The sequence below is a fragment of the Sarcophilus harrisii genome, chromosome 2 (assembly GCF_902635505.1).
Source record: "Sarcophilus harrisii chromosome 2, mSarHar1.11, whole genome shotgun sequence".
NCBI classification, from domain to species: Eukaryota; Metazoa; Chordata; class Mammalia; order Dasyuromorphia; family Dasyuridae; genus Sarcophilus; species Sarcophilus harrisii.
In genome coordinates this window covers 317,624,379-317,690,112 of record NC_045427.1, presented here as the reverse complement: position 1 = coordinate 317,690,112, position 65,734 = coordinate 317,624,379, and the positions used below count along the sequence as shown (strand labels likewise).

Below are 65,734 nucleotides of genomic sequence, written 5' to 3'. Positions count from 1 at the left end.
TATAGTATATAAATGTTAAGGAATATTATTGTTCTATAAGAAATGATTAGCAATATGATTTCAAAAAGGTCTGGAGAGATTTATATGAATTGATGCTAAGTGAAGTGAGTAGAATTAAGATAACATTGTACACAGCAACAATAAAATTATGTGACAATCAATTCTGATGAATGTGGCTCTTTTCAACAATGAGCTGAATCGGGCCAATTCCAATAGACTTGTGATGGAGAAAACCATTTGTATCCAGAAAGAGGATTGTAGGGACTCAGTGGGGTCCATAGCATAGTATTTTTACCTATTTTTGTTGCTTGCTTTTTGTTTTGTTTTTTTCTTTTTTTGATCTGATTTTTCTTGTGTAGCATAATCATAGTGGAAATATTTGTAGAAGAATTGCACATGCTTAACATATATTGGATTAAGCAGGATGATTTCAGAAAAGCCTGGAGAGAATTACATAAACTGATGCTGAGTGAAATGAGCAGGACCAGAAGATCATTATATACTTCAACAATACTATATGATGATCAATTCTGATGGACGTGGCTCTCTTCAACAATGAGATGAACCAAATCAGTTCCAATAGAGCAGTAATCAACTGAACCAGCTACACCCAGGGAAAGAACTCTGGGAGATGACTATGAACCACTACATAGAATTCCCAATCCCTCTATTTTTGTCCACCTGCATTTTTTATTTCCTTCACAGGCTAATTGTACACTATTTCAAAGTCTGACTCTTTTAATACAACAAAATAATTGTTTGTATACATGTATACATATATTGTATTTAACTTATACTTTAACATATTTAACATGTATTGGTCAACCTGCCATCTGGGGGAAGGAAGGAAAAAGTTGGAACAAAAGGATTTGCAACTGTCAATGCTGAAAAATTACCTATGCATATATCTTGTAAATAAAAAGCTATAATAATAAAAAAGAAATAAAAATAATTTATGAAACTACTAAAAAAACATGATTTGGATTACTTGCTGTCTAAGGGAAGAGGGGGGAGAAGAGAGAGGAAAAAATTGGAACACAAGGTTTTGCAAGGATGAGTGTTGAAAACTATGCATATATTTTGAAAATAAAAGGCTATTATTTAAAGAAAAAAAATAACATTCTTACCATAATTCACAGAGTTTATATAGCATTTTAAGAGTTAAAAAGCACTTTATATACATGATTACATTTGATGTTCATAATAATTCTATGAATTAGATTATAAAGAGATTATTTTCTGATTTTACAAATCAACTTTACAAACCATTTAACATCATCAGTAGACTGGGACAATCCTCATAATTATCCAACCAGTTATCCTGTTCAGAAGCATTCTTGATTCTCCATGACAATTTATCTGGCCATGTTGTGGCAATTAAATTTTAATTTAATCTATTCCCCAATAATATCGGAATGCAAAGCCCTCTGTAACAGGTTTAGTTGTATTCAATCTCGTTTATGTATCCATGCTAGAGGAGACTAGCTTTTGGCTTGATGTTTAGTCTTGTATGAACCTTCTCTAGAGTTTCTTCTTTACTGTAGTCTAGAATCTTCTATGACTATACTGATTTTAGTACATTAAAATAAAATACATACAAGACAAGAGCTAATTTGTGGACTGTTCTTCCAGATTAATGTTTTAAACTGACAGTAAATATAAAGACAATTCAGATCATGTGCTAACCTGTGCCAAGGCAACTTGTACTCCATTTACAATATCAAATTTTCAACAACAATATAAAGCTAAGATTCATAAAGTTCTGTAACATTGTGGGGAGGTATGGAGTGGGAGGGTGGTGGTAGTAGTAGTAGTAGAAGTAATGATGGATGACCATCACTATTAACTTTGGTTAAGATTGGTGTTTAAAAATCCCTCCTAATACAGGGATTCAGGTTCAATTTGAATCATCACAGTCTCTCAAGCTTATGACTCCACCCAGAGAAACCCTGGGAATATAATGTCTGGCTCGTTTTTTTAAATCTCAGAAAGAGCCCTTTAGGTTCCTGCAGGCACTCAGCTTAACAACATCATTAAAGGTGGAAAAGATTTTATTTACACAACAAAAGGAGAGCATCATTCCTACCCAAGCCTATAAATAGTCAAAAAGAAACAATCTCCTCTTCTTCCCAAGAGACCAAAGCAGACCTTCTATGTGGCTTATGGCCATTAGAAAGGCAATCTGCCCTTCCCCCTTTCCCCTTCCCTCCACACTATATAGCCCACATGACCCAAAGTAATAATGAAAAAATGTTCAGATTTGCTCTTCAACATTATGTCTCTGTGATTCATTGTTCTTTAGTGTCTATCTCTTCTCTAGTCCTCAGCAATGTGGCTCTCTGACATGCTAATCATTTTTTCTCCTTTGATGCTCCATCATTCCTTCGCTGCTTCAGCATCTCCACCTGGCTTCCTTCCACAGCTATGTGGATACAGTGGCCTTCAACTTAGGCTTTCTACCAGTTCCAGATGTGCCTCAGCATCTCTGGCTTGTGTCAATTCCCACGTGCCCTACTATTGCTCTCAAGTCCATGAAGCATCACTCCCCATGGAGTCTTCATTTCATTATTTGTATAGCCAGTTTTATATGTGCAATAATAACAACTGATACTGAGGTCCACAACTGTTCCTTCTTTCTCTATCCACCAAGGTATCCCTCTCAATTTTGGGATACATAGCTGCCTAAGCTATGTCCAATTATAGGAGAGCCTGATCAGCTTAAAAAAAAAAAAAAAACCTAGTTATTTTTCTTACATACTCATTCATGTTGTCATTGTTTGTTCTTTCTTGAAGCAGACCAATGATATCATGAAGGTGATGTCTTGACTTGCTTGTGTTATTGAATTTAAGTGCCACAGAGTTGAACAAAGTCATCAGCCCAACTCCTCCAGTGATATCAAAGTCTGGTGGTAAGACATAAGTCAAGGCAACTGACAATGGTCTGGAGTTTTGTCTCAATTTGTAAAACATTCATTTATAGCACTACCCCAGAACCTCAAGCAAAATTAAATAAAGCTTAGGTTTTGGCTCATGTTTAAGGTTTCCCTAGAAATAAGGTATAGGATAGCAATTTACTTCCTACACATACACAATAAATACATAAGATCCAAGTATGTATTAACAAGACTTAAAACAAGCATAAATAGCAATAATATAACTAACTACAGTGATATTCTCCTAAGAGGCTGAGCAATTTTGGGGTTACAAAAGAGGCATTTTACAAAATCACAGTCACAGAGTTTGAGAGTTGATATCAGTGGTCATTTAGTCTAATTCATATATCAAAATATCCCCCACTATAATATAGATGACAAGTGGTTCTCTAGCCACTACTTAAAGACCTCAATAGAAGAAGCACCTCCCATCTTTCCAAATAGTTCATTTTATTTCTGGACAGTTCTAATTGTGAGTTTTTCCTGATTCTAAATTGATCTATTTGCAACTTCCCTCCACTTCTGATTCTTCCCTGAGGGGCCAAACAGAACAAACCTAACCCCTTTTTCACAAGATAGTTCCTTCAAATAATTTAATATAGCTACCATATATCTAATCTTCTATTTTCCAGTGTCAACATGTCCAATTCCTTCTACAAATCCTTACGTGTTAAGGACTCATGTCCCTTCATTATTCTGGTTATACTTCTCTGACCACTCTCCAGTTTATCAGTATCTTATTTAAACTGTGGAGCTCAGCATTTTATATTTTCCCCTCTGCTTTATACAGTCCGTACAATTCTTTGAAGGGCCATATTTTCTGGCAAGTCAGATCTAGGGTTCCATTAATCCTCTAGATTGGAGTCATCTTCTTCAGCAGATATAATAGATATAGGATACTGTCTATACTGAAAAAGAATTTAAGATCTTCTGACTTCCTGAAAACCTGGATGTGTCTATCTTGGCATCTTTGTTCACCTTTCTTCAAGGAAGAAACAAAAACAAGACCCAGGGTCTTCAGGGCCTCGGGCACACCCAGGCAGAATATATGCTTTAGTTTCCACATACTCACAGTCAGCATGGGGAAAAGATACCTGCTTCCTACCTCATCCCTCCAGAAAAAGCTTAACTAATCTTCATAGGACAGGATATAGTAAGAAAAGAAATAGAGAGCCCATAAAGATCTACCGGTTCATAGCAATCGCTGCTCAGTGATCAATAAGGGAATTGCTTTGTCACTTCAGGGGTAAGACCTTTAAATGTTGAGTCACTTTCATCCCTACAGCGCCTGAAAGTTTTTAGGGAAGATCTAGTATAATACTCCCTTAAATGACACCTAAAAACCTAATCCCATGCTTGCTCCATTGGGTTTAAAATACATCCCCTATAGAAATAGTTTCCCTTTCAGAATCTTCAAAGAATAAAGATTGAGGGGCCTTACCTGACTCCTCTTGGTTCTTGGTTTATGCCTATTTCATTTCACTAGTAAATATTTGTGCTTTACTTGATCTGTGTGATCTCACTGACCTGGAAAACTTCTTTCACCAGATCAGTACAGATGGCAACTTATCTATTCACTCTGATCTTAGAGTGATTGTTGTCCAGTTCCATCCATAAATTCCCTATTGAGGATATAATTAGCTTCCTGGTGACCTTCCTTTGGGTCTTTAAGTATTTTGTGGATAACCAGAACAACACTCCAGTTATTTATCTCCTATCCTTCACTCTTTCTAATTAAGAGCCATCCTCAGAAATCCTTGAAAGCAGCCTTGCCTTTTTATTTGCATCCCCAACACTTAGCATATAATAAGTGTTTAATAAAGGCTTATTTGTTCACTCTACAGTAAGGTCTTTTATGTCATTCCTCGCATGTAAGTTACTCATAAAATTATTTAGCCTATTCACATATATCGTGTGTTTTCTTTGTCCATAATTCCAATTCTTTTGATATTGAGATGCAGCATAGTTCAATGGAACAAGAACTGGATTTTGGCATCAAAAAACCTGATTCGGATACTAGCTCTGCAACTTACTGTCTTGAATAAGTATTTAATCTCTCTGGGCAACAAACCAGTTACCTTAAAAATTAAAATTAAGAAGTTGGATTAGATAACTTTTAAAGTCTTTTAAAACTCTACATATATAGTCCTGTGATCTTATTCAATTCTAGGACAAGTTAACTGTCCATCTTTAGTGCCTAACAGAATATTTTACCAAATTAGTGAGCTCCCATCCAACATCATATTTTGATCTGGAAAATATATGCATCATTCATTTTTTGAATAGGTGTGGATCTCATTGAATGCAATGTTATCCTCAAAGAGCAACTTCAGGAAAAAACCTATCATCCTCAGTTCAGGGATTAGTAAAGTGTTCAGTTTTGAAAGGCCAAGTGGTCAAAACAACATCAAACATACTCCAAACTGAAGTTTGAGAAAATAAAGGCAATTTATGGTCTAATAAATGGCGAAGAGTCCTGGATTTATCAGTCACATATATCATAAGTAGCTTGTTCTATAATTTCATGAGCAATATTATAATTTACATGTAACATTGCTACATGTAAGAATTGGTTAAATTAACCTTGAAAACAATTTGGAATTGTGCAAAGAAAGTAAAAATATTATTTATAGCTCTTAACTTAATGGTATTACTATGGGACATATGTTCCATAGACCTGTGAATTGACAGAAAAGAAAGTCACAAAAATGTTCAAATAGAAGCTCCAAATAACTAAAAATAAAATAATTGGGAAACAGCTGAAAAAACCATTGAATACAAAAGTAATAAAATCTTGTTCTTTGTAAAAGAAAATGATGAATATAATGAATACAGAGAAACATAAGAAGACTTGAACAAACAGTACCCTGAGTAATGACCAATTTTGCTTCCACAGAAGAGATGATGAAACATATTCCCTCATATTGGTAGAGATGATGATAGATGCAGAATATTGTATATTTTGTTAGGTTTTTTGCATAGTTGTGTTTTCATTTTTATAAGAGGTGGTTTAATGCTGAAGTAGGTATCTTGAAATAATTGTGGCATCTATAAAACACTTAAAAATTTAATTATATTTCAGTGAATCCTTGACAGGATTCATGTCCAGCCTCTGATTCACACTAGAGATTTGATTCTCTAGGATGATTTATATAAGAATATAAATTACAGAAAACTTGCCCTGTATTGTAGAGTTTTCTCAATATGGAGCTCCCGCCACCAATCCAATCATGTCCAGACCAAAAGAAGAATGAAAAAAAAGTACTTTGTAAGAAGCTCCTAGTACTAGAAGGCAATGACTATAATTTCTTTTCATCCTCAACAGTGCCCAGCACATAAAAGGTCTTAATGAATGCATGTTAAGTGGCTGTTAAAATGGAATTGAATATATTATATTAAAAGATAAGATCCTGGGGCAGCTACTTGGTGCAGTCGATAGGGAACCAGCCCTTAAGTCAGGAGGACCTGAGTTCAAATATGGCCTCAGACACTTAACACTTCCTAGCTGTGTGACCTTGGGCAAGTCACTTAACTGCAACTGCCTTAGCGAAAAAGAAAAGAAAAAAAAAAATAAGATAAGATTTGGACTTGGGATAGATGAGTGCACGAGTCCTGATCAGGTGTCATGATAATCTGAAGCAATCACTGAAGGTAATTTGGACAGAAGCAGTATTATGAGGACACAGCTAAAGTTAAAATAATATAACATAGGAAATGAATCCTGGAATATAATAGCAGCAGGTAGATCCATTTAATGAATAGCATTCAGAGACTAGATGACTCTAAGAAAGTGCTTTATGTAGCCAATGAAGAAAAAAGGCAAGCAGATTTCCAGACATCAAAGCTTCACTCAAAGCAAAGGTTTGTAGTCCTATATTATATTTATAGGTGAAAATAACTACTGATTCTTTCAGTACCTGGAGCCTAATATGGAAATGTAACATCTTTGAGTTAGCACAATTATTCATAGAGATAAAGGGATACATTATAAAGAATATAACAGCTTCTTTGCTGTTATATTCTGATAAAATGATGATCTTCCACAATTCATCAATAGTAACAGAGGTGTTCTACTGGTATATCACTCTTTGTTTTACTATCCTATTGACCTAACTATTGCAATTATTTCATTTTTGCTTCTAACCCTTTACATATCTTGATGTTAAACATAAGTGTGAATGCCTGATGCTTTCAGTATTCTCAATGTGCTGTCTATACTAAATACTATAAAGTTGTGTTGTTTTTTTTTTTAAGTAAAAGTATTTAAGATCCGTTTTTACTTGATGCAGATTTTCAATTCTCAATGGGTTCCTTCCCTGTCAGTATTTCCCCATGCCCTTTTATCCTGTTTAAGAAAAACCCACAGTAGGTGTGTGAAAAGAACCAAAATTGGAAATGTGAAGATATCAATTCTTCTTTTGCTTCTTTATGGTATTGTCATCTTTTTGCTAGTGGTAACTTTTTGGTTACATTTTAGGCAACTTGATGTGAAGGCTACATATTTTCCTTAATACTACTTATCTATTCTTTTCGTAGAACTCTCACTGAAAAAAAATTTTTTTTACAAGACTTCTACTGTCTAGCTTTCAGGTGATATGTTTTTGTTAACTCAGTGTAGCGTATTAAGAAGAATGTCCGAACTTCTCCAGGTATAGGTGTTTAGGGTCAGGGGAAGGGGGGGAGGGACGGAGAGGAAGGAGGGGTGATTGTGGGGGAGAGAAATTGTGTCTCCTCCTCTTTCTGAATGCAAATAGCCAATGAGGTGGCTCGCCTGGGCCAGTCAGGCAGCTTGTGCCATATAGTATGCAGCAACCCGAGGAGTCACGTTGGGGGAAAGGCAGAAAGGAGCTATCCGTTTACACTACTTTGCTATAGCAGCTATCTTAATGGTGACTGCGTGGCCGGGAAGAAACCTGATCAGCTAGATCCTGCCGAAACTAAGAGGGAGGGAGTGGGCTTTCCGGAGAGGGGAAGGGGGGAGGGGGGGGCGAGAGAAGGAGAGTAGAAGAAAGAGAGGAGTGGGGGGGGGGACGACAAAAAATGTCCTCTTCCTCCCCCACGGACCAGATCGCAAGTGCGGTGGAGATAAAGCAAGAAAATGGGATGGAAGCCGCCCCCGAAGGAAAGGAGGCGCCACCAGAAGGGGTGGGGGGAGCTGTGGCAACCCTCAATGCTCCGGCTGCCGCCTCTTTCCCCATGGAGCCCGTGGGTTCCACGGCTACTGCTAGCGAGGAGGAGGGGGCGGCAGTGGCAGTAGCCGCCGCGGCGGCCGCAGCGGCGGTGGCCGTCGCGGGAGCTGCGGCGGACCAGGTACAACTCCACTCCGAACTTCTAGCCCGAAACCATCAAGCAGCCGCTGCGGCCGCCGCCGCCGCCGCCGCCGCCGCCGCCGCCGCCGCAGCGCAGACCCCTCTGGCCTTCTCCCCGGACCACGTCGCCTGCGTTTGTGAAGCATTGCAGCAAGGGGGAAACTTGGACCGCCTGGCCCGGTTCCTATGGTCTCTGCCTCAGAGCGACCTGCTACGTGGCAACGAAAGCCTCCTGAAAGCCCGAGCCTTGGTCGCCTTCCACCAGGGCATCTACCCGGAGCTCTACAGCATCCTCGAGAGCCACAGCTTCGAGTCGGCCAACCACCCACTTCTGCAGCAGCTCTGGTACAAGGCGCGCTACAGTGAAGCCGAGAGAGCGCGGGGCCGGCCCTTGGGCGCTGTGGACAAGTACAGGCTGAGGAGAAAATTCCCCTTGCCCCGGACCATCTGGGACGGCGAGGAGACGGTGTATTGTTTCAAGGAGAAGTCGCGCAACGCGCTCAAGGAGCTGTACAAGCAGAATCGTTACCCGTCCCCAGCAGAGAAGCGGCACCTGGCCAAGATCACCGGCCTCTCCCTCACTCAGGTCAGCAACTGGTTCAAAAACCGGAGGCAGCGCGACCGGAATCCCTCCGAGACCCAGTCCAAAAGGTGAGCCGCCAAACTTTCCTCCTCCTTCTCTCTCTCCGTCTCTCCTCCCTCTCGTTCGCCCTCCTCTAACCCCCAGCCTGCTTTTCCTCCAAACGCTTGCAAATATGGCGCTTACCTTCCCCACTAGCCTTGTCCTGCTGCTGCCCACCTCTCCCTTCCCTCCTCCCCCCTCCTTCTCTTCCCGGACGCCGCACTGGAGGACTAAGGAGTGGAGGTAGGCTGGGGGTGGGGGGGTGGGAAGGGAGGAGGAGGGAACAGACCTCTTTACCCTCCCCCTCCTTCCCCTAGAAGTTTCTTCTAGCCCGGGTATCAGTCCCCACCCCCCATCTTTGACCGGGCAGTTCTGCCCACCCCGATCCCCTCAGCCTTTTGAAGTTGCCACTGTCCCCAGGTCTGGAGGGGCGAAGTGAAGGAGTTTGCTGGCAAGCGAGGAGTGCGCTCGGCTTCCAGCTTCCTCCTTCCTCCTTGCTCTGGGGCTCGCTGACTTTGGGCTTTTCTCCTTCTGGGTAGACATAGGCGTGATGGGCTGCTACCACCCAAACATGCCCACCGCACCCCGACCTAGCCTTTTAGTCCTGCTTTCTCCAGCTTAAGCACACATACACCACACCACACCACACCACACACCCCTACCTGGGGTTCTGCAGCTTCTCAGTCCTAGGCTTGGAAAATGCTGCAGAAAAAGTGGGGGCAGAGGGGCCTGTAAACTTTGGGTCCTGATAGGTGATGGGAGGGAGGTTGTTGAGTGGGAGTATGGGGGGAGGTTGGAGGAGGGGGGGGGGAGTGTTAAGACTGAGTTTTATTTGACAGAGTTAATCATTCACTATGCCCGCTGTTCTTTTCAGCAGTAGCAGCAGCAGCAACGTGGGGGTGTTGGTGCGGCTCGCGTCTACCGTGTTTTGAAACCTGATTCTGAGCTCCTTCGGATCGGGTTTCAACGCAGTCCCGGGAAGCCGGGAATGAAAAAAAAAAGTGCTCTCTTAAGGCGATTCTCCTGTGGCTCCACGGCCAGGGAGCTTATGGCGGGCAGCGGGGAAGGAAGTGGGTGCACAGCGATCTCGTGCCGATTTGGAGCTTTTGTTTCTTTCAGCCTTTCCTCTGTCAGAAAGGATCAGGTTTCCCAGAGCTTTTGTTTTTGCGTCTGAATATACTTCCTGTGGTTATGTGTATCACAGGGATGGTGCTTACCTGAGTACGTGCCACAGAAAGGGTTGGAAGAGATAGTGTCCCCAACCTCCAGAAGAAGCACTCAAAATATCTATAAAATATCGATCAAAGAAAGAATGAATCAATGAGCTAAGGTGAGCCGAAGCTAAACGCTTCTTAGTTCTCTAAGAACTGGAGCCGGCCAGGTGGAGGTGACCACTCGTCGCACAAGGCACATTCCAGAGCCTGCTCTCCTCCTGCTGCCCCTCCCCCTTTCCCCTCTTCCCTCCTTCCTTGGGCAAATCGGGCCTCCAGGCATTCCTCTCCCAGGGAGGGAGGGAGGGAGGAGGAAAGAAGGAGGGCGGCGAGGCGGTTGTGCAGACAGAGCCAGCCCAGGGCCCCTAGAGCAGCGAGGAGAATCCAATACTGAAGACGGAGTGTAACCAAAACAAAACACACCAAAAGAGAGAGAAAGTGAGTCTGAAAATAAAGTAAGAAAAAAAAAGTTGCTGATAAGAGAATTAATTACTTACTCCCCAATCAAAAACTCTGCCTTTATTAGCCTAGGGTTAGGGATCCCCGCCCTAGTCCTCTAACAAAGAAGAAATAAGTGGGGCCCCAGGGTAGAAAGTGAGGGGTGTCCTGGCACACCCAATACGGGATCCTGCCTCTCCCCTCCCCCTCCCGGGCTATTTTCACACCTCCATCACCGCACACAAGCTCCAATCCTCTTCTTTCCCTACCATCTGTGCTTTCTCCCTCACTGTCCCCTCCTCCAGGTTACCCCTCTCCGGATCTGCCCCCTCCCTTACCCTCCCCCAGTGAGTCACTCTCTCAGACAGCGATTGAGGCTCAATCTCAGCTCATAAATCAAAATGCTCACAGCTCTCCCCGCCGCACAGCCCAAAGCCAAAGTAATCCCCTCCTTCAGCACTAAAGTGAAACAGACCCTGCTAGGAACCATCCCTGGGCCAACCAGGCCAAAAACAAACCACCTTCTAAAGCTCTCCAACCAGCCTCTCTCCTGCTTTCATTCCAGTGTTAGGCCAAGTAGGGAAACACCACCACACTTCCATCCTGGATCCTTTCTCTAAACCTGGTAGATGAAAAAAGAAAAGGAGGTATTCTCAGGAACAGATGCAATCTGGAAGGACTGGGGAAGAGGCCTGAGGTTGCCTGGCCTGGAAACCACAATGAGGGAGGGGGAAGTATTTGGTTTCTTCTTGTTATGTTGTTTTTAGCTTATCCCCTTTCCCACTCATTTCACCTGACCCATTTCTAATTTTTTTTTTCCTAAGTTCAAAGACAAGTGCTTGCCAGGTAGTTATTTTGGTGATGAAGTCACCTTCCCCAGAAGTCCAGCAACTTCTTTAGAATTGGATAGGAGAGAGTTGAGTCCATAAAAGCTGGTGATCAGGGAGGGTCAATTGATGTAAACATTTACAGAAAGTGGTTGTTGAGTTATCACTTCCCATTATCTGTCCAGGCCTCTAATAGGTTTAAGAAAATTTAAACCACTTCAAGGTGCTACATTTTCTTTTCCCTGGGCTACAGGAAGCTTATATCGTAGTGCTTTGACTCTTACATTATCTCTAAAATAGTACTTTAAAGGAGTTTCTCGACCCAAAATTCTAATAAATAAGTTTCTATTTATACTTTTCTAAGTATAAATAGAAACTTATTTATTAGTAGGAGTCAGAATTGTAATGGTAGAAAAATTATATACTCTCCTACTAGATATATGACTATGGACCTTTAATTTCTCTGTTTGGGACTTCAATTTTCACCTTTGTATCCTGAGAGATAAGCTCTGTGGTTTCTGAGGTCCTTTCAGCTTTAACTTCCTATGATTCCCAATATGCATTTTATTCATATTGGCTGACATTGCATTCCCTAGACTATTTTTCTGAATTTATCAAAAGATGATTTAGGATTTGAGATTCCCTACTCCCCCCACCCCTTTACTCATACTTAAGATCTCTTCTCAGAGACTTCCCAATCTAAATCAGACCAACAGACACCATGTTTTCTTCCCATTCTTTGTTTTTTAGGACCTGATTTTCCAAACAAATTGCAAGTATTTAAAATGTCATCTCCTTGACCTCTAATGTGCCTTGATTTCTTTTCTCTTATCCAGTGAATCAGATGGTAATCCCAGCACTGAAGATGAGTCCAGCAAGGGACATGAAGATTTATCTCCTCATTCACTCTCTAGTTCTGATGGAGTCACCAACTTGAGCCTTTCTAGCCACATAGAACCAGTGTATATGCAACAAATTGGAAACACTAAAATATCATTAAGTTCCCCTGGAGTTTTACTGAATGGAGGTTTAGTACCTGCAAGTACTTCACCTGTCTTCCTTAATGGCAATTCCTTTATTCAGGGACCTAACAGTGTAATTCTTAACGGACTAAATGTAGGAAATGCACAATCTGTGACTTTAAACCCATCAAAAACATCATCAAGCATTGTGAACAATGGTGCGTCTATGACTGACATCTTGGGATCTCCTTCAGAGGATGTAAAAGACTTCAAAGTTCTTCAGAGTTCCACAACCAATTCTGCAGCAACGACATCTTACAGCCCCAGCGTCCCTGCTTCATTTCCTGGTTTAATACCTAGCACTGAAGTTAAAAGGGAAGGCATACAAACAGTGGCTTCTCAAGATGGAGGTTCTGTGGTGACTTTTACAACACCAGTACAAATAAACCAGTATGGCATTGTACAGATCCCCAATTCAGGAACAAATGGCCAGTTACTTAATGGAAGCATTGGATTCTCTCCTCTGCAGCTGCCTTCTGTCTCAGTGGCAGCTTCACAAGGTAAAGGTTCATTTGCTATAGTAATGCCTTGGGCAAAAGTGAGTATGTGTATCAGCTGCTGTCTTTTGTGAAACCTATGAAGGGGTGTTGTAGTCCATGTGGCCTGGTGTCTGCTACAGCTGCAGAATATCCTTGTTCTTGTTGCTCACCCTCATTACAACACCTGTTAGCAACACTCAACATGCTTAACTCCCTAAGATCATGGGGATGAGCTGTATTTTTTTTTAGGACCTGAATGGAAAAATATAGTTCACAACAAGGCTTGCCTGCTCTGCAATTATAGAAATATAAAATATTGATGCTTGAAAAATAACCCATTGCTTAACTTTTTAAAATTAAAAATTAACATTAGAGCTTAGAATAAAGAATAAGCCAAAGATTTAGTGTGAACATGCATTTTACCTAAGCAACAAGTATTTGATCAAAAACATTTTGTAAGAGCAAGCTAAAATCAGGCACAGTGATGAGAGTGTTTTGATTCTCTATGAACCATGTTCTTCCTATAATTAAGTATAATAAAACTAAAGGAAAAGCAAAGGAATGTGTGATTGAACTCCTGTTTATATGTCCTTAGACTTAGGGGCATTATCAGATAGGGGGAAGTCTCTCAGATGATTCCTTATTTCTGTTATTTCTATAGGTAAAAGAGATTTGACCAAAAGCAGAGCAATAGAGTACACTAGAGAGGGCCCTGAACTGGACCTTATGAGAGCTAAGGGCTAGTTCTCTCAATGACTTTGAGCAAGTTTCTTAGTCCTTCTGTTTGAGTTTATGCATTTATACAATGGAGATGGTGAAAATTTTAATTTCAAAAGTTGAACACTATTAATCCTAGGATAGAAGTTTTATGTCATTTCAGGCAAACCCAATGTATGAAAATAGAAGTCAGAGTGACTTGCCCAGGATTACATAGCCAGTAAACATTGCCAAAATCCAGACTCAAATTGAAGTCTTCTGATTCATCTGAAAGTACTGCTCTTTGGACTACAGCGCAAAAAAAAAAGATCAATTAGGGAGTGGTTCTTCATTTAAAAGTATTTACAGTAGAGTTTCATTTGAAATCTCATTTTCCTGAGGCATTTAAATAATGTTAGAGAAATAGTTAAATAATAAGGGGTAAGGCTAATGTGGAGCTCTGCAAAGACCTTGGGTTTAATTCCTAGTTTTGCCACACACTCTATGTGTGACCTTGGATAAACTACTTTATTTCTTTAGAGCTCAGTCACCTCATCTGAAAAATGGAAAATTTAGCTTAGATGACTTCTAAGAATCCTTCTAAATCTAAATCTATAATTCTGTGATTTGACTTACAAATCTAGAATGTATACATTGTCTTTCAGGAATATATAAAATGAAGTACTGTGTTACATAGCATTAAACTTTCCTAGCTCGTGATAGAAAAATAATTCAGAAATAAATTTTGTTTTGTATATGTATTTCCATTTTATTTCACAACATATTCATCATTATTTTGGTATTCCAAGTTATTGAAAGAGCTAAAACAATAGAAAAACTATGAAAAATGAGGTGAAAATTAGTGTTAGTTTTTTACATGATTAAATATGCATTTTTTTCTCATTACTATGTCTTCCTCCCACACCTACCTTCCACAAATCAGTTTTCTCTCTTCAGGAAAATTCACTAAGGGCCAATAGGTAAAATCTCAAGATACCATGTTTGAAGCAAAAAGTGAGTAGGTATAGGGGGTGGGGTGATTTGGGAAGAAAATTTGAAATGGTGAAATACTTTTGATGTGTAACCTGGGAAATTTGATGCCACAAAAAATTATTAGGGGCTAATAGCTTAATTTCTTTTAAAATGAGACATTTAATGGGAATAAGAATAGCATTTTCATTATAATAGCTAAGATCAAATGACAAGGTTGTCAGTATTGGGACTATTGGGGTAGGTTGAAGGCATAAGTTTAACCAGATGGGTTCAGGAATTAAGTGTTCCTCTTGATACAGTATAGCAGTTCACAATTATGCATGTTTTTAGTCCTTAACTGCTACCTATGATAAAACTTCTAGCTATGATAGCTAAGATAAAAGTTTCTGACTGAGTAAAATTATCTTTCTATACCTAGTCCTTCTTTGTGGTGAAAAAAAAGTAATTCGCAGATCTTCTTATTTCTTATATATGAGAAAAAAAAGATGTATTTAACTATATCATTTCTTGTCATCAAGTTGTTAATATGTTTTCTACCTAGTCTTTTGTTTTATTTTAAAATATTTATTTACTTCTTATCAAAAAACCTTGAAACATAATCCTTATAAAGTTCTATTTATCCATTTAGTTGTGACAACAATTCTCTTTAGATTTGTAATGCAATTTCTTTATTCAGTAGTTATTGGATCTGAAAAGAGATCACCAGATCATCTTTATATTTTTCTATTAATTAATGTTAGAATTTCTAGAACATACTCAAAAATTTGACTGTTTACTCTTAAATAGCTATTAAAAAGCTAAAAAAAGTATTTAAAAGCACTATCTTAAATTGCTAGAAATTTTGATAAATCACTAATTAAGTGTTCTGAGGTTACAAATAAAAGCAAATATGTCAGTCCTTGACATAAAAGAGCTTACATTCTAATGGGGAAAAGAGGGAAGATACAGCAAATAAAAAGATCAAAAAAAGAAAGGAAGTTATATGTACTAGTAAGCAAATTTCAAATAAAACATATGCTTCAATAAGTGTATGTATGTATGTATGTATGTATGTATATAAAATTTAACCACATCCTAGAAGCTCAGGTTGAGAATTTTAAAGTATATTTAATCTTCAGGCAAATCTTTTTAGTTGTTTGACTGACATAGCCATTTGGTAGGGAAATTGGAGCGGAGAGCATATAAAAAGATAACAAATAAGAATAATCTGAGTATGTCTTCAATATATTTTGTTTCAGAAATATAATTATGACTATTGTTTAGAAATTATAAATGTTTTCTATTTAGACATAGTAGAAGAAAAGATATTTTCTTGTATATTTTAATCTAAGATGAAAACATACCTTACTACTTGTATACATTTTCCCAAAATTTCAAATATCAGAATACATAATTTTCTTTATAGAATGCTTTCCAAAATGTTTACTTTCAAGAAATTCCAATGTAGTTAGGAGACTGACAAGTTTTTCTGAAGATATCTGAAGTTTCCTATCATAATTCAATTATTAGCCCAGGAAGGTAACTTCGTAATAATAATTCTTATTATTCAAGCAAAAAAAAATTCTTTTGTGAATTCTACTTAAAAATGGAACTTTCTCCACGAACTAAATTGAATACTAGCAACTCAGATAACCTAACATTTCCAAAGTAACTTTCCAAAAACCTTCCTTTGAAGTAGGTAGTGTAAGTATAACTGTTTTCCAGTTGAGGAAACTGAGACTCAAAAATGTTAAGTGCTTACAACTATGGGTCTAGGAAACATTGGAACTATGATATACTGACCAGGGTTTTTTTTATTTATATAAACCAAGGGTTTCTTAACCTTTTTAAAAATATGGTAGTATGATAAAGTCCATGTATCACTTTTCAGAATAATTTTTTAATGCATAAAATATATAATATTAGAAAGAAAACCAATTACGTTGCAATACAGGTTTTGTTTTTTGTTTTGTTTCTGAGGCAATTGGTTTTAAGTGACTTGCCCAGGGTCACACAGCTAGGGTAAATACAGTTTTTTTAAAAACTTTTTTTTAAAGTTTGTGGACCCCAGATTAAGAACCTTTGGTTTGGACAGTCACTTTGAAAGATTTCAGAGCAGAATGGAAAGGCAATTTGGTATAATGGATACAGCAGAATCTGGAAGATCTGGATTTGAATTCTGCCTTTAGCTATGTATATCTGAACAAAACAGTTATCTTCTTGGATACTATAAAATGAAGGGGTGGAATCAAACAATTTTTAAGGAGCCTTCTAGCTCTAAATCTATAGTCAATTTGTCAAGATTCTTTCCTTTCTCATTAATAGAATATTTTAGTGTAACCCTTAAATTCATAGTCTTTGCTTTATTTTTCCTATATAAACAGTCTAAAAAAGAAAACAGGTTTTTATGGAGCACTTGAAAGATTTGTACTGGCTAACTAGCTAAACTGCCTCTATTATCTAGTAGAAATATCTCTTCAACTTTCTATTTGCATTGACTGTGTAGAGTTGGTCTTAAAATATCAAAAGGAAGTTTTCCTGAAGTAAAATAGAATATTACATGCATATTTTCAGAAAAAAAAAAAACATTTGAAAGCTATGAATTAATTGGATAATTCATTTAATTACTTATCCTTTTCTCCTATGGAATTAGTCTCTATAAAATGTTAATGATAGCCTTAAAAGGTCAGTTTTAAAGAATCAACTCTGATTTCTATTGAAATGTGTTTGAAGAGGCATATTTCAATATTCTCATTAATTCTGTCTATCACTAACATCAGACTTAGAAGCATGTTTAAAGTTCAGTTCTGTTAGAACAAAAGAAAAAACCTTTGAATGTCTAATTGCCTTGACATTATTTATTTTATGGTTAGTTAGGTGAAAGTTTGAAACTTGTCTCCACATGTTCATATGGTTAACTTAAAGCCCCAGGGCAAGTTCCTTCATGCAGTATTTTCTGCATGTCCATTTATGCTTTTAGTCAGTTATTGACTTGTTCCCAACAAAGGTATTTTGTATTTGTGTTTTTTAGTTCTTGTTGGCATAGCCAATAATGCACATCAATTAATTAAGAACTAGGTAGGTAGCATTTGTAGTGGACAGAATATTGGGCTTGGAATGAGGAAGACGAGTTTGAATCCAACTTCAGACAATTATTATCTTTTAACTTCTCTCAACTTCAGTTTCCTCATCTGTAAAATAGGCATAATAATAATGCCTATCTCATGGGGTTCTTATGAGAATCAAATATGAGACAACATGTACAGCACTTTGCAAATCTTTAAGCACTCTATGTGTAAATCTTAGCTATTATCAGGCTTTTAGTAGTAAACCAGAAAGACCTAAAATTCAGAATTAAATTAAGGGAATTCTTTTGCTTTACACTGGCTAAGCTCTTATAGATAATATTAATCATTGACTTAACTCTGAGAAAAATAACATGTAAATAAATAAATAAATACTGAAGTAACTTTCATCAGCCCATATAATTTCCAATCTACTCTACTTTATTCTTTTTTAGGTAACATTTCAGTAAATTCAAGCACTTCTGATGGGGGGACATTTACAAGTGACTCCACCACGGCACAGCAAGGAAAGGTTTTCTTCAGCTCTCTTTCGCCTAGTACAGTTGTCTACACAGTTCCAAATTCAGGTCAAACAGTAGGATCTGTTAAACAAGAGGGCTTGGAAAGGAGCCTTGTATTTTCTCAATTAATGCCTGTCAATCAAAACCCACAAGTCAGTGTAAACATGTCTTCTGAAAATATCTCAAGCAGTGGCCTTCATCCTATGGCCTCATCATTAGTTAATGTGACTCCAACTCACAATTTTTCCCTCGCTCCCCCTGCTCTATTAAATGCAACAGAGCTAAATGCTGATATTACTGAGAGCCAGCCCTTGTCTACACCTGTAACAAGCACATCTACTGTGATATCTGTCAGCAACACTAACTATGCAACTCTTCAGAACTGTTCCCTTATTACTGGTCCAGACCTAATGTCAATTCCAATGACCCAGCCTGCCCTTGGGGAAATAGTTCCAGCAGCTGGAGACCGTGTGGGTCATTCTTCCCCAGCAGTACATGAGGATTTTGTCAGAGAGCACCGGTTGGTTCTGCAATCCGTATCTAACATAAAGGAAGATTTCATACCAAGTTCTGAGGACAAAGCAACAAGCAACTTAATGATGCTGGATTCCAAATCCAAATATGTTCTGGATGGCATTGTTGAAACAGTCTGTGAAGAACTGGAAACAGACAAAAAAGAGCTTGCCAAGCTCCAAACTGTTCAGTTGGATCAAGATATGCAAGATTTATAATTTTTTTCCCCTTTGTTTTTGGCATCCATGTTCAAATCTTGTCCAGAGGCCCTGAAGACATTAAGCATTTTCCCTACTTAAGGAAAATACTGCACAGTTTGGCAGGGAGATATGTTTCAAAGACTTTGAATTGAGTTTGCATGAAGACCACAATTAAATCCATGGAAGTGAAACTATATCCTTTTTTTGTTCACATGTTAATGTTCTCTTTTAACGAAAGAAGAGAACATAAGGAAAATTATCAAAGTGAAGGTGTGATGGTTTGGTTTACTTAATGTAACCCTAAAGGCTGAAATGAAACTTCCACATAAAAACTTATGTTTCAAAAGTAAAAATATGTACATATTTCTAGAAAATGAAATGTAGCTATAAAAAGATAGAAACAATGCAATTCTTTTTGTTTACTCTTACTCCATGGGCATTGATACATTTAAAAAAAGCATAGATGATACCTCTCCAAACTATTCGTAAGATAGTTTTGATTTTAAGAACCTGAATAAACCCTGAATGATTCTATTTGTCAGCATTTTCCCAGCTAGAAAGTACTAGATTGTCTTTGCCGACTGACAGATGAAGATAGCTGGTAGTTTAATGACGCTCAGATAATTTGACATTCTAATAAAAATAACTCTGAAATAGACTCCAGCATGAATGTAAATATACCAATTACTGTTAGGATATTTTGAATTAGTACAATGAACTTATTTATAGGGTATGTGTTTTCCTTTTACTTGAGGCACAATGAAATGAAAAGAAAACAAGTTTTCTGGCTGTTTAATTTATTTTTATTGTTTGAACAGGAAGTAGACATAGTTGTTTCCAACAAAATTTTACTTTTTGTAGGATTTTAAAAGTAATGATTTTTATCAGTAGCCCAGTAAGGTCAATGTTAATAATACTGAAGCAAGAAAACTCTCTCCAATATTCAAACTTGGGTACATTTGTTCATATCCCTATGCTGTTCTTTATTTAGTATTTTTCCAATTGCTTTCAATATCTACATATTTTCTACAGAATTCCAGGTGCCTTTTTTTACCTAGTGGCCTTTTATTATTCTTACTAAGGTACAGACATGTGAGGAAAAATATTGACTGTTCTTTGATGATCCACCCAGGATTAATTTTACTGTAGAATTGGTTTAATCTGAAAACATACACTAAATTTTTAATAGTACTATTTCTATTAGTAATGATGATTCAAACAGGTGATTTACTGTTAATACTTTTCATTATAGTGTAATAGTCCTATAAAAACTTCCATGTCATTTCAGTCCACATAAACTATCCATATCTATTATCCTTTGATAATACTAATTATCTACTAATTATAGAGAAAATGGAACAAGTAAATCTGGTAGAACAAGACCTTTCCCTCTTGAAACTTCTAATCAGTTCTAAGTGTTTTGGAAAATAATTTTTCCATGAGCTTTCGAACATCCTGATATCATGACTATTGTTTGCACTATCTTTTCATTTCTTTAGAGGTAATTTTTTTTTTAAAGTTCAAGGAATCTGTAAATAATGCTGTGAGTTCTGGCTATAGTTGTCAATGATTCTGAACACAAGACAGTAGATGAAAGGTACACATATATGGTGACCAGCATTATGAAATTTTTCTGCAGTATCTAAAAATCACAAGAAATAAGCATACTTTACTGAAACTGTCATAGGTAAAGATACCACATTTATTTATAAGATCAAAATGAAAGGCCCATTTTAGGTCCTTAATCCTTATGCACAGATGCTACTATCATGACTGATTACCAAGTGTGCTAGGCAAAGGTTTGTATAGGGCCTAAATTTTGTGGTTTGGCTAGATGTGAATGATATACAAAGATCAAGAGCTGTACAAGAAATTCTTTGATTCATCATTTTGATCAAAAGATCTCCTGTCCTTTTGGAATGAAAAAATAGTGAATATTCCTAGAGTTCTAAAAGGGCAGTGTTTTTGTTAAGCTTTGGGGTTTAATTTTTTTTAAGTCAGGTGTTTTAGAGTTCTGTTCTCTTCTGCCACTACTTATAATGTTTGTTTGTTTTTTCCTTTGGGTGTGTATTGATCATGTTACTGAGCTTAATTTTATGGTTCTATAGAATAGTTTACAAGAAAATGGTATTTTCCATATAGTTGCTGCAGATCTCAAGAATTTGTTATGTATTTTAAAGGGCTAACCATTCTATAAAGGAAATGGGGATGTGTTTAAAGCACCAACTAGGAAATAGTATGTAAGTGTGTGCATACATACACATGTGTCTTCCAAAGTATATATACACACACACACACACACACACACACATATAAAAACACATCTTTGGAAAGTTCATTCTCCTTTCTCCCCTAAGAAAAGATAGCACAAAATTTAAATCTTATCTAGGAAACCCATTTATATTCCAAACATGATCTAACCATATAACCTTTTGATTGCTCCAGGTATATACACACTATATTAAGTAAGTGTCATTGCACATTATAAAGAACATAGTGTTCTTTTCTAGTCTTTCAGTAAGATAAGGGTCAGTTTATGTGGTGTAGTGCATATATATGTGAATAAAATAATATAATACTAATCCCATGCACTCCTCACACAAAATTGTAAAGTTATTATTTGCAATACTAAGATTCTGGCCTTTGGAGTTCATATAGCAGAACTTCCCCTCTCACAAAGAAGTGCTTGAAGATGCTGCAAATATCCCTGTGATGATCCCTGAGGGGAATCAAAACAGGGATATATAAATTCCTCTTCATAATCCCCCTGCTGGCTATGGGGTTTCTGGTATGAGCCTATCTATGCACTATGTCAGTCAAAAGTTGACATTTGATTTTTAGTTCTGTATGGTACAGGGCAGTCTGTTGTTTAAAGAGAAGATGTGTTTCTTCCTCATTCAAGCAAAGACGCCCATGTTTTTCCTTTTCACTTCTCCTGTGCATTTATAGGGATGAAAAGGCTCTTTGAAATTGCGCACGTGTCAGAGCCTTTCCTTGAATTGTGAAAGACAGGTAAATGTTATAGCCATAGATAATATCAGTAGGAAATTGCACACTGGCCTTAAATTTTCTTGTATATGCCCTTGTATCTTGCATGTTAATGGTTGGATTACTGGGCACATGTTGCAGCCTGCCCTGCTACATGCTAGACAAGTGTATATTAGTACAATAGCCATAAGTTCTTCATTCTTAATAATATTTTTGATAAAATTCATCTCATGAAAATATCACTAATTCAGGAAAATTGCAGGGAAAATATTACATTTTTCCAGTGAAGATATCCCAGAGTCTTCCCAAGGCTATTAGATGATAGAGCCTAAGAATTGTTTTTTGTCTAACTGGTACATTTCATATAATTTAATGTTACCACCATATGATTCTTCACTCAAAATTATATAGCATGTGGTTCTTTTTGGCTTTCAGGGTTCTGACTCAAAGGAAATGAATTCTTTTGTTGCATGTACTGTATGTTTAGAAGTAACCAGTTAGTTCTGTACTCACTATGATTTTATTGTGCCTTACAACAAAGAACGAATCTATACAGAATGTATATTATGGTATGGGATAACAATAAGTCTTTACTGCACTGTTAGGTGATGGCACACAGAGCATGTCACAGAATATTTCTGTGCTCAATTACCCAACCAAAGAGATCTAAAGTATGTATGTTGTACTGTAATAAGGGTTTATGCCTGGACAATTAAGTGTTTTATTTGTATTCTGAAATGATGTGAACTTATTTTTCTAAATACTATGCTGAATAAACTTTATATTTATATGTCTTGTGTTGGAAAGTTGTTTGTACTAGCTATATATTATGATTATACATAGGGTATTTTACATTTGTGGTGTAGTTTTACTTTCAAAATATAATCACATTACCTTCTTCTAAGGAAAAAATAAGATTAAAAATTCAAACTAATTTATGGTCTCAACAAAAGTAGGAGGCTGTAGCAAGGGAGATGATTGTCATAGTATTGCATTGTGAATGGAGAGCTGGCTTTGGAATCAAAGTAACCTAGGTTTATGTTACCTGTGAGCCCTAGGAAGGCATTTAGCCTCTCAATGGCCTAGGCAGTTCTCTAAGATAAGTTTCAGAAAAGTTGTTGATCTGCCCTAATAGAGGGAGTTTTCTCCCTTGAGAATGCTCTCACTCCATTGAAAATACAAGTATAATCATTGTGGCATCTAATTCTTTTAATTATAAGGATCACTCTTTAACAAAATTTCATAGATTTTCACATGACAGTAGTTGAACTACATTTTAATTGGGAAAACATATAATCACAGAATTTGGTACTGCTTTTAAGTAAATTTATATTTTGTTATTGACAATAGCATCTACTTAGATTTAGGTAGCAGTTACATAGTATAGCTGATAGACTTATAAAGAGAAACAACTCAATTCAAATCCTGCTTTAGACACTAACTATATGATCTTGAGCAAGTTATTTAACTTTTATCCTTAGATTCATGTGCAACTCTGCTGAAAAGTTCTATTTCCATGTGGAAGTGAGGGGAACCATGTCTTGTCCAAGATAAGTACTAATATACTTGATCACTTTCTTTTCTGTGCTATGGCTAATTAAACTTTCCTTTGTTTGGCTGGATGACCTATGGATGCCTTGCTTCATTCCAATATCAAACCTGACCCACCAAGGAACACATATAAGTCAGATTCAACCTTCCACTCCATTGTTACATAGCTAGTGTTTGAAAAATTCACTCAGGTTTTCCTGACTCCCACTCTATTGCTCTATTCACTACATCATTCATTATGGCCAACCCCAAATGTAGTGTTTATGCACCCTGCTCTCAAATATGGGGCTCCAAGAATAGCTAGAGATTCAAGAGATTCGGTGGATCTACAGCCATTCAAAATGATAGCTCACAAACCCCCAATTATGTGTTTACTTTTTTCTCTAGTCAGGCAGAGTATGCAATTAGTTCAAAGCAAAGTCATTTAATGAAATAGTGTGGCAAAAACATTGCAATAAAGCATGCTCTCCCTGTAAATCTAGGAGTATATCCCCACAAATATACAAATCATCAGAGGGGAAAGTACGAGGAACTAGGGTGAAGGAAAGAAATATATGCAGTGGCAATTCATATATTTGATGCACCAAAGCTATCTATCTATGTCTTCTGGTGATATCATCACACTGCTCTCCTTGGGCCTCCTCTCTGGTTTTGAAATTTGCTTGGCACCCTGTTCCATTAGTTTGTGGTGTTTGCTTTTCAAGTACTCTTAGCTGGTACCTTACTCTGATGCTTTCCTAATCTCTATTAAATGCTGTTCTGGTAGCTGCTTATAGACACATATAAGTTATAGACACATAAGTTCTGCAGAAAATTGGTCCTTTTTAATAAACTCTGAGCTCATTTCTTCAGATATTGCATCCAAATATCTCAGCTTTAGTGAATTAGGCTATAACAACTAGGCTCTTTCCCCGATAAGGACAACCTACCAGCTTTTTTGTCGTAACTACCATGGAAAACTAACCAAAGCTAGGAAGAGTGACCTCACCCAAGATTAGATCTTTTCTATCCCCTTTTTTGAGAGAGAGACTAAAGTCTTCTGTTAAAGATTTTTATCTAACTTGGAGTTAAATACTTCTTAGCTCCTATCACGATCCTTTCAGGCTTAACATGAAAATAAATTTGAGATAGTTCATCTATCTAGACTGTTACTATTATGCATACATATATCAGCAGAAAAGCCTTAAGGAATTGGTGCTATATTTTGACCAATTAAATATAGTACCTCCTTTCCCCTCATTCACAACAAATATACACAAAAAAGGGCTGATTGATATAATTTAGCCTAAAAAAGTGATTTTAGTCTCTTTCCCCCATTATAAAGGTACTTCATTAAACTTGATAATGAGAGGAAATTAATTATTAACCTTTGAAAAATATTGTACTCAGTTTGACTAGTCCTTGGCTGTATCTGCATGTACATCAAGCAAAATAGTTCTGATGATATTTTATACTATAACTTTTAGTAAAAACAACCTGAACAACCAATCTGAATTGTAGTTTCATATGCAAAATTCTATGAAGATGGAGCACTATGAAAATGAGCTTCCTTTTCGGTAGGTTTAACTAGAAATTATGATTAGAAATGTTGCTTTATTAAAGATATAGGCTCAACCTTAACTGACTAATTTTAATTTTGAAATCCAAATATAAAGTTATTATCACAATTTATATAGTAAGATTATCTCTGAACCTGTTTTGGGCTGTTAAGCAAACTCAAAGAGAAAAACTCTCTATAATATCTACCTTGTTCCTTAGTTTGCTCTTATAACTCTGGGCTAAGAGCAAGAAAGATTGGAGATTCTTTTCTTACATGTCTCTTGTCTTTTGTCTTGTCTTGTTTAAAAAAAAAAGATGCAGAGATATAAGGAGAGAATCAAATTGTTTAAGATTAACTCTGGATAACTCTACCAGAAAATTTCATGACAAAACTCTAATTAGAGTTAGAAAGTTAGCTCCTAATAATAACATTTTTGAGACTTTTATGCCCTTGCCTTTCAATTTAGTAATTTTCAAATTGATTTAACAATATACTTGTTGAGATGATCAAGAATTTTATCTAAATAAATAGTTACAAGAACTGAACCATAAGGTCACATTTTTATATATATATATATATATATATATATATATATATATACATTTTACTAGCAAAGGTATTATCTAAAGAATGTAAGTTGTTAATCTTCAATTCAGTTTTTTTTTGGAGAATAAGCAGATAGAATTATGCACTTATCATTTGATCCCTTCCTTCTTTGCCAAGTGTGATGACAGTATATACAAATCCATTCTCTAGGAACAGAGAGACTAATAAGAAATTATGTGTACTGAGATTTAGGTTATAGCACTCTCTTTACAAAATTCAGTTTAATGATGTTTAAGGTTTATATGTGGTATTTTCTGTCCTTAAAGTCCTATTCTACTTCCTTATCATGGAGTAGCTAGGGATTGAAAAGTTGGGCCAGTAGAGTTCAAGCTCTATTAATATTCAAGTATAAACCTGATGGCAGACTCTGTTTGCTGTTCAAGAATTAGCCTAGATAAGAAAGTAGAAGCTTATCTCCAAAAAGATGACCATTTGTGATAGACTATATTTTGTCCATAGCAAAATGACCCACAGTCCTCTTTGGCACTCTAATCTTTCCACAAAGACCATAGTTATAGGAAAGGGAGCAATGGGGTATAAAGAACCACAGTTCTGAGACTATTTGCAAACATTAATATGGTACTTACAATTTTCAGTCCTTTCTAAAGAATAATGAATTTACCTACTACAGGAGAAGTTGAACTCAAATCATACAGACATTTTCACAATAAATGAGAAATCAAGAAGTTTGATCAGAGTCTCTCAAACAAAATATTTTGGAAACTGCATTTCAATATAATTGGCTTTCCTTATAATCCTATGTATTGTATTTATGCATTTAAATACTTGATTTTGAGAAGGAAAGATTTTCCAGACTGTCAAAGGTACCCATTACCCACAAAAGTACAGAGGACTGGAAAAATATGTTGGAAAATGTGTATCATAAGAAATGTATATATCATTATGAATCATTAGAAATGAGAGAGGCCAAAAGCTTATGACTGCATTGCTTTGTGCCCATCCATTATGAATAGTTTGTGAAGAGAGATTGGTGGTGCTAGATATAGTGAGCAATGGAGGATATCATAAAAATGAAATTGATTTTACATTAATGGACAGGAAGAAAAAGGTTATACATAGAGTAATTATTTTACAGTCCATTCTCTGGGTGCAGTCAAATCATCTACTGGTTAGAAGAATAAATATTGAATTAAAAGAAAGATGAAAAGAAAATACAGTGTATGATTATAGTCTTTAACCTGATCTATTTAAGAAATTTTTAAAAATTAGAAAAGGAATAAAATCATTGCTTAGACCACTATTCTTGGAAAAATTTAACTTTTTCCTCAATGAGAAAGAGGGAATGGCCATAAATTGCCTCAATAAGCAAATTCAATTGCTCTCTAAGACAAAGAGACACGGTATCCAAGGACAATAACTGGCTTTGAGTATAAGCTTCTTTTTCAAATATACATAGTAAATGCTTGATAAGTGTTGATTAAATTGCATTCCTAAACATAGTCTTCATCCTTCCATTCTTTTTTATTGTCATCTATGTTTTGTTCTCACTTTCTTCCATTTATAGCTTTGATTCTACAGTCAGGAACTCTGGAGAAGTATACTTAAAACAAAGTGTTAACTCAATGGAATTGATGAGATAGATGATGCTTCTCTAGTTCACATATATGCTTAGTAGTTAGTATGGTGATGTAATGGTTCTCTAGTTCACACATATTCAGTATGCTATAACGATATAATTGTACTAAGGTATATAAGGGCTAAGAAGGACTGGAAACAGAACATTCCATCTTTGACCAGCCTCGTGGTGGCTGTCCTGCCTTCATCACTTCTCCACTAAGACCAAGAACTCAGGTTGATCCCGAGATCCTCCAGAAAGCTAGCCCAAACATTGCCAGGTTATAGTTAGGGTAATCATGATTCATGGCTCTCCTAACAATCAGCCCTGGATTATCTGTACTGAGTACCTTAATTGCTCCTATTCTCAAGTTCCAAAAATGCTGGAAGAAGCCATGGAACTGAGCCAAATAGTAGATCTCAGAACCTATAACACCAATTAAAAGGGAGAGGTTTTGGAGAACTGAAAGGTGAGAGTTTGAAGTAAAGTTTGAGAGAGAAGAACAACAGTGATGAAGTGATGGAAAAAGAGTCATAAACTTCAATGGCTGACTGGAGCTTCCAGATCTGTGAACATATTAGGAAGCAATGTGTCCATTGACATTCAGTTCCTGGACTTTCAGAGATTGTTATGTGAGGTTGTTTTTACCTTGATTAACTTGAGATTTAATCTTAATTTTTTCAAATGTTAAACTAGAACTGAATGTGTATTGAAAAAGGGAGACATCTTGATGGCTTCAAGTATACTAGGAAGACTACTTTAAGCTGTCAAGTAGGGATGAGGCATCCCAAAGATATTGAAGAGAGAATTACAGACTATAAACGCTAAAAAAACATTGACTGACCTTCAGAGCCCATAAGAATTATACCAAAAAGAACTTAATGAAGATTCTATAGAGGCAGAAGAACTTTAGAATTAGCAGTTTGGAGATATCCTTTTGCTACACGTTTTCTTATTTTTTTTTCTTTTTTTTTAATAGCTTTTTATTTACAAGTTATATGTATGGATAATTCTACAGCACCGACAATTGCCAAGCCTTTTGTTCCAACTTTTCCCCTCCTTCCCCCGACCCCTTCCCCTAGATAGCAGGATGACCAGTAGATGTTAAATATATTAAAGCATAAATTAGATACACAATAAGTATACATGACACAATAATTTCACAAACTGTTATTTTGCTGTGCAAAAAGAATCAGATTCTGAAATATTGTACAATTAGCCTGTGAAGGAAATCCAAAATGCAGGCGGGCAAAAATATAGGGATTGGGAATTCAATGTAATGGTTCTTAGTCATCTCCCAGAGTTCTTTTGCTGGACATAGCTGGTTCAGTTCATTACTGCTCCATTGGAACTGATTTGGTTCATCTCATTGCTGAGGATGGTCAGGTCCATCAGGATTGATCATCATATAGTATTGTTGTTATTGAAGTATATAAGGATCTCCTGGCCCTGCTCATTTCACTCAGCATCAGTTCGTGTAAGTCTCTCCAGGCCTTACTGAAATCATCCTGTTGGTCATTTCTTACCGAACAATAATATTCCATAATATTTATATACCACAATTTATTCAGCCATTCTCCAATTGATGGGCATCTACTCAGTTTCCAGTTTCTGTCCACTACAACGAGGGTTGCCACAAACATTCGTGCACATACAGATCCCTTCCCCTTCTATATGATCTCTTTGGGATATAAGCCCAGTAGTAACACTGCTGGATCAAAAGATATACACAGTTTGATAACTTTTTGAGCATAGGCTACATGTTTTCTAAATGTGTGTTTCAATAATGTATGTGGCCCAGGGAAATTACATGATTAACCAAAATCTTCCAAGTGACTTGAAGCTAGGTTCTTTGACTTGAAATTCAGTGCTCATGCTACTGATGGTGTTTTGGCATGAAGTTTTATTCATGTATGAGTTGAACTAGATGTCCTCTAAAGTCTACTGCAACTTTAAAAGTAGTTGATTCTTTTTACAAATACTTAGGCTTACAAGATTCAAAACTTACAAGTTGTATTTTAGTAAAGGATATGAAAAGGATATGTACTTAGTCCATAAGGAATCTTTAACTTTTCTTTAACTTCTTTAACAAGTTCATTCTCCCCAAGAGATCTGTATAGTACCCAGACTTAGAGTAGTGCCCTGGGTGGTTCAAGGGCAAGTAAAAAGGTCACTCCCGAGTATATGAGTATATGTTTTTTTCCTGGTAGATCTCCTTTCTTTGTTCTCTATGTGGGCTTTTGGCACTCCACCATCATTGTTCTCAGCTTGCTATCTTTTCCTGAACATTCTCTAGCTTATCAATATCATTCCTAAAATGTGAATGCAATATTTCAGAAATAGTCTGACTAGAACAAAGCCACTATCTTTGACTAGTTAACTAGAACTACCACTTCCTTCCTCCTCAACTGAGGAATATTGAGGCAACCCTCTTCTCACCTACTTCACACCTTAAAACTCTTCCACATAATTACCAGTCTTCTCATTCTCTCATCAGTCTCTCTCTCTCTCTCTCTCTCTCTCTCTCTTTTTTTTTTTTTTTTTTTTTTTTTTTTTTTACTTTTAATAGCATTTTATTTTTCCAATCACATGTAAAGGTAGTTTTCAACATTTATTTTTGTAAGACTTTGAGTTCTGAATTTTTTTTTCCTTTCTCCCCTTACCTCTTCTCTTCCCAAGATAGCAAGCAATCTGATATAGATTATACATGTCCAATCATTTTAATTATATCTCCATTATTAGTCATGTTGTGAAAGAAAAATCAGAAGAAAAGAGAAAGAAAAAAAAGAAGAAGAAAGGTGAAAATAAGTACATCGATCTACATTCAGTCTCCATAGGTCTCTACCTGGATGCATATGGTGTTTTTAATCCAAAGTTTATTGGGATTTCATTGAATTGCTGAACTACTAAAAAGAGCCAAGTCTATCATAATTGATCATCACACAATCTTGTAATTGCTGTGCATAATGTTTTCTTGGTTCTACTTGCTTCACTCAACATCAATGCGTGTAAAATTTTCCAGGATTTTCTAAAATCAGTTGGTTCATCATTTTTTAATAGAACAATGATACTTCATTATATCCATATAACATAACTTATTCAGCCATTCCCCAATTGATGGACATCCACTCAATTTCCAATTCCTTGCTGCCACAAAAAGAGCTGCTACAAACTTTTTTGGACATATGGGTTCTTTCCTCTCTTTTATGATCTCTTTGGGATACAGACCCAATAAAGCTATTTCTGGATCAAAAGGTATGCATAGTTTGATAACCTTTTGGGCATAGTTCCAAATTGCTCTCCAGAATGGTTAGATCATTTCACAACTCCACCAACAATGTATTAGTATCCCAGTTTTCCTACATCCCTTCTAACATTTATTATTATCTTTTCTTGTCATTTTAGCCAATCTGAGGTATTAGGTGAAACCACAGAGTTGTTTTAATTTGCATTTCTCTAATCAATAGTGATTTAGAGCATTTTTCATATGACTATATATAACCTTAATTTCTTCACCTAGAAATTGTTCATATCCTCTGACCATTTATGATTTGAAGAAAGACTTATATTCTTAAATATTTGACTCAGTTCTCTATGTATTTGAGAAATGAGACCTTTATCAGAAACAACGATTGTAAAAATTGTTTCTCATTTTTCTGCTTCCCTCTTAATCTTGTCTGCATTGGTTTTGTTTATATAAAACTTTTTAAATTTACTGTAATCAAAAGTATCTATTTTGAATTTCATAAGATTTTCTATCTCTTATTTAGTCATACATTTTTTCCTCCTCCAAAGGTTTGAAAGAAACCATTCCTAGCTCCCCTAATTTTTTTTAATATTACCCTTTATGTCTAAATAATGAACTGAGTTTGACCTTATCTTGATATAGAATTTGAGATGTTAGTCTATTTCTAGTTTCTGCCATATTATTTTCCAATTCTCCCTGCAGTTTTTGTCAAATAATGAGTTCTTATACCAAAAGCTGGGGTTTATCAAATAGTACCTTACTATAGGCATTGACTATTGTGTCTTGCGTACCTGATTCAAAACACTATTTCTTAGCCAGTACCAAATAGTTTTGATGACTGCTGCTTTATAATATAGTTTTAGATCTGGGACAGCTAAACCAACTTTTTTTTTTTTTTTTTTTACTTTTTTTCATTAATTCCTTTGATATTCTTGACCTTTTGTTCTTCCAGATGAATTTTTAAATTATATTTTTCTAAGAGCAGCTAGATAGCACAACACTTCCTAGCTGTATGACTCTGGGCAAGTCACTTAACCCCAAGTGCCTCAGAAAAGAAAAAAATATTTATTTTTCTAGCTTAACAAAGTAATTATTTGGCAGTTTGATTGACATAGCACTGAATAAGTATATTGTTTAGATTGAATTGTCATTTTTATTATATTAGCTTAGACTTCTCATGAGCAGTTGATATTTTTCCAGTTATTTAGATATGATTTAATTTGTATGAAAAGTGTTTTGTAATTATGTCCATAAAGTTTCTCGGTTTATCTTGGCAGGTAGACTCTCAAATATTTTGTATTGTTTACAGTAATTTTAATTGGGATTTCTCTTTCTATTTCTTGCTGCTGGGCTTTGTTGGTAATATATAAAAATACTGTTGATTTGTGTAGGTTTGTTTTATGTCCTGCAACTTTACTAAAGTTGTTAATTGTATCATTTATTTTTTATTTGATTCTCTGGGACTCTCTAAATATACCACTATATTATTTATCCAAAGTAATAGTTTTGTTTTCTCTTTGCCTACTCTATTTCCTCCCGTTTCTTTTTCTTCTCTTATTGCTAAAGCTAACATTTCTCACACAATATTGAATAATAGTGGGGATAATAGGCATCCTTGTTTCACCCCTGATCTTCCTGGGAATGCTCCTAGCTTCTCCCCATTTCATATAATTATTGCTGATGGTTTTAGATAGATGCTATTTATCATTTTAAGGAAAGCTCCATTTATTCCTATGCTCTCTAATGGTTTTATCAGGAATGGGTGCTGCATTTTTGTCAAATGCTTTTTCTGCATCTTTTGAGATAATCAAATGATTTCTGCTAATTTTGTCATTAAAATGGTCAGTTATGCTCATAGTTTTTCTAATATTAAAGAAGACCTTCATTCCTGGCATAAACCCCACTTGCTCTGACCTTATCTCTCCAGAAGAGCTAGCTATTCTCCTTCAAATCTATATTTTAAATATTTTATTTTTGGCAATGATATGTAAAAAATTTAATATAATTTTTTATAAAAAATCTGAGTTTCTAATCTTCTCACCCTCCTCCCCCTGCTCTCCCTTCCAATCTGTTCCCTGAAACAACAAGCAATTTGATATAGATTATACATATACAGTCATGTAAAATATATTTCCATATTAAGTCATGCTGTAAAAGAAAACACAGACATCCCCTCCCAAAAGCCAAACATGAAAGAAATAAGGTAAAAAATAGTATACTTCATCCCTGTTTCAGCAGCATATCTACTAAAATTGGAATGATGAAGAGAAGATTAGCATGGCCTCTGTACAAGGATGACACACAAATTTGTGAAAAAATAGCATACTTTAATTTGCATTCAAACTCATCAATTTTTTCTCTGGGGGTGGATAGCATTTTTTATCATAAGTTCTGCAGAATTGTCTTGGATCATTGTATTGCTGACAGTGGTATAGTATGTAAAATACTTCATTGTAAAAACAACTGATCTGGAAAATAGATCCCATAAAAATGATCTAAAAATTATTAAACTACATGAAAGCCATGATCAAGGAGAAAATATTACAAGCAACCTCCCCCCCCCCAAAAATAAATTTCATAAAGCCATAGTCAAAATAACACAAGATTTATTTATTTTTTTAATTAATGCTTTTTATTTATAAAACATATGCATGGGTAATTTTTCAACATTGATCTTGAAAAGCCTTCTATTCTAAATTATTCCCTCCTTCCCCTGACCCCCTCCCTTCGATGGAAGGTAGTCCAATACATATAACACAAGATTTAGCATCTTTTACATTAAATGATCAGAGTGTTCGGAATATACTCCAGGATGCAAAGGAGCTAGGATTACAACCAAGAATAATCTACTCAACAAAACTGAGTATACTCCTCTAAGGAAAAAATAGATATTTAATGAAATAGAGGACTTAGCTCTATTCTCTATTACTTTTCTTAAGCAAATACAAGTCTCAAAAGAAACTTCTTTTGAGCATGACTAGAAAACAGGAAAGAAAAATCCTAAGAGAGAATGAAATGCAGGTAATGAACATGAAATCCATCTGACCATACTAACATGCTCTATAGTTTGCTCTCCTAACAAGCAAGTCCTTGGACAAATTCCCATTTCATGAGAACTCCTATACATGTTTATTTCATTCCTAGCCCAACTCAATTGGATAGAATCTACCTGCTAATCAATAAACCTGTTTCTGGATGGATATTCTCTTTCTCTCATCTCTTTTCCAGCTGTCCTTTATGGTTTTCTATATATTTTTCTCTATTAGAATATAAACTCCTTACAAATTAAAAACCCTCAATTAAATACCAAATTTGAAATTCTGAAAATAAAAGAGGATATTAATAAAATTGAAAATAAAAAACTATTGAATTAATAAATAAAACTAAGAGTTGGTTTTATGAAAAAAAAAACAATATAGATAATAAGCCTTTGGTAATTTGATCAGAAAAAGGAAAGAATAAAATCAAATTGTTAGTCTTAAAAATGAAAACAGAGAATTTTCCATCAATGAAGAGGAAATTAGAGAGATAATTAGGAGTTATTTTGCCCAGTTATATGTCAATAAATTTGATAATCGAAGTGAAATAAAGGAATATCTACAAAAATATAGGTTGCCCAGATTAACAGAAGAGGAAATAAATCACTTAAATAGTCCTTTTTTAGAAAAATAAATAGAACAAACTATTAACCAACTCCCTAAGAAAAAAATCTCCAGAGCCAGATGGATTTACATATGAATTCTACCAAACATTTGAAGAACAATTAACTCCAATAGTATATAAACTATTTGAAAAAATAGGGAAAGAAGGACTCCAACCAAATTCCTTTTATAACACTGACATGGTACTGATACCTAAATCAGGTAGGATTAAAACAGAGGAAGAAAATTATAGACCAATTCCCCTAATGAATACTGATGCAAAAATCTTAAATAAAATATTAGCAAAGAGATTACAGAAAGTCATCCCCAGGATAATACACCATGACCAAGTAGGATTTATACCAGGAATGCAGGGCTGGTTCAATATTAGGAAAACTGGTAGCATAACTGACCATATCAATAACCAAATTAACAAAAACCATATGATCATCTCAATAGATGCAGAAAAAGCATTTGATAAAATCCAACATCCATTCCTATTAAAAACACTTGAGAGGATAGAAATAAATGGACTTTTCCTTAAAATAGTCAGGAGCATTTATTTAACACCGTCAGTAAGCATCATATGTAATGGGGATAAACTGGAACCATTCCCAATAAGATCAGGAGTGAAACAAGATTGCCCACTATCACCATTATTATTCAACATTATATCAGAAATGCTAGCTTCAGCAATAAGAGTTGAGAAAGAGATTAAAGGAATTAGAGTGAGTAATGAGGAAACCAAATTATCACTCTTTGCAGATGATATGATGCTATACTTAGAGAACCCTAGAGAATCAACTAAATCACATAAATCATCAACATTTTATACATCACTAACAAAATCCAACAGTTAGACATACAAAGAGAAATTCTATTTAAAATAAATGTTGACAGTATAAAATATTTGGGAATCTATCTGCCAAGGGAAAATCAGGAACTATATGAGCAAAACTATAGAATGCTTTCCACACAAATAAAGTCAGAATCTAAACTACTGGAAAAATATCAAGTGCTTTTGGATAGGTCAAGTGAATATAATAAAAATGACAATATTACCTAAACTATTCTATTTATTTCATGCTATTCCAATCAAGCTCCCAAGAAACTATTTTACTAACCTAGAAAAAATAACAATAAAATTCATCTGGAAGAACAAAATGTTAAGAATTTCCAGGGAATTAATGAAAGAAATCCCAATGAAGGTGGTTTAGTTGTGCCAGACCTAAACCTATATTATAAAGCACCATCATATCAGCATATTATAAAGTCATCAAAACCATTTGGTACTGGCTAAGAAATAGAGTAGTTAATCAATGGAATAGGTTCACAAGGACAAAATTGTCAATAATTATAGCAATCTAGTTTTGACAAACCCAAAGACCCCAGATTTGGGGATAAGAACTAACTTTTTGACAGAAACTTCTAAGAAAATTGGATGGCAGAAACTTGGGATTGACCCACACCTAACACGATATATCAAGATAAAGTTGAAATGGGTTCATGATTTAGACATAAAGAGTAATATAAGAAAATTAGAAGAACATAGGATGGTTTACCTCTCAGATCTGTGGAGAAGGAAGGAATTTGTGACCAAAGAAGAACTGGAACCAAATAGTTAATTTTGATTATATTAAGTTTAAAAAATTGTGTACAAACAAAACTAATGCAGACAAGATTAGAAGGGAAGCAATAAATTGAGAAAACATTTTTGCATTTAAGGGTTCTGATAAAAACCTCCTTTCTTTTTCTTTTTCCTTTTTATTTATTTATTTAATTATTATTTTTTTTTTTTTTTGCTGAGGCAATTGAAGTTAAGTGACTTCCCCGGGGTCACACAGCTAGGAAGTGTTAAATGTCTCAGACCAGATTTGAACTCAAGTCCTCCTGACTTCAGGGCTGCTGCTCTATCCACTGCACCACCTACCTGCTCCCCCCCTCCCCCCGCCAATGACCTCCTTTCTAAAATATATAGAAAATTAACTCAAATTCATAAGAATTCAAGCCATTCTCCAGTTTATAAATAGTCAAAGGATAGGAACAGACAATTTTCAGATGAAGAAATTAAAATCATTTCTAGTCATATGAGAAGATGCTCTAAATCATTATTGATCAGGAAAATGCAAATTAAGACAATTCTGAGATATTACTCAGATTGACTAAGATGACAGGAAAAGATAATGATGAATGTTGGATGTGGGAAAACTGGGACACTAATACATTGTTGATGGAATTGTGAATGAATCCAGCCATTCTGCAGAGCAATTTGGAACTATGCTCAAAAAGTTATCAAACTGTTCAAACCCTTTGATTCAGCAGTGTTTCTACTGGGCCTATATCCCAAAGAGATCTTTAAAAAGGGAAAGGGACCCACATGTGCAAATATGTTTGCAATAGTCCATTTTGTAGCAGCAAGAAACTGGAAACTAAGTGGATGTCCATTAGTTAGAGAATAGCTGAATAAGTTATGATATGTGAATGTTATGGAATATTATTTTTCTGTAAGAAATGATCAACGGGATGATTTCAGAGAGACTTACATGAATTGATACTAAGTGAAATGAGCAGAAAAGGAGATCATTGTACATAGCAACAGTAATATTATACAATGATCAATTCTGATGCATGTGATTCTTTCCAACAATGAGATGATTGAGGACAGTTCCAATGATCTTGTAACGAAGAAAGCCATCTACACCCAGAGAGAGGATTGTGGGAATTGAGTGTGGATCACAACCTAATATTCTCATTCTTTTTGTTGTTGTTCATTTGCATTTTGTTTTCTTACTCATTTTCTTTCTTTTTTGATATGATTTTTCTTATGCAGCAAGATAATCATATAAATGTTTACACATATTGGATTTAACATGTATTTTAACATGTTTAACATATATTGGATTGCTTGCCATCTAGGGGAGAGACTGGGTGGGGGGAAGGAGGGGAAAGGAACACAAGGCTATGCAAGGGTAAATGTTGAAAAATTATCCATGCATGCTTTGAAAAAAAAAAAAGCTTTAATTTAAAAAAAAAAAAAAGAATATTAGCTCCTTGATAGAGAGCCATCTTTTTTTTGTACTCAACACATAGAACAGTACCTGTCACATGGCAAGACTTATTAAATAGCCTATTATCTATTGATTTATCTATTTTCACCTAACTTTTGTTTTAAGTATTCCTATTTTTTTTTTTGGAACATATAAAATTAGAATAATGTCCCACTTATAGAATTATTGTCAATGGATGAAGAACTCCATTTCCCATCTCAGATTTTCTTTCTTTTCTTTTTTATAATAATGCATTTTCTCTTTATCTTATTTTGTCCTGTGTTCATCCCTCTCTTCCATATGCAAATTATAAACAAAATCTACATAGGCTGAGAAAACAAATTCCCCACATTAGCCATGTCTAAAAATGTTTGTTTATTTCTACATTTTAAGTTCATTGCCTCTCTGTTAAGAAGTAGTGGCAAGTTTCAGCTTCATTCTTTTTGACTTGTGCTTTCTAAAAATCTTCTAAAAGCATTCTAAATTCTTTTGAAGTTTTTTCTCTAAAACATTATCATTGTATAGATTGTTCTTGCCTTATATCAATATATATATGAATATGTATATCAATATATATCTATATCTATATACATAAATAAGGCTTTAACTCAGAGGAATTGATGAGACAATGGTTATCTAGTTTACATATACTTAGTACTTAGTACGGTGATATAGTAGTTCTCTAGTTCACACATATTCCATGTGCTGTAATGATGTAATTGTAATAGGGTATATAAGAACTGGGGACAGGAAGTCAGACAGAAGTGAGATTGGCAGACCAGAAGACTGGCAAAGGAGACAGGGTCAGACTATGAAGACACAGACTATAAAGGGGACAACAAAAACTTTGGACTTTATTCCTGACTATTTTCATGGTGATTATTCTGCTGAGACCAAGGCTGGTCCCAAGACCCTCCAGAAAGCTAGCCCAGAAATTACAGGATTATATTATAATTTTGAGAAAATTCACATCAAAATAATGACAATAAAAATAGTTTTAGTACTCATCAATGAGCCTTCATTTATCAGGAAAATTTACCCATGGATATTCTCTTATGGATAAATGGCTAAACAGATTGTGCTATCTGAATATAATGAAATATTATTATACCATAAAAATGACAAAATATATAATTTCAAATTATTCAGCACTGTATTGTTGATTGATAAAATCATCAGATGTCTCATAGCTTCCAAATATGGAATATTTGTGTACTGAGGTTTAAAAGCTAATAAAATTGTCAATACACTATTTGAGCAATGCTTCAAAACAGTAATACTAAATATAAAATAAATTTATACTTATCTGATTATAACAGGCTTTTGAGATGAAGTCTGACTGTGTGGTTCTTGAGAGATATAGTTTGAAGGAAACAGCATTGTCTTCTTTGTGCCCTGGAAAAGAATGCTCAAAAAAAAACTCAAGAATGCTCAAAAGAGTTCAAAGATAGTATTAAATGAGTGGGACAACACAGTTGTGGCTGACAAAAGCAGCAGCAGCAATGGGGAGTGATGGTTGATCATGGGAAGAGTGCAGCTAAAGAACAAAGGATCACTGGGATGGCAAATGTCTTCATTAACTGAGACAAATAGAATATCTGTGACCAGAGTGTGAGAAACATACAATTTTTGGTGAACTTTTTTATGGCCAAAATTCCTGACAGTAAGTATAGTCATTTCCCCTTTCCTATCCCCTTCCCTTTCTGTGGAAGACTACAGAAAATAATCTAGAATTCTCTAGGTTTTGTTTTATACTTACTTATTTCTGACTTTAAGTAGTATTTTTTTGAGACCATCTCACCATAAGTAAAATATGATCTGTTTTTTTATTCACAATGCTCTTAATTGCAAATATGCTTTGTAAGAAATAGAAACAACACATGATTTTGGTATACAGAGATATATAAAGGACTAAAGTTCAAAGCTTCCTACTGGTTTAAGGCAGAGTTAAAGCAATAGAGAATTTTATGATTATGACTATTAAAAGTTGTGTTTTTTCTCCTAAATTTCACAAAGGCAGGAATAGGTTTCTTTTTCTTTTGCCCTATGCTAAAACAAACAAGAGCATCATTTTGCTATATGGATCAAGAGTGGGTTCTTGTGTCATATATGCGCATTTATTTTATTTCCTTTTCCTTGTTGGGGAAACTATTCAATGGGAGAAAAGTATAATGAGATCTGGCTAAAAGCACCTACATTCAAAAGTGGAGGTCATCTCATCATTATTTTACTAAAAACCTATACCCAGACAGATAAAGGAAGCTGCATATGAGCATAATAATTATAGCAATGCAGTTTGGCATTTAGAATAGAGATAGGAAATCCTGAGTTCTGACTTATACTTCTTTTTGTTTTCTTTTCTTTTTTTAAGATTTTATATATATATATATATATATATATACATATACATTCATTTTTTTACATATTTCCATATGAATCAAGTTGGGAGAGAAAAATCAGAACAAAAGGGAAAAACCAGGAGAAAGAAAAAGAAGGAAAAAAAAGGTAAAAATAGTGTACATTGATCTACATTCAGTCTCCAAAGACCTCTATCTGGATGTCGATGGAGTTTTCCATCTCAGTTTTATTGAGATTGCCTTGGATTACTGAGAAGAGCCAAATCTATCATAATAGATTATCACACAATCTTACTGTTGCTGTGTGCAATGTTTTCTTGGTTCTTCTTGCTTCACTCAGCATTAGTTCACGTAAATTTTCCCAAGCTTTTCTAAAATCAGTCTGTTCATCATTTTTTATAGAACAACAATAATATTCCATTACATTCATATATCACAAATTATTCAGCCATACCCCAATTGAGGGCAGCTATTCATTTTCCAGTTCTTTGCCACACATAAAAGAGCTATCATAAACATTTTTGCATAGATGGGTCTTTTTTTCTCTTTTATGATTTCTTTGGGTTACAGACCTAGTAGTGACACTGCTAGATCAAAGAGTATGCACAGTTTTATAGACCTTTGGGTATAGTTCTAAATTGATCTCCAGAATGATTAGATCATTTCACAACTCTACCAACAATGCATTAGTGTCCCACTTTTCCCGCATCCCTTTCAACATTTATCATTATTTTTTCATGTCATCTTAGCCAATCTGAGAGGTGTAAGATAGTATCTTAGAGTTGTTTTAATTTGTATTTCTTTAATCAATAGTGTTTTACTAATCAATAATAATAGATCCAACCCAGAATGGATCTCCTGTTGTGAGAGGATGATACAAGGAGACTGAGAGGCAGTTGCTATTCTCTGATCTCTCTCACTGAGAGGCTGTTATGTTCGTTTTCTGACCTCTCTCTTCTTCCTTCTGCCTCCAACTTATCTCATTCCTAGTCCACAACACCTATGTCAGTAAAGGCTGCCTTGCAACTCCTTCAAATGTTATGATCCACAGCTGTGGAGGCTCTTGGAGAATTTACCTGTCCCTTAACAATATCCTTTGACCATTTATCAATTGTGGAATGATTTGTATTCTTATAAATTTGACTCAATTCTCTATATATTTGAGAAATGAATCCTTTATCAGAAATGCTAGCTGTAAATTTTTTTCCCAGCTTACTGCTTCCCTTCTAATCTTGGCTACATGATTTTGTTTGAGCAAAACCTTTCAAATTTATTGTAATCAAAATTATCCATTTTGTATTTCATAAAGTTCTCTAGTTCTTTTTTGTCCATAAATTCTTTCCTTTTCCAAAGATCTGATACTTAAACTATCTCTTGTCCTAATTTGCTTATAGTATCCTGACTTAAACTTCTGATGTAAATTGACTGCATAACCTTGGGTAATCTAACTTGGTACTGTGTCACTCGACTTAATTTTTTAATTTTTAATTTTTTTTGCCAGTCAACTTTGAAATGTTCCAACTTACAGGTAAGTTTTCTGGCTATACCCCCTCATGATTCCTTGGTAAATCAAGTCTTTGCTTGGATCATCATTTGCTTGTCTTTACTCCTATTAACATGCTGCTGAATGAACTGAAGAAAGGCACTATATTAATTAAAGTTGACCACAATTTATGCTATATACCTTCATTTGGCTATAAAAGAATTCTTTTGTACCTTCTTTCATTTCACTATACTCACTACAATAACTTTTCCAGACCTTTTTTTAATCCCTTCTCAAACCTTCCATATTTTCCCCTCCCTAGCAGAGAAATTTACCTCATACTTTACTGAAAACAATTAAAGTGATTTACCTAGAGCTCCATCTTATATGACATCTACTTGTTTCACATATTCCAGATGCCTTCTATCATTATCTTCTCCTTCACTGTGTCAGCCTAGTCTTTTACAGCACAAATAATCCAACTCCATTTTCTTCCGCAATAGCTTGCCCCTCAATCATTCCTAATCTCTTACTAACCTTTCCTTTTCCCTATTTATTGTTTGCTTCTTCACTGTCTGCAAACATACTTGCATCTTTTCATTCTCAAAAAGACTTTACATGATTCTTCCATCCCCTCTAGTTAGCATCCTCTATCTCTCCTCTTTTTTGCGGCTAAACACATTGTGAAGTCTGTTTATAGTAAATGACTTCAATTCCTTTCTTTTTACTTTCCCTGAACAGAGATCTTCCAGTTTCAGCATTCAACTGAAACTGTTCCCTCCAAAGTTACTCCTCACTGCCAAATCTAATGGTTTTTCTCAAACTCCATCTTTCTTGACCTCTCTGCAGCCTTTAACACCATTGATCATACTCTTCTCCTTGATACTTTTTTCTCTCTAGTCTCTTAGTCTTCTCCCTATCTGACCACTTTTCATTCACCTTTGCTGGATCTTCATTAAGGTTATGTTCATTAAGTATGGGTGGTCAGAGTACTCTACACTATTTTATTTAGTGATCTCATCAGCTCCTCTGGACTCAGTTATAATCTTTATATTCATGTTTCCCAGATCTGCTCAGATAGCCCTAAGTTATGAAAACAAGTGGCTTAACATATATTATCTAGAAAACCTTGATTAAATTCTTGAATTTGTCTTGAATCATGATAGAATAAATTTTATTATGTCCTTTTCCCCCTTTTGAGGGAGTGGGAAGTAGGCAAACCTTATTATTTCATCACTATGAGTAACTTTTCTATAACATTTAGTCTTGAAGTTGATTAGATCTCTCTATCTCAGTCTAGTAGTTTTAAAGATGCAACTAGTTCATGTTATATAATAAATATAAAGAGGTTACTCTCACCATGTGGTGAGGTTTCTCCCAGAAACAGGATCCTGGCAGCTCCTAAATGGGTACCTTTATCTTAGGTGATCTAGACTTGCAACAAGGTCCCACTCTTTATAAATGTATCCTTCCCTGCATTTTTTCACTCTTGGATTGAATGTTTACTCTCAAATAGTAAAAACAACGTTAATTTATTATGCATTGAAAGTGGGTTAAACATTCAATTCTGCCCTATTTTTACACTAAATAATTTTGGGGAGAATCTTATATCTTTCACCATATAACATCATTGATAGATTTTCCCATTGACCACATAATAGCAATTAAAGTATTTAAGAAATGAACAACTAATTCTAGTTATACTAAATTCCCATATTTGGATTATAAATTCTGGAAATCATCTCCCAAAAGCAGTTTTCTTTCCTGGGAGTACTTTATGCCAACAAAATTACAAATTCTATCTGTATAATTGTCCCTAGTAATGCAAATGAAAAACAAAAACTAGATTGAAAGTATATCTAAAGTATTTAAGAGAAGAAACTATTCTTTTGAATTTTCAAACACATTGGAAGTATTCATTTTCACACAGGTCATTGATGTCATAATTATAAATTGTTCTTATTTACTTGTTATAGTTAATCTCCTGATGACTTTAATTAGTAAAACAGCCTCTGGAACTACTCTCCTAAATGCCATTTGCATTACTTGGTTGAATCTAAGCTGCTATAGCTTCCTTTCCTTCCCCCAGCCCTGAGGGTTGTAAGAATGTTTTTCTAATGTATTATCTCAAGAGTCCCAACTAGTATGCTTCTACCCCATGAAAATCAATTGATGTCAATCAATCAACCAGATTTTAATTAGCTTTTAGAAACTGGTACTTACTATGATGGTAGAATAAGAACACTTCTGTCTCTAACACCTAACACTCTTTCACAAATAAATATAGAATCTAAGGGAAAGTGGGCTCAAGTTTAATGAACACATATGGTGGCAAAGCAAAACTCAGGGGGCAAAGCAAAACTCACAATTCTAGATTACTAGAAGTTAATCCTTTTTATAGTGTCTTAAGAAATTCACATTAGGCATAATATACCTTCTTTACTGAACTCTTTGTGGAATTTTGAAGCTGAATTTCTTCATGGAATCTTACGTTCTCAGTTTCCAAGGCAGATACTGTGTCAGCTACTCTGGAAATGCTGCTAGGACTACAACACTGATTTTTTTTAAAAAAATATTTTCCAATGCAAATTAAGACAACTCTAAGATACCACTACACACCTGTCAGATTGGCTAAGATGACAGGAAAAAATAATGATGATTGTTGGAGGGGATGTGGGAAAACTGGGACATTGATGCATTGTTGGTGGAGTTGTGAACGAATCCAACCATTTTGGAGAGTAGTTTGGAACTATGCTCAAAAAGTTTTCAAACTGTGCATACCCTTTGATCCAGCAGTGTTACTATTGGGCTTATATCCCAAAGAGATTATAAAGAAGGGAAAGGGACCTGTATGTGCACGAATGTTTGTGGCAGCCCTTTTTGTAGTGGCTAGAAACTGGAAACTGAATGGATGTCCATCAGTTGGAGAATGGCTGAATAAATTGTGGTATATGAATATTATGGAATATTACTGTTCTGTAAGAAATGACCAACAGGATGATTTCAGAAAGGCCTGGAGAGACTTACACGAACTGATGCTGAGTGAAATGAGCAGGACCAGGAGATCATTATATACTTCAACAACAATACTATATGATGACCAGTTCTGATGGACCTGGCCATCCTCAGCAACGAGATCAACCAAATCATTTCCAATGGAGCAGTAATGAACTGAACCAGCTACGCCCAGAGAAAGAACTCTGGGAGATGACTAAAAACCATTACATTGAATTCCCAATCCCTATATTTATGCCCACCTGCATTTTTGATTTCCTTCACAAGCTAATTGTACAATATTTCAAAGTCTGATTCTTTTTGTACAGCAAAATAACGTTTTGGTCATGTATACTTATTGTGTATCTAATTTATATTTTAATGTATTTAACATCTACTGGTCATCCTGCCATCTAGGGAGGGGGGGGGGTAAGAGGTGAAAAATTGGAACAAGAGGTTTGGCAATTGTTAATGCTGTAAAGTTACCCATGCATATAACCTGTAAATAAAAGGCTATTAAATAAAAAAAATATTTTCCAGTCTTCTAAAGTTCTTGAGGTCCTTCTCTTACTAAGGCAGAGGAAAGGATACCAAAATATTCTTTCTTTCCATATCCCCCAAACAATTATTTCTTAAGAGTTTGCTGGAGGTTGGTGCCATTTGTCAGCTAGATATTTTAAAAATCTCATAGGATAAAAACCTATACTGTTTTATAGAAGACCCACAGAATATGATCAAGTTCTTTAATTAATATGAATACACTTCCAATTAGATCTAGTAGAAATGCCTTTTGGTTGGTTGATGACTGATGGCCAAGTTTTGTTCATACACTAATTCCCAGTTTTCATTGCTTGGTTTAACTGAAATATTTTTTACCTAACAAAGGCATTGATGTAGAGTCCTCAGTTATGGTTGTTTTCTAGGCTGACTCCTATCCTTAAACTGAGCAACACTTTCTTGGCCCAATTTGTATTGCTGTAGGTCCCTAAAAATAACAAAAGGATCTTCCTTTAGTTAACTCTTTTTTCTTATATATGCCATTGGTGTGCTCATTATAAATCATGTATTACAGCTCATCTACAAATTACAATTTACTAGGTGATTTTTTTTGTTTCCTTTAAGTAATTCTGGAAGTAATAAAAACTGCATTGCTTTGAATATAGATTCCATAATTCATGCTTTTTCACTAATTTAGGCTAGCCTTCCTATCCATTGGTTTAAATTAGTAAAGCCCTAATATAAGAAATGTCCCCAAACAAAAACAATAAAAAACTATATAAGCATTTCTGAAATTAGAGTAACACAAAAATTACTGTAAATTCATATGATTAGATTCAAATACATTCACAATGAAAAATAAGTAAGCAAGTATAATTTCAGCTGTGGTAGTCTAGATTTTATCATATCACTTCATATGACTAATGTAAAATTTAGTATAATCCTTTGAGGTTTTGGCAAATATGAATAAAATGTTTCCTCATTTATTCTCACTGATATGAAGAATCTAGCTGAAGCAAATGCAAGAGCTATTTAGACTTGATTTGAATTTTCATGTGCCAATGTGATGAAAAATACAAATCTTGGCAATGTTTATGTGCCTACCTTAAAAACAGTCCCACAGTTTTCACTGATGCTTTTGTTTTATCTCTCCATAGTCCCATTTATTGCTTGCCTTCTATTTATAGCCTCTGTTTATGTTTAAGCAATTATCACAACTTCTGAAAAACTGAAACTCAAAATCACTCTAAGAACAATAGAAAAGCTTATATGTGGTGTAAACTGGCTACAATACATTAGAAAAGAAGAATTGTATGGAAGTGGCAGTATAAAGGCTGACAGAGAAATGTTTGACTGGTGTTAAATTAAAAAAAAAAAGATGAGCCTTTTTTTTAAAAAAACATAAGAAGTAAGGGAAACTACATGCCCCTCTGGTTCTCACTCAATTTCAAGAGAACCTAAAGAAGATGGATTCCATATGATGAGTTTATGGGAGGATATGGACAAGAATCAAGTTTGAATGACTTGGAGAGATTATCTTTACAAATTAGGATTAATTCTAGATTCTTCTAGAATCTTCTAGATTAATTAGGAAATGTTTCATTTCCTTAGTGATTTCCTTGAAGGTAGGAACAAGTTCATTTTTAAAAAATAACATAGATGGTAAGGACATAATAAATGTTTGCTAGATTGAATTGAATTCATTTTGCAAAAAACAAACAAACAAACAAAAAGTCCACATTTCCAATTCCTAGAAATGACATTATGGAAAATGGGTAAGTTTTAGATATGAGAATGTTTGGTTGGTCGTTATCTATATCTGTGTCCACTACCCAATGGTGACTTTCTAAAACTTCAGTAAAGATTGTTGTATTCAAATGGAGTAAAGTACAAGAAGGGTGATAACATGAGCAAATTAGGAGAGCAGGGGATAGTTGAAACATCAGATATATGGAGAAGGAAAGAATGTTATGACCACACAAGACACAGAAAGCCTTATGAAATGCAAAATGGATAAATTTGATTATATTAAATTAAAAAGGATTTGCACAAACAAAACCAATGCAACCTAGATTGGAAGGAAAGCAGAAAGAAGGAAAATACTTTTTTATAGATCGTTTCTGATAAAAGCCTCATTCTCAAATATATAGACAAGTGAGTCATATTTATAAGAATACAAATCATTCCTCACTTGATAAATGGTCAAAGGATATGAACAGGCAATTTTCAGGTGAAAAAAATTAAATCTATCTACAATTATATGAAAAAATGCTCTAAAGCAATGTTGATTAGAGAAATTCAAATTAAAACAACTCTGAATTACCACTCACACTTATCAGATTGATTACTATGACAGAAAAGGAAAATCATAAATGTTGGAGAAGATGTGGGAAAATTGGGACACTAATGCATTGTTGGTGGAATTGTAAACTGATCTAACATTCTGGAGAGTAATTTAGAATGATTATCAAAGGGCAATTAAACTATGGATACTCTTTGGTCTATCAATACCATTATTATGTCAGTATCCCAAAGAAATCGTTAAAAAAAAAGGGGGGGTGGGTGGGAACTGAAGTGCAGATACAAAAATATTTTTTGTTGTGGCAAAGAAATTGAAATCAAGAGAATGCCCATCAATTGGGTAATGCCTGAACAAGCAAACATAAAATTGTGATGAAATACTATTGTGTTATAGGAAATGATGAGCAGGCAGGTTTCAGAAAAACCTGGAAAGATTTATGTGAACTGATGCTGAATGAAGTGAGTGAACCAGAACATTGTACACAGTAACCAGGCAATGTGGAATAATGATCTACTATCACTGATTTAGCTCTTCTCAGCAAAACAATGATCCAAGACCATTCCAAATGACTCATAATGGAAAATGCTATCCAAAATCAGAGAAAACTATGTAGTCTGAATGCAGATCGAAGCATACTATTTTCATTTTTACCCTCTTTTTTTTCGTTTTTGTTCTTTTTCTTCTTTCACAACATGACTAATGTGGAAATATGTTTATATCATCATATTGAAGTCAACTTATACCTACAACCTCTTCAACTTCATTGACAAAGGTACGGTCTTCAAGAGTTACATGTATCATCTTCCCATGTAGGGATATAAATATTTTAATCTTTAAAAAACATAATGTTTTTTCCCTTCCCTTTTTTTAAAACTTTTTCATGCTTCTCTTGAGTCTTGTGTTTGAAGATCAAATTTTCTGTTCAGATCTAGTCTGTTCATCAAAAATGATTGAAAATCCCCTATTTTATTGAATGTCCATCTTTTCCCCTTAAAGATAATGCTTAGTTTTGCTGTGTAGTTGGTTCTTGGTTGTAGTTCCTTTGTCTTCTGGAACATCATATTCCAGGCCCCTCAATTCTTTAAAGTGGAAACTGCTAGAATCTGTGTAATCCTGATTATGACTCCTTGACATTTGAATTATTTCTTTCTGGCTGCTTGAAGCATTTTCTCCTTGATCTGATAATTTTGGAATTTAGCTATGATATTCCTTGGATTTTTCATTTTCAAGTCTCTTTCAGGAGGTAATTGGTAGATTCTTTCAATGACTATTTTACCCTCTGCTTCTAGGATATCACAGCAGTTTTCCTTGATGATTTCTTGAAACATGTTGTCTATTTTTTTTTTTCATTATGGCTTTCAAGTAGTCCAATAATTCTTAGATTGTTTCTCCTGGCTCTATTTTCCATGTTAGTTGCTTTTTCAATGAGGTATTTTGCATTTTCTCTCATTTTTTTCAATTTGTTGTTTTATTTAACTGATTCTTCATATCTCATTGAGTCATTCTCTTCCATTTGTTTAGTTCTAATTTTTGTTGAATTATTTTCTTCAGTAAGTTTTTTATCTCTTTTTGTATTTGGCCAAATGTACTTTTAAAAAAGTTTTTGTTGGATTTTTTTTTCATTTTACCAATTCTATTTCTTAAGAAATTGTTTTCTTTTTCCATGTTACCAATTCTATTTTTTCAAGGAGTTGTTGCATTTTGCCAATTCTATTTTTTAAGAAGTTGTTTTCTTCAGTTTCTGTGTTTCCTTTCCTTTTCTTTTTTTTTTTTTTGTGTGTGTGTTTCCTTTTCTAAACTTTCCTGCAAAACTCTTATTTCTTTTCCCATTTTTCTTCTAACTCCCTTTTAAGATCCTTTTTGAACTCTTCCAAGAGAGTTTTTTGATCTGGAGGCCAATTCCTATCTTTTTTTGAGGCTTCCCCTGAAGGCTTTTTGTCTTTGCTGTCTTCTTCTGGGTTTGTGGTCTGTACTTCTCTATGAGCTTTTTTGCTCATTGTTAAAGGTTGAGGTCTGCTCCTAGGGCACAGGGGAGATTGTTTAGCATTTCTTCTATAAGCAATAGGACTTCTAACTGTTCTGGAGCTGGTGGTGCTGCAGGCTTCCCCATTGCACTGGGTGGGCCTGACCAAGACCTGCCTGTTATGCTGAAGTTCAAGAGCTCACTATTTGCCTTCAGTAGTTGCATTGAAGGTCTCACAGCTAGTCTGCTAATCCACTGGCCTTCTGAACCAGGACAGAGTAGCTAATGCTACTTTATTTTGGCTAAGAGCCTCCCATTAGATTTCTAGCACCACGTCTTTTTGCTCTGGGCCTTCTACTTCCACAGCTGCACTGTATCAAGTTCCCCCCTGCCCAACTGAGACAGACATTTCCTAAAAACCTTCTGAGGAAATTTATTACACTCCAAGTGTTTGTGGGTTCTGGCACTTTAAATCAGAGGCTTTATATAGGGTTGATTCTGAGGGAAGCCAGGAAGAGGCTAGGCAAAGTCCTATCTATTCTCTGCCATCTTGTTTCTTCCCTCTAGGATATATGTTTAACATAATTGCACATGCATAACATATAATAGTAACTATTTGTTTGATTGCTTGCTGTTTTGTGAAGGGGGGAGAAGGAGAAAAATTTGAAATTCAAAATCTTATAAAAGATAATGTTGAAAAGTGTCTTCCCTTTAATTGGAAAATATTAAAATACTACATTTTTAAAGGGGAAAATGGAGTTGAGTGCATAGAAGTTTAGCTTCCTACTTTACCTATGGTAAACCTGACTCCTTATAGCTACCTCTCCAGGATCCAACCCTCCAGAAATATGAATGATGACTCATACCAATTTGATTGACTTTGCTTTCAAGAATACTGCAAAAACAATAAGATTCAAGAGTAGTAATTTATGATTGTGGAAGGTGATAATTCCTTAATTTGTTTACATTCCATATAGTATTTGAAATTTTAAAGATTTTTAGATACCACTGTTTACTCCTGAACAAGTCAGTCTTTAATATAGGAATTTTGGGTTGAGATGGAGAGAAATTTGGGGGCAGAGAATTTCTTAAATAATAATAGTAAAAATCTAACATTTATATAATCCCTATTGTATGGGCAACATGTTGCTCAAATAATATTAACAAAAAGTTACATTTATATAACCCCAATTATGTAACCCATATTATAAAATGATTTACAATTACTGTCTCATTTGATCCTCAAACCAACCATAGGAGATAGATGCTATTATTATCCCCATTTTATAGATAAGAAAAATGAGGCAAATAGATTAAGTAACTTGTCCAGGGTCACATAGCTAGTAAAAGCATATGAAGCTGTATTTGAACTCAGGTCTTCATCACTCCAGGCCCTGTGATATAGACACCTAGTCATATATTACTAACTAGATTACTTTCTATCCTTCCATTTGTAAGTCTGGTCCTGTAGTCCTAAATTCAATGGCTTTCTCCTTCCCTTTAAAGGAAAAATAAGTTGTCTCCTATTCTGTTATTCACTTTTCAATTCTGGACTATAAGCAGCATCTAAACAACTTTTAAGCTATTTTCCCCTTTCAAAGAGGCAAATTGAAATTACTTTCTTCCCCCCAAAATTCCTTTCTGCTCTCTTCTTGCCTCTGAATCTTGTTAACCCTGGGTACTGAGCTATACTCTTCCCAATATTTCCTCATGCTACAGCCCTCCTTGTCATTCTGTAAATACTGATGCTTCAAATTATGTTTTGAATTTGGAAAAGGATAAGCAAACATGGGTTTTCAAGACATAAATCCTGGCTGTACAGTCTTCCCCTTAATTCCATTAAAAAATAATTCAATTTAACAGACATTTAGTATACAACAACTATATGTTTTAGGTGCTATCTTTCTTTCAAAGCAACCGAAAACACTCATTCAGAATTATTACTATCAATCCATTGTTTTGAATTTTCTGGTGAAGCTTAAGGAAAACCAGACTCTTTAAGTATCTTTGTTCTTTTCTAACAGAAGCCAGGTTTATTGATCTGAGCACAATACAAAATCTACTTGTTAGTTTTGGCCTGCCCTAACAGACAATGAGTCCTGTTTGAATTTGTCTTCTATTTGATTTGCTAATTTTATTGTTTATTTTAGTTATTCTTTGTATATATGCTTAGTCATTTTTAATAAAGGACTCTTTCTTTTAAAAAATGGAAAAAAAAAACAAGACTTTTCTTTTAGCTTATGCTTTGTTTCCTGCAAAAAATATCAAAACCTCTTACAAAAATTTTATTCTAAGTGCATCAAAAGTGAAAAGTCACAATACTCTAAGGAAATAAACTTTACAAAATCTTAGAGTTGAAAAGAAACTGAAAGGATATCTAATCTGATTTATACCTGTTCAAGAATGTTTTCTATAGTATCCTTATTTTTAAAATGTATTTGTTTTAAACAATTCAAAATAAGAAAAGACAAAAATGGCCATATGCACAGCAGAACATAAGAGAGAATTCAAAATATGAAGCAATTAATTTCCATCTCAACAAAACCCATGTGATAAATACTATGTATTGTTTTTCAGAGCTTCCCATTTTTTCTTTGCTTCTTTGTAGGTTTTCTTTTGTTTTCTTCTGTGTACTTTTTAACTTTATTATTTTTTCACCTACCTTCTCATCTCCTCCAGAAGGCTATAATCAAACTTGGACATGTGTGTATGCATATATATAAACATACATGTATGTACACATACACATACAAACATATATAAACATGTATCTATCTATAGTCATACACATGTACATGCATTAACATTTTATGCATGTAAGACCATACTATGCTTATATGTCCTCTATTTCTCTCCAAGTCTTTTCATATTTTTCTAATTCTACCAACTTATCATTTCTAACACCACAGCAATATTCCAACCTTAAAGTGTCTAGTTGTTTTAGATAGTTTAAACAATATAGATTAATATGGCTGACATATAGTGTAATTTCTCTGTTTTTTCTCTTTTGCTTAAATCTATTTTAGCTTTAACTTTGCCTGAGATCATGATTATTACCCCTGCTTTTTTACATGATATATTCTACTCCTGATCTTTATTTTATGTTTGTGTATATCTCTTATTTCCTATCCTTCCTGACTCTTCTATTTATTTCTACCTAGTACCCTGTCCTCCTGTTACTTAAGTTATCCCCCCAAGTATCCTTCTCTTATCCATCACATTCAACACACTTTCTATATCCCACTTATCCAATTCCCTCTCCTTCTTATTCTTTATAAATTTAGAAGACTTTTGTTCCTTTCAAATGTATTTGTTCTCTCTTTAACCTAGTTCTGATATGTTGTATTCCATTTAAAAATTCCTACCTTATCCTCTTCTCCCTCCCTAAACCTTTCTCCTCATTTCTTTCTGAATTTAGAAGATATATATATATATATATATATAGATATATATATAGTTTCCTCTTTAACCCATTTCCAATGAGAGTAGGATTCCAGAACTACCTGCCCTCCTTCTTCATCTAATTCTTCTGTCAGTTTTTTCTCTCACATCTCATTTGCAGAAGATAATGACTCTTTTACTTTTCTCCTATACAGTTTTACTTTTTAGAATCACATCATTCTCAGTTCTACCTTAAACTTTCTTTTGAACTACCTAATTACTAATGACAGTATTAGACATATGCATTTCCATGTATAAAAAAAAATAAAGTTTGTCCTTACTGAGTCCCTAGTAATTAGTCTTTGATGTTTACCTTATATTTTTCTTTTATCTTGCAGGTCAAATTTTCTATTAAATTTAGGTCTTTATGCAACAAAATCCTGAAAGTCTGGCAATTGATTAAATATCTTTTTTTTCATTCAGGATTATGCTTAACTTTGCTGGATATAACATTTTCTTTCATTCTTTCCTTTTGCATTCAGAGTCCATCGAGTTTTTTTTAATTATAAGATTTTATTTTTCCAAATATATGCAAAGATAGTTTTCAACATTCTCCTTTGCAAAACCTTGTATTCCAGATTTCTCTCTCTCTTTACCCCCTATCTTCTCCCCAAGAGAACAAGCAATCCGATTTAGGTTAAACATGTAATTCTTCTAAATACATTTCCATTTTTATTGTGCTGTCCAAAAAAAAAATCAGGTCAAAAGAAAAAAAACACAAGGAAGGAAAAAACCAAGCAACAACAACAAAAAGGTGAAAATACTATGCTTTTATTCATATTCATTCTTCATAGATCTCTCTCTGGATAGTGATGGCACTTTCTATCACAAGTCTATTAAAATTGCTTTACATTACCTCATTGTTAAGATTATAAATAAATTAGAAGAATATAGGATAATTTATCTCTCAGATCTGTGGAGGAGGAAGGAATTTGTGATCAAAGAACTGGAGATTATTGATTACATTATTGATCACAAAATAGAAAATTTTGATTATATAAAGTTAAAAAGTTTTTGTACAAACAAAACTAATGCAGACAAGAATAGAAGGGAAGCAATAAACTGGGAAAACATTTTTACAGTCAAAGGTTCTGATAAAGGCCTCATTTCCAAAATATATAGAGAATTGGTTCTAATTTATAAGAAATCAAGCCATTCTCCAATTAATAAATGGTCAAAGGATATGAACAGACAATTTTCAGATAAAGAAATTGAAACTATTTCTAGACATATGAAAAGATGCTTCAAGTCATTATTAATTAGAGAAATTCAAATTAAGACAACTCTGAGATACCACTACACACCTCTCAGATTGGCTAGGATGACGGGAAAAGATAATGATGAATGTTGGAGGAGATGTGGGAAAACTGGGACACTGATGCATTGTTGGTGGAACTGTGAATGGATCCACTCGTTCTGGAGAGTAATTTGGAACTATGCTCAAAAAGTTATCAAACTGTGCATGCCCTTTGATCCAGCAGTGTTACTACTGGATTTATATCCCAAAGAGATCCTAAAGAAGGGAAAGGGACCCGTATGCACAAAAATGTTTGTGGCAACCCTTTTTGTAGTGGCTAGAAACTGGAAATTGAATGAATGCCCATCAATTGGATAGTGGATGAATAAGTTGTGATATATGAATGTTATGGAATATTATTGTTCTGTAAGAAATGACCAGCAGCATGTATACTTATTGTGTATCTAAGTTATATTTTAATATATCTAACATCTACTGGTCATCCTGCCATTTAGGGGAGGGGGTGGGGGGGTAAGAGGTGAAAAATTGGAACAAGAGGTTGGGCAATTGTTAATGCTGTAAAGTTACCCATGTATATATCCTGTAAATAAAAGGCTATTAAATAAAAAAAAAAAAAAAAAAAAAAAAAAAAAAAAAAGAAATGACCAGCAGGATGATTTCAGAAAGGCCTGGAGAGACATGAACTGATGCTGAGTAAAATGAGCAGAACTAGGAGATCATTATATACTTCAACAACAATATTATATGATGATCAATTCTGATGGACATGACTCTTTTCAACAAGGAGATGAACCAAATCAGTTCCAATTGTTCAGTAATGAAGAGAATCAGCTACACCTAGTGAAAGAACTATGGGAAATGAGTGTAAACAAAGCATTTTCATTCCTGTTTTTGTCCCCTTGCATTTTTGTTTTCCTTCTCAGGTTATTTTTACCTTATTTCTAAATCCAATTTTTCTTGTGCATCAAGATAACTGTATAAATATGCATACATATATTGCATTTAACATATACTTTAACATATTTAACATGTATTGGTCTACCTGCCATCTAAGGGACAGGTGGGGGAAAGAAGAGGGAGAGTTGGAACAGAAGGTTTTGCAAGAGTCAATGCTGAAAAATTACCCATGCATGTGTCTTGTAAATAAAAAGCTATATAATAAAAACAAAACAAAAAAAGAATACATTATCTCATTGTTGAAAAGAGCTTAGTCCATCACAGTTAATCATGATATGATCTAGTTTTTACTGTGTATGGTGCTCTCTTGGTTCTGCTTGCTTCACTTAGCATCAATTCATGTAAGTCTCCCCAGGCTTTCCTGAAATTAGTCCACTCATTGATATGATATTTTTTATCTCAACTCCAGTTCTTTTGCTCTTCAATATGTAATGTTCCAAGAACTATTGTCTTTTAGCCACAACTAGATCTTGTGTACCTCTAATTTTGGCACTATCATATTTAACTTGTTTTTTTCTAACAATCTCTAACAAGAATATATTCTTCTTAACCTGAGAGTTTTAGAATTTGGCATTATATTTCCATAATTTTTTCTTTCAGGTAATGATTAGTAGATTTTTTTTTCCATTACCACTCTCCCCTCTTGTTGTAACACTTCAAAACAATTTTCTTTAATTATTTCTTGTTCTATTATATCAAAAAATTTTTATTGTAGCTTTCAGGTAATTTGATTATTCTTATGTTTTCTCTTCTTGATCTGTACTCCAGATCAATTGTTTTTCTTAAGAGATGTTTTACATTCTCTTCTATTTTTTCATTCTTTTTATTTTGGTTAATTATTTCTTGGTCTCTTAGAACTTGTCCAATTCTACTTTTCAAGGAATTGTTTTCTTAAAATTCTGGATCTCTTTTTTCAGTTGGCTTTCTTTTCATAATCATATTTTGAGGGGGATTTTTTGAATTGTTCTTATTTTTTTTAATTTCCTCAATCCTTCACATTTGATTTTTGAATTCTTTTTTAAGTTCCTGTATGAATTCTTCTTGATGTTGACCATTTGATGCTATACTTTGGGTTAAGAGAACCTTTTTATACTTCAGTATTTTTTTTCTGAAGATTCTCTATTCCTATATCAATTTTCTATTATTAGGTTCTTTCTCCTTTGAATGCTCATTAAAATTTTTTTTAATTTTTAGCAGCTTGTTATTATAATAATTTCTAGTTCTGGTGTTTGTGGAGTGGTAGCTTTGACCTCATATCCTCCTGCAATTCTCCCTTCTGATCTGGAACTGAAACTAAGAATTCTATCCTCCACAAAGTGCCCACAAGCAGCAATGCACTGCTCCATTGCTTTTGCACTAATGAGGTCTGTTCTGGTTCCTTTTTACCAGGGCTGGATCTTGGTAGCCCAGAAGGGTCTGGTATACCTTATCAGCAAAGATGCTATCAATCTTCCCCACCTCAGACCCCTGACTCCCTACACTTCCTGGAAGAGGAAAATTCTTATGACTGGGGCTAAAGCTACTTTCCAACTCAGCTCCAGGGCTTACCTCCTGCTATTTCAGTGGAAGCTTCCCAAGGGCCAACCTCCATCCTGATATCTTTCTTGTCCCATTGTCCCAGGAGGAGCACTGTTCTATCCAAACTCTTGTTTATTTTCACCACTCTATGTTCTCCCTGAGTTATTCATTTGTCTTGTTTGTGAAAATTTGGAGAGCTAGCAGTTTTCTGACCTACTTCTCCATCTTCTCAGTATCCTTTTTTCCCTATAATATCTTGACAAATGTTCATAGAACCTCTGCTGGAAGTTTCTTCTTATTAGCTTCCTTGGTAATGAGGAAATCCCTGTCTCCATAGCAGCACCTTCTCCACTTTGGACAATTCTAATTCCAAAGATAATAGGTAACATTTATGTAGCATTATTAAGGTTTATATATATTATCTCACTCAATCTCTCACAAGGAGGAGGATGCTAATATTAGGGTCATTTTATACATGATAAAACTACCAGAAAGATGCTACAGATATAGAGCTAAATTTTTGCCCCTATAACTTCCACCCTCATTTCTAATTCTCCTTTCTGGGATCACTCAGAGTAAGCCTAATGCCTGTGGCACAGAAATACTTGAAATACTTAAAGACAATTCTCATGTCTTCCTTAGGAATCTTCTTCTCTATGTAACCATCTATACATTTCCTTTAACTGTTCTTTTCATGGATTAACTGGGAGTTCTCTATTTTGATTACCCTTATTTAGACACACTCTAGTTTATCAATACTCATCCTAAAATATGGCATCCAAAATTGGATACAAGATTCCAAATATATTCTGAATAGGCTTGGATTTTAACTTCCTTGTTCTATATAATTGGTCTATTAATACATCCCAAGTTCTCATTTGGTTGCCACATCATATTGCTGAATCATGAGTTGGCAGTTCACTAAAATGACTGAGCCAACTCCATGAACTGTTGTCTCTCTGCATAATTGGATCTCAGGATCATAGATTTAGAACTGAAAAGGATCTCAGTGGTTCTCTAGTCCAAACTTAGATGAAAAAATTGAAGGGAGGTGAGGTTGCATAATTTGTCTAAAAAAAAAACACAGGTTGTAAATGACATAGCCAGGAGTTGAAGTAAGTTTCCTTGACTCCAAATCTATGTTTTGTTTTTTGTTTTTCCTTTTTCAGGGAAGGAAGGGGTCAGAAGGAAGGGGATTGTTTTCCATTGTAACATTATCTTCTCTGTCCTTTTCTTAAAAAGTTAATTTCTTGGATCCAATTGTGAGAATTTTTATGCACCTCTCTTAAATTTTCTCACTAGATTCAGCCTGAGGCAGCTACATGGTAAAGAGTGCTGGATCTGGTGGCTTTAAATACTTCTTAGTATGTGACCCTGGGCAAGCCATTTAAACCTTAGTTTGCCTTAGTTTTCTCATCTATAAAATGAGTTGGAGAAGGAAATGGCAAATCATTCCAGTATCATTGTCAAGAAAACCCTAGATGAAGTCACAAAGAGTCAGACACAGAGAATAGGTAACAAAATTCAGCCTATGGTTCCAGTTTGTCAATATCCTTTCAGTTGAAGTGTATGGGCTGATAAGGGTGGGGGCTAGCATCTCTGGTGTGAGGGTTTGTTGAGCTACTTTCAGAGCTGCTCCTCCACCTTTGGTATTCATCTTCACTCAATACTTATCTGTGGCTCCAAGAACCTATAGCATGTGCACTAGCCACATGCTGATAAAACTGTCTCAGCAGATGGGCTAAACCAGGTTGAAGGTATCAACAAGTCTCAGACTTTTTTCCCCAAATTTATTTTATTTAAAGAAACAGAATAAGAAAAAAGAAATGAAACAAAGCAAAAGAGAACACTGTCATGTGCTCAGCAGAACATCAGGGAGGATTCAAAATATTTAACAACAAATACCAGTTCAAGAAAGTATATATATTTGTAGAAATTATATTTATGGGTGTCCATCTTTTCTTTACTTCCCTGTAAATTGTTCTTTTGTTCTCTGCTGCACATCTTTTTTTACTTTATTCTTTCTTTTTCCCTCTTTCATTCCTCTCACCATCCCCAAGCAGGCTATAGTTAAGAAAGTTTATATTAAAATATATGCATATATATATATATATATACATAAACACAAACACACATACATATCTTTCTTATCCCTGCTGAACCTTTGCTTTAAATCTGCTCCTAACTTGCTTTGCAATTATTTAACTTCCCCCCACCCATAGATCCCTCCCTTGTCTTCTTTTCTCACCCTTTGCTTCCCTGTGTGCCCATCCTTCCCCCTTATTTCTTTATAGATTTTGGAAGATGTTATACTCTTCATAGTATATATGTAGTGTTGCCTGCACTACATATAGCACCAATCCCCTATGTGAGTATTAACTATAACCCTTCCTCCTTCCCTCTAATGCTTTGTTTCTATTCTTCCTCTGCAACTCATTTTTATAATCTTATTACTATTTTTACCTTGACTCTGCCAATCTTTTTTTTAAACTACACTATCATTGGTATCAATATTAAATATATGCTATACATTTCCCATGTAAAAAAAACATAAACAATTTATCCAAGTTGAGTCCCTTGAGTTTGCTCTTTGACATTGACTCTGATGTTAAATTTCCTATTAAATTTATATTTGGTTGATAGAAAGTCCTGAAAAACTGCAAGTTCATTGAAATATCATTCAATATTATAGATAATTTTGTTGGATATTATATTTTTTGGCCACAGGCCTAGTTCTTTTGATTGTTAATAGATAAAATTCCAGGTCTTTTATTGTGGCTGATGATAAGTCCTGTACAATTCTAATTGTAGCTCTAGAGTATTTGTATTGTTTTTTTCTTGTTTCTTGAAAAATGTTCTCTTTGGTCTGGGGGTTTTGAAATTTGGCAATAATATTCCTATGTGTTTTTCACAAAGGATCTCAAGGTGGTATCAGTGAATTTTTTTTTCTTTTTCTACTTTCCCTTCATGTTCTATCACTCCAGTACATTTTTCTTGGATTATTTCTTGCATTATTGGGCCAAGATTCTTTTTTTGGTCACAACTTTCAAATAGTTCAATTATTCTTACATTTTCTCTTCTTGATCTGTTCTCCAGATGTGTCAATTTTCTTATAAAATTTTCGCATTCTATTCTTTCATTCTTTATAATCTGTTATTTCTTGTTCTCTCATAGCTTCACTGACTTCCCTTTGCCCAATTCTAATTTTCAAAGTTATTTTCATCTTTGAGACTTTGTAACTTTTTTTCATAATCTTGTTTTTCTTGGATGGTTTTTATTTTTATTTTATTTTAGTTTTTCCTCAATGGCTTTCATTTATATTCTATATTCTTTTTTGAATTGTTCTTTGAATTCTTTCTGGGCAAGGAGCCATTTCACATTACTCTTTGGGATAGAAGCTTTGTTTTACTTCATTGTTCTCCTCTGAAGATGAACTCTGGTCTTCCCTGTTCCTATAATATATTTTTATGGTGGAGCTCTTTCTTCTTTGCTGGTTATTTTTTTTAATAAGACATATTAGTATAAGCACCTCTAATTGTGATGTGGGAGATGGTGTTTCTGCCTTCTTTTCAGTTATCCCCTCTGATTTGGAGCTTTACACTCCAGCAAGTGTTACAGCCAGCAGTGTCCCTGCCCTACTGCCTCTGTACTCCAGGTGTGCTGGTGCCTTCTTACCCAGGACCACTTCTCAGCAGCACAGCTAGGCCTGGTCTTCCTAATCCCCTCAGTCTTCCTAGACTTAGACCCCTGACTTGACAAACAGTCTGGGAGGTAAAAACTTCTGTTGTTCCTGCTGAAGCTTCAGTCACACCCAGCTCATCCCCTGGGGCTCCTCACCCGACTCCCTGCTTGAAGTTTCTGTGGAGCTAACCTGGAGGTGTTTACACTTCAAATGGGTTTATCTCTGCCATAGGTTTTTCTTCAGATCTTCTCTGATTATACCAGGAGAACCCCTATTTTACTCCAAGTCTTCTTGATATTTCACAAGTCTGTATTCACAAATTTGTACAAATTTGAGGTGCAAATTTGTTCTATTTGTGGGGGAAATTGGGAGAGTTAAAAAATTTACCAACCTATTCCACCATCTTCCCAGAATCCTCCCCCTCAAACTTGTTGATGAATTAAGCATATGAAGACTTTCATATAATAATGTAATGTAATGTAATGAGCAGATGAAAACAATTTGTTCCAACAGACATGAAGGTGACATTAAGTATATCCACTGAATCCTAGGCCATCACCAGTTATCCTGACTTTTGTCCTACTATTGGACTTAGATGGCTCTGGAAGGGAGAGGGGGGCTGATGACTTTGTTCTTCACTTAAATTCAATTTACAGACAAGTCAAGACATCACCTGTGATGTCACTGGCCCTCTTAAAAAAATGAAGAGTAAGCAAAAATAACCTTATAGTCCCAATCATGTAGTTAAGCATATATCCCTCCCCAAGCTTCTGATCATCCACAAATTTTATCAATATGCTACCTATACCTTTATCAGGTGAAGTATTGGGATATAGTTGATAGAGAGCTACCACTGAATTCAGGAAGATTTGGTTTAAAGTTTCTCCTCTAAAATACCCTGTTTATTTGACTGTAGCAAAATATTTAAATTCTAAGATTAAGTACTAATCTACATAGGAAGAGATAATTCCCTCCTACAGGTCCATTTTATATTCTTATCCTATTCAGTTATGAATAGTAATGATTTTTTAAAATATTCAATAGAATAGCATCTAAGACAGAGCCCTATGGCAATCCACTACAGACATTTACCCAGACTGACAGTGATATATTAAATACCACTCTTTGGGTCCATTATTCATCCATCTTCAAATCTATGTAAGTATGCTATTATTTAGTCTATTTCTGCCTCTTGTCCCCAAATACCTTGTTATGTGATTTCCTGAAGTCCAGGCATGCTATATCTATTACACACCCCTTATCTACTAATCAAATATCCCTATTGTGGTGTTATTTTTCTTTAAAATAATAATGGTTCTTTCTGGGAGAGAGGTTTCTCAGGGGGGTTTTCTGGAGGCAGCCTTAGTTTCAGTTAAAAGTAATAATTACTCCAAATACAGCCAGGTGATAAAGGTTCAAATCTTTTATTGCTTCCTATATAGCCAGGTTAGTTTTCTTAGAGGTCTATCTTTCTGCTTGGTTCCAAGAGCTCTTGAAGCTTTGTCCTTTGCTTCTGCCTCTGCTACTTTGTCCTTTGCTTCTGCCTCTGCTTTCTTCAGCCTCCAGTCAGCAAACCTGATGAAATGAATCTCTCTTGCCTCCGAGAGAGGGCTTGTGGGCTTCCTCCCAGAGTGCTCCTTTCTGATCCCTGAAAATGTTCTGAAGTAACTCCTTTGAAGCTCTAAGAACTTTCTCTTTTTATTTATTTATTTTTAAGTTTTTTTTTTTAATAGACTTTTATTTACAGGTTATATGCATGGGTAACTTTACGATTAAAATTGCCAAACCTCTTTTCCAATTTTCACTTTTACCCCCACCCCTCCCCAGATGGCAGGATGACCAGTAGATGTTAAATATATATTTTTTTTAAAGTTCAATTTATTTATTTAATTTTTTTTTTAAACCTTTTTTATTTGGATATATACATATTTTCTACAGATTAAAATTCCCAAACCTCTTGTTCAATTTTTCCACCTCTTACCCCCCCCCTCCCTAGATGGAGGATAATAGATGTTAAATATATTAAAATATAAATTAGATACACAATAATAACATAAAACGTTATTTTGCTGTACAAAAGAATCAGACTCTGAAATATTGTACAATTAGCTTGTGAAGGAAATCAAAAATGCAGGTGGGCATAAATATAGGGATTGGATTAATGTAATGTTTTTAGTCATCCCAGAGTTCTTTTCTGGGGTGCTGTTCAGTTCATTACTGCTTTGGAAATGATTTGTTGATTCCTTTGAGGATGGAGGTCCATCAGAACTGGTCATCATATAGTTTGTTGTTAAGTATATAATCTTTGGCCCCTTTTCCTCAGCACGTTCATTAAGTCTTTCAGGCCTTTCCAACCATCCTGTTGGTCATTTCTTAAGAACAATAATATTCCATAATATTCAATACACAATTTATTCAGCCATTCTCCAACTGATGGCATCCATTCAGTTTAGTTTCTCACTACAAAAAGGGCCACAAAATTCGTTAAGGTCCTTTCCTTTTTATAATCTCTTTGGAATATAAGCCCAGTAGTAACACTGCTGGATCAAAGGGTATGCACAAGAACTTTCTCTTTATGTATGATCTCCCAAAGGTTGACTCCTCCTGAGGGATGGATTAAAGGAGGTGTGAATTTGGACATCTCATACTAAACCCAAATCCCAAATTGTGAACTAATGAGTACAAATATTTTCTTATAGGTTTTCTAAAGATTTAAAAAGATTGTTTCTATCAGTTGTCAATTGTAATTCGCCCATGACATCTCCTCATAAGATCAAATCAATCATAACCATGCTAAATTAGATAATTATTGTCTCTATCAACTCTAATGACTTAACAATTTGTAAAGATTCCAACACCTATGAAAAATAGGAAATTATTTTATTCTGCTTTAGCTTTAAAAAAAATTTTGAATCTTATCTAATTATACTTTTTGATGGTAGTTCCCTTTAAATTCATGGGGTTCTAAATATCCAAGGTTGTTTACCTTTTTTTTTTTTAATGCAATTGGCTGCTGCCATTCTAGTGTATTCCCTCTCCAATTAGCCACTCTCCCCCTCATAGAGCTCAAGTTTAATTTAATAAATAAGCATAAATTAATTTTTAGAAAGTGCTATTTACTGAGAAGATACAAAGCAAGAAGAGAAGTACAAATCAAAACCCTCTCCATTACTGGGATCACAGTCTTTCTTATATCATCTTATCTTCTAGGGGCAGTGGGATTAAATTTAAAATATTTTCTACAAAGCCCCATCCCACCAAGTTTGGGGTTAAATTCAGAATCAGGTAGCTCAGTGGACAGAACATCAGAATTGGAGGGAAGAACATCTAAGTTTAGATTTCTAGCCTCAGACACTAGCTTAGTAGGCAAGTCATTAACTTCTGTTTGCCTCAGTTTTTCAATTATAAAATAGGGATCATAATAATACTCCTCTCCCAGGGTTGTTGTAAGGATCAAATGAGATTATAATTATAAAGCATTTAGTACAGTGCCTGGCACATATTTAGCATTATAAAATTGTTAGCTGAAAAGATGTTTCATCTGGCTTGATTGGCAAGAAACTCTGGCATGGATTCCTACTCTTGGACTCTGGGTGTTCTGCTGACTTTTTAAAGGTTACAGTTTTGTGACTTTCTGCAAAATCCCTTACCTGCCAGCAGGAACAAATCAAAGGAGGCAAAGAAGAGATAGTCTCATATTAGGAGAACCAGTTGCCTCTTATCCAGAGACTTATAATATGTCTTTCTTATTCAAACCAGTCAGGCAGAAAAATACAAAGTTGTCATCCCTTCCTAATCTTTTCTACTTCTCAGTTCTGATTTAGCAGCAAAACAAGAAGCCTCTTCTACATCATAAGTAGGCCAGAACAGAATATCTGAGCAGACTCAGAATCAGGGAGCAATTCGTTTCATCTTGAAAATTCAGAAGCAACTCTCCAACTTCTTCTAAGGGGGATGTCGTCAGGGAGAGCACACTGGGCCTGTTCTAGGAATGGAGCTCCAATTGACCAGCCACCTTGTTACATTGGTATGATTTATTCTTGAAGAATTCACTGCAGTTCTTAATAACACATTTACAAAATTTTTCAATAGTATTTTTTTCCAAACACATGTAAAGAGTTTTCAACATTCATTTTTATAAGACTTTGTATTGCACATTTTTCTTTTCCTTCCCAAGACAGCAAACAATCTGATATAGGTTAAACAACACAATTTTTTCTAAGTGCATTTCTTCCTCATTTGAACCAAACAAAACAAGAAAGAAAGTACAAGTTGTCCCCTCAGGATTCTTCTGTCTGCCTCTCTGTTCTAGTTCAACAATCCACTAAAAAAGTGTGGTTAGTGGACTGGAAACAATCATCCCTGTCCATGCTCTGAAGTGGAGAGACAAGTCCCTTGATTCCATATCATCAGACACTTCCCAATAGCAGGCTCATTAAACTGAAATTTTACTGAGACTCTACTGCAGAACTCCTGTTTAAAAAATTTATCTTCCTCAACAGAGCTACTGCAATGTGTTTTACAAGGTCCAAAATCCTGGATATTTAGAGTCAGCCAGGTGCTGAGCTGGATAGTGGGCTGGACCTGGAGTCAACAACATCTCAGTTCAAATTTTACTTCAGACACTTAATAGCTATGATTTTGGGTAAATCACTTAACCCATGTCTGGCTCAGTTTACTCATCTATGAGGCATCTGTCTCTCCCTGTACACTTCTTAAGCAGCTCACTTGAAGTATTACATTTTGAATGACTTATCAAGTGATTTATACCAACAGTCCACATGGTACATTCTTATTTCCAAATCCTCCATACTTCCAAATCAAGATAATAAAAAATTAACAAGCTAATACCTTAAAAAATTTTCTAATAGGTAATACTTGTTTTTTGCTTATTTAAAAAGGTGTGTGTGTCGAGGGTGGGGGGGAGGAGGGAAGACTTTCTCAATCCTGAAAACAAAGAAGAAAAAAAAAACAAGAAAAGAAAGTCAAGCCTTCCTTCTTGGGGAGGAAAGCAGGTTTCTCTCATATAATTAACCTGAGCACATGAGGTTTTCCACACAAAGATTAAGGATCTAGGGTTAGCTGGAAGTCACACCCTTATCCTTCAGGTGAGAAAACAAACCAAAATGTATTTGTAAGAATACCGATTTTCTGTTTCCAGATGCAGCTAGGGTTCTCTGTCTCTATCTCTGTGTGTATACATTTCTCTCTGTGTGTCTCTCTGTCTTTCTCTGTCTCTGTCTCTCTGTATTTGTGTCTATGTCTCTGTCTTTCTCTTTCTTTCTCTGTCTCTTTCTCTCTCTCTCTCTCTCTCTCTCTCTCTCTCTCTCTCTCTCTCTCTCTCTCTTTCTCTCTCTCTCTTTCTCTTTCTCTCTCACAGACCCCTTTGCTAGAACAAAACATCACTGGATCCAGGGAGAGCAAGGCACTTTGCCTTTCTATTTCCCACTAAAATAACCGCACACACACACACACACACACACAACATAAGTTTAATAATTGACTAACTCAGAAGGAAAAAGAAAATCAAGCTTCCTATCTTAAAAGGAAAACTTAGTCATTACAGAAAGCCCAGAGCACATGGCATTCTTCCCATAGGGATTAGGAATCTACTGTAAATAACAGAATATTATAGTACTATGAGAAATGGTGAATATGAGTACAGACAAACATGAAAAGTCTTAAATGATCAATGCAGAGTGAAATAAGCAAAAACAAGAAAACAAATGACTACATTGATATAAATAGAAAGGACAACCACACACACACAAACACACAAATCAAAAGTGAACACATCAAAATTATAAAAATTAAGTATAACTTCAAAAAAGAGAATATATTTCTAATACACTTCATGGATCTGAGAGGTCCAACATTGTTGTACATTGCACATATTTTCATACTTTTCTAAGATATGTTGTACTGATTTTTTCCACATCTTTTCCTTTTTTTTTCTTTAAAAAATACTGTTATATGGAATAGTTCTTTGAGATGGGAAGGAGGAGGAAGGGATACTAGGGGAAAATATGAAGATGTAAAAAAAAAAAGACATCAATAAAAACTTTTTAAAAAAATGAATGTTGTAAATAAATTAGAGGAACATAGTTTACCCCTCAGACTTGTGGAGGAGGAAGGAATTTGTGACCAAAGAAGAACTAGAGATCATTGTTGATCACAAAATAGAAAATTTTGATTACATCAAATTAAAAACCTTTGTATAAACAAAACTAATGCAAACAAAATTGGAAGGGAAGCAACAAACTGGGAAAACATTTTT

General features: G+C 34.9%; 1 protein-coding gene and 1 non-coding gene across 2 annotated transcripts; both read left to right on the top strand.

The window, feature by feature from the left end:
- The first annotated feature begins 6,691 nt into the window (after positions 1–6,691).
- On the top strand, positions 6,692–22,614 carry SIX4 (SIX homeobox 4). Its single transcript, XM_003759330.3, has 3 exons — positions 6,692–8,893; positions 12,177–12,862; positions 18,030–22,614. The coding sequence occupies exons 1-3, from the start codon at positions 7,974–7,976 to the stop codon at positions 18,824–18,826; spliced, it is 2,403 nt and encodes an 800-aa protein (XP_003759378.2). The 5' UTR covers positions 6,692–7,973; the 3' UTR covers positions 18,827–22,614.
- Positions 22,615–32,542: 9,928 nt separating this feature from the next.
- Positions 32,543–32,645, top strand: LOC111718949. Its single transcript, XR_002769300.1, has one exon. It is a non-coding gene; the product is annotated as a U6 spliceosomal RNA (small nuclear RNA).
- Positions 32,646–65,734: the final 33,089 nt, after the last annotated feature.

Bases quoted from the DNA above. Each gene is read 5' to 3' on its own strand.
- SIX4 (XM_003759330.3), top strand. From the start codon at position 7,974: ATGTCCTCTTCCTCCCCCACGGACCAGATCGCAAGTGCGGTGGAGATA. The intron at 8,894-12,176 runs GTGAGCCGCCAA...TCTCTTATCCAG, and splicing joins TCCGAGACCCAGTCCAAAAG to TGAATCAGATGGTAATCCCA. The intron at 12,863-18,029 runs GTAAAGGTTCAT...ATTCTTTTTTAG, and splicing joins CTCAGTGGCAGCTTCACAAG to GTAACATTTCAGTAAATTCA.